The 72089-nt window shown below is 42.8% G+C and overlaps 1 protein-coding gene across 2 annotated transcripts; it reads right to left on the reverse strand.

The window, feature by feature from the left end:
• Window positions 1-9535: 9535 nt before the first annotated feature.
• Window positions 9536-41898, reverse strand: CDC27 (cell division cycle 27). 2 transcript variants are annotated; one of them, XM_075277100.1, is made up of 19 exons: window positions 41731-41898; window positions 32549-32624; window positions 32029-32176; window positions 30825-30950; window positions 27280-27377; window positions 27000-27157; window positions 21563-21774; window positions 21359-21470; window positions 20745-20860; window positions 17922-18021; window positions 17447-17654; window positions 15281-15453; window positions 14425-14577; window positions 13448-13656; window positions 12537-12654; window positions 12281-12409; window positions 12097-12171; window positions 11201-11357; window positions 9536-10485 (listed from the first exon to the last, which is right to left on the reverse strand). In XM_075277100.1, the coding sequence occupies exons 1-19, from the start codon at window positions 41755-41757 to the stop codon at window positions 10403-10405; spliced, it is 2478 nt and encodes an 825-aa protein (XP_075133201.1). In that variant the 5' UTR covers window positions 41758-41898; the 3' UTR covers window positions 9536-10402. The 2 variants fall into 2 exon arrangements, with proteins under 2 accessions (XP_075133201.1, XP_075133199.1); XM_075277098.1 differs by having other exon boundaries at window positions 11177-11357.
• Between the last annotated feature and the right edge of the window lie 30191 nt (window positions 41899-72089).

The raw sequence follows: 72089 nt of genomic DNA on the forward strand, positions 1-72089 counted from the left end.
TAACTGAACTTGAATTGTTTGTCCAAAATACCTTTATCCAGGATCCAGGAACTGATTAAAAGCTACAGGAAGCGACTAGAGGCTGTTATCTTTGCAAAAGGAGGATCTACTAAATATTAATGTCACTTTTCTGTTGAGGTGCGCATACTTTTGCACCGGTCAAATTTTGGTTTAATGCATATTGCACATTTTCTGTTAGTACAATAAACCTCATTTCAATCCTGAAATATTACTGTGTCCATCAGTTATTAGATATATCAAACTGAAATGGCTGTTATAAACACCAAAATATTTAGAATTAAAAATGATTAAGATTAATAGGGGTGCCCAAACTTTTTCATAGGACTGTATGTTCATGTACTAGGATGCGTAAGGCGTTTTTGTTTTTTATTGCGGGGCCAAACTTTTTATTTATACCATTTTGGAGAATGTCTATTGCTATGATCACTTTTTATTCAAATTTTTAGCAGAGGTGTAACAGTGAAGAAAAATGGCATTTTGGCGCATTAGATTTTTTTTTTCCCGCTACAGAGGTTACCATACAGGAAAGATCCTACTAATATTATACTGTATATACGAAAGTTTGTTTGTTTGTTTCTCGATCACCCAAAAACGGTTGAACAGATTTGGATGAAACTTGGCACATAGTTTGCAACCTCGATTAAAACATAGGCTACTTTTTCTCCCAGTAAATGACATGGCTTCACAACTGTTATGATTTTATGTTCATATACTATATTACACTGCTCTTGGCATCAGCAGTGTCTCACTAATTGCACTTTGCTGATAAAGACTGGTCTGTTATCTCTCTATGTAAACACACAGATAACACTGAGTCCATTGTGTACAAGCATTTGCATATTAGCTGATCTGCTCCAGTGCTGAGACACTGACATGGGAAAACCCCTTTAATCCAAATTGGCAAGCTGTCAATTTTAAACATGCCGGGAAAAAGAAAATCTAATTGGTCACAAAATTCTAAAACAACTAGAGCTAAGAAGTCAACAGAGTTCTCCTCAAGTGGAGCTGAGGGGGATCATCGGCGCCAACAACACTCTCATTATATGGTGTCCCAGCAAGCTGCTGAGATGCCGGAACAATCACGGGCAAGGCGCAAAGAACTAATTCAGCAGCAAACCAGCTTGAGAGCTGCCAAAATGCCGGAGCAAGTAGATCATCAATGTCAACAACACGCTCATTATATAGCGTCCCAGCGAGCTACTGAGATGCCAGAACAATCACGGGCATGGCCCGAGGAACGAGTTCAGTGGCAAGCCAGCTTGAGAGCTGCTGAAACGCTGGAGCAGGTCAACCATTGACGGCAACAATTTGCTGAATATAGGCAGATCATTGACACCAACAATATGCAAACGAAGTCACGGGCAGAGGCTCGTATTTTTATAAAAGTTTTTAGACCGGGTATATTCGTAAATAGGGATGCCTACTGTGTATGTGTTTCACTGTAAATTTTCTACTTTTATATGTAATATATGGAAAGTGGGGTGATTTAAAATCTTTTTTTTTATACTGTAATTTTTAGACTCCCAGGGGTCCTGATTACTAATGAAATGCATTAAAATGCTAATGCATTGCTAAATACCGTCATAAAGCAAACTGTTATACAAATGAATGCCAGACAAACGCCTGGCTGCCATGCCAACAGATCTCCGGCCCTGGATTTCATCCCGGGCATCAGCAATGCTACCCAAATTCAGTGCCCATACACCTCTTGGAAAATGGCACCTCGGTCAGCTTTGACCAAGGTGCTAGGGTCCTTAATGCTCACGAACAGGCAATCATACAGGAGAGACCTGCTGTTAATACCTGTGATAATACAGCACAGACCTGGTAGCTATGGCAGTCACTCAGCTCCTGAGCTGCCACCATATTTAAATATCCATCATCCACCGTACTATTATGGCAGATGTCAGGAAGAGTATAAGGAACCAATACACGCAGAATCCAAACAAAGAATCACTCCCTATATAATGCCTCACATCATCTCCTGATTATTCTTGCCAATTTATTTTACTATGTAAGAGAAGGTGACAGGCAGAGTGCTGGACTCCAGGTATATCAGCCCCAGGTTTCTGACATATGTGTGGTCCAGGGCAGATCTGGAGTAGGCCTCAGCCCAGGTGGAGATCCTTGGCTCATTACTGGGCCAGAAAAGGCTGCAGCTCTTGCATTGCAGGGCAGTTCCATGAGATGAAAGTGAGTGAATGGATCTGTTCTGTAACCCAGAGTCCAGTGAGACAATAATGCTCCTGTTTTGTTCGTGTGGCTGGAAGTAAGCCACATGTATAGTTAGGTTATCTGTTCTGTTTAGTTAGTTGCTCAGATGAAAAGGTTTTTTTTTTAATCATTTTTTACCTGACGTTAAGGGTGCATTCACACTACTGATACGCTGCCTGATTCTGAACGTTAAAACACGTTCAGAATCAGCGCGTATAAAGCAGTTCCCATTCATTACAATGGGGAGCCGGCATACGAGAGCTCCCCATTGAAATGAATGGGCTGCTTTTTACACTACGAGCGCTCCCATTGAAGTGAATGGGAAGCGCTTACGTGCACAGCTCGCCGTGTGAAGGGGCCCAGCGCTCAGCTCATTCTGAGCCGTACACGCGAGCGCTTCCCATTCACTTCAATGGGAGCGCTCGTAGTGTAAAAAGCAGTCCGTTCATTTCAATGGGGAGCTCTCATATGCCGGCTCCCATTGAAATGAATAGGATCTGCTTTATACGCGCTGATTCTGAACGTGTTTTAACGTTCAGCATCAGGCAGCGTATCAGTAGTGTGAATGCACCCTAAGGGTGCATTCACACTGAGTAAACGCTAGCTTATTCTGAACGTAAAACACGTTCAGAATAAGCGGCGTCTAAAGCAGCTCCATTCATTTCTATGGGAGCGGGGATACGAGCGCTCCCCATAGAAATGAATGGGCTGCTTCTTTCACTCCGTGCAGTCCCATTGAAGTGAATGGGGAGTGCCGGCGTGTACGCTCCGGCATGAGCAGAGCTTGCCGTATACGCCGGCACTCCCCATTCACTTCAATGGGACTGCACGGAGTGAAAGAAGCAGCCCATTAATTTCTATGGGGAGCGCTCGTATCCCCGCTCCCATAGAAATGAATGGAGCTGCTTTAGACGCCGCTTATTCTGAACGTGTTTTATGTTCAGAATAAGCTAGCGTTTACTCAGTGTGAATGCACCCTAAGGTTGCATTTTGCTCCTTTAGTGCTAGTTCACATGTAGATTACATGTGGCTTAATTTGGTCAGGGAAAAAAAAAAAAAAGTTTCCTAATTAGAAAGCATTTTTTGGACTTTGACGTGTTTTTTTAGAGTGTTTTCAGGAGCAGTTTTTGGTAAAAACCGCTTCAGAAAACTCCAGGTGGTTTTCCCCTCCTCTAAAGTGAATGGACCGTAAAAATAGCATCACATTTTTTTACAACAAAACATGACAAAAACGCGACACGTTTTCCGCTTCCCATTCACTTCTATTGTTTTCCTCAGGCGGAATCTGCCTGAAGAAAGGTCATGTCTCTTTTTTTTGCTGCTAGCGGAAAAATGAACGCTAGCGGTCTCCATAGACCACCATTGTATGGAGGCAGATTTTGAGGCAAAATCCGCCTCATTGCCCCCATGTGAACTAGCCCTAAGTCAAGGTTTATTTATTTTCCGTTTCTTTTTCTCTCTCTAAATAAACCATGTGTGTGTGCGTGCGTGCAGTGGCGTAACTAGGAATGGCGGGGCCCCGTGGCGAACTTTTGACATGCCCCCCCCCCCCCGAAGACCTCGACCAGCCCCCTCCTCCGCACCCTATTATGCCCCTTAGTGGCCCCTGCACACAGTATTATGTCCCTTACTGTCCCCTGCACACAGTATTATGCCCCTGCACACAGTATTATGCCCCATAGTGCCCCTTGCACACACTACTGTGTCCCTTACTGGCCCCTGCACACAGTATTATGCCCCTTACTGGCCCCTGCATACAGTATTATCCCCCATAGTGGCCCTTGCACACAGTATTATCCCCCATAGTGTCCCCTGCACACAGTATTATCCCCCATAGTGTCCCCTGCACACAGTATTATGTCCCATAGTATCCCCTGCACACAGTATTATATCCCATAGTGGACACCCATAAACAATTATTATGCTCTGGGGTCTTTTCAGACCCCAGAGTATAATAATCGGAGACCCGGGGGAATAAAAACATAAAAAATTACTGTTTCTTACCTGTCTCCGGCTCCCACGCTGTCTTCTCCGCTGTCTTCTGAAATGACGTCAGACGTCACATGACCCGGGACGCAGGCCGGGTTCATGTGACGTCAGAAAGGACGTCTGGCCAGGATCGTGGAGAGGTAAGTAACACTGTTTGTTATGTTCCCTTACCTCTCCCGTTCCGCTGATCATTATACTTGGGGGTCTGCAAAGACCCCCCCCGAGTATAATGATAGTATTTGTGGGGCCCGTGGTTCACTTACCGATCCCGGCCCAGCCAGGATCGGCAAGTGAATAGGGCCCAAAACGGCCAATTAAAAAAACCCAAAAAAAACGCAGCGGTAGCGGCTGTCACTGGGCCCCCTAATGGCCCGGGCCCTGTGGCAGCCGCCTCCACTGCCTCTATGGTAGTTACGCCCCTGGCTCTACGTTTTTGTGGGACAAGCTGTAGATTTTATGTATACCATTTTGAGGAATGTCTGATATTTTGATCATTTTCATAGAATTTTTTTTTTTTTTTAGAATGAACAGGATTGAACAAAATTTATTTTTCAGCGTTCATTATACGGGAAAAACATTTTTAGATTTTTGTAGTTTGGGCATTTTTGGATGCAGATATTCCTAACGTGTTTAGGTTTACAATTGATCTCGGGAAATTTAATAACTTTGAACTTTTAGGGTAAGTTCACACGGGGGTTTTTTTTTTGTTTTTTTTTTTACGGGTAGCTGCAGTGCACCGGCATCCAGTCGTGCACTCCGCTCTGGATTAGGCTCAAATGAACGGGCCTAGTTGGGAGGGAGTGTCTTATAATAATAAGCAACTCGCTTCTTTTTCCGGGAGCCGGCACAAACGGTTCCCGGAAAAGAGAACTGACTGGCTCCCATTGATTTCAATGGGAGCAGTCTTTTTGGTCAGGATTTTGAGGCGGATATGGCCCCATGTGAACTTACCCTTAAAATTAACTTTTTTAGCTGAATAGTAATATTTCTATGGCAGGCCTGAGAGTTTTTAAAGGGCTTTTGGCTGCCATAGCAACCGCCTGGCTCCTGCAATATTACTACATAGGAGCTGTCTGGAGACCCAGAACTACAGTAAACCGTGACCTTCAAGACAACAAGACTGTGACCACAAGATATTTAAAGAAAATGTTTAAAACGCTGCAAAATATTTAAATACTTATACTTGCAAAAATGACTAAGGGCTCGTTCACACGTGAACAAAGGGGCGGATTTTGACAGTGGATTTCGCTTCAAAATCCGCCCCTTACAATGGTGGTCTATGCAGACCGCCGGGCTTCTTTTTCTGCTAGCGGCGGGCTGCTACTAGCGGAGAAAAGAAGCGACATGTCCTTTCTTCAGACGGAAGCTGTGGCGCGCTGGACCGTGGCTTCCGCCTAGCGGCAGCACCCTCCTGTGTCGGCTCATTCATTTGAGCCGACAAAGGAGGGGAAAGCTGTGACCGCGTCTCTCTCTGTGTCAAAACCCGCGTGGGCGCCCCACATGTGAACTAGCCCTAACTTTGAATTATCTACAAATTTAAAAATAGTTATGTACATGGGAATACCCCTTTAAGGAGAAACCACCTATTAGGAGTGTGGAGACTTATACAGCCATAGTTGCTCCACTGCAAGGACACATGGGAGGAATCTCCATAGGCATTAATCTATAGTTGGTCTCCCTCCTTTGCAGCTATAACATCTCCCACATGTATTTTTCCCCATTTGTCCAGAAGAGCACTTCTGAGGTCAGACTCTATAGTTCGATGAGAGGTTCTGACTACATGCACTCAATGTTCGCATTACATTTATGTGCTGCTTAGGCCACCTCAGCCCCATTCACCCCAGTCAATGAGCTAGGGATGCAAAATGGACAGGCATAGGACCCACTCTGACAGCTGAATACATGGACATGTGTATGTGGCTTTAGAAATAAAAGGGTCAGTGTGCTAGTTCTGAAAAACATGGCTAGCACACTGAAAAAGCACATGTTTGTGTGTAAGGAGCCTTACTTTGCAGGACAGGACATGCCATTTAAACTGCTGAAACACCCAACAGAGGCTCCAAACATTAAAGCCTAAAACTCAAGTTTAGACTTGAAAAACTGTTATATTTGCCAGATCTTTCAAAGTCATCAGATAGGATTAAAGTACATTCAATATAATACAAATTACAGCTATATTGACTGTGCAATACATGACTCCTGGAGGAGCTTATTATAAGTATAGTCTCTCTGTGTCCCCAGTGTATTCTTTCCAAGCTCCTTAGTAGCTAAACTGCACATAATTAGTGCCACTTTGGCTACTGGGTGCGCAGCCTGTAGCTAGAATATTCTGCTCTTATTTAAGGAACCACATTGCTGGAAAATATGCGCAGCGGACATGCTGAAATTCCCAAAACCATTGCAGCATGTCAATACCACCTACTGAAACTCCATTTCCGTGTAGGTATAATGGAAGCAGAAGGTCTGCAGAGGAAACCTCTGTGGGAAACACCTGTGATGCGTGGCTGCGGTGGTTTTCCCAGAGCGCCATTTTGCTGAGGCCTGCTACATGGCACCAGCCTAAAGGGGTTTTCCAGTCTAACCAGATTTATGATAAGCATAGCTAATTCAATAGAAGATTTTTGGTGGTCTGACATCCACAGTTATTAGCTTACTGCAGAGATCAGCTTCCACTCACTTGGGAGAAGAGCTGCAGTCCTTCTGTACAGCCAATACATGAGAGAAGAATAGAGCAGGAGGCGGCCAGGTCTATGCCCGCAGGTTACTGGACTCTGATCTGCAATAACCTAGTTAGACCAGTACACAGGGAACAGAGCTGTCTGCTTCCTGCACCATTCTGAGAGCAGCTGATCCGTGGCAGTGCCTAATGTATCCTCATTAATCGGATAATAATGACCTATCCATAGGATGGATCATCAACATTTTTAGCCTGGAAAGCCCATTTAAGCTGATAGATCCACTTTAATGCAGTATTCACACATGATACAATACAAATTCACTGTGTGTCCACACTGCTTTCTACCCATAAGATTTATTAAAGACTGTAAAAACTAAGTATATCCTGTGAAATTCTATGGTTTAATTCCATACCGGGACTGGCATCACTTAATGGTACCTATTGCAGCTCATTGTACTTGGCTCTACTGGAGAATCTCAGCCTGCATATTCCACTCTAGTTCTGTCAATCCATTAACTTTATTGGTGACATTTTTAAAATAACTTTTTATTTTTCACATCCTTAAATGATTCGCAAAATATATTAAACAGGAACCTCCTGCCCAAATAATGGAACACTGTACACTTCCCAAAATAAAAAAAGGGAGGGGGTTAGGAAATAAAAAGACAAAAATCACATCCACACAATAAAAAGGACTCCCGCTCTACCAGTGAGACCAGTGCCCAAGAACAACTGTCCATCATTGTTGGCCTGGCTGGCAGATACGGGCATGTAATCCATTAGACAGTATGCCAGCAATTTTACAGGGAATTGTTTTAGCCTCCTGATTCCGATTCAAGTCACCAAATGCAAGATGATGAAGACTGGGTGGGCCTGGAGCATTGGGACAGGAAACCTGAGCAGAGAGAAGGGATGGTGACAACTCTCCTACAGAAAACCTGAACCATGAGGTGGAAAGTGGAGTCTTGAGTTTATTACCACTTGATAGGTCAGACAGGATCTTGTGTAAAGCAAGCAAAATGGCGGCTTGAATTGTATATTTAGATGAGGGATATCATTGCAAATATGCACTTTCAAAATTTTAATATACCTTCGGTGAAATAAACAGCCAATAGCCATTAAAGTAACATCCCTTTTTTTCTGATGGAAAGATCGGGCATGTGATAGGACTCATCAGTAATCTACTCTACACCCCAAAACATATATACAACCATGGATTTCCTAACAAGGCAGAGCAAGAAAACTGAGGATGTTATCAAATGTTTTGCTCTCCATATCTAAGCTTAAAGGGGTTTTCTGGAATTACAATACTTTTGCCCTGTCCTTGGGAGAAGCCTAAGATCAGGTGAGACATACATGCAAGGCTTGGTTCACACATCAGTATGCCATCCGTCTGTTTGAATTCAGTTTGAGACTAAAAACGGACTGATACACATACTGTTTGTATACTGACACCTTTTTATGCTGATAGCAAACACTGTCCCCTAGAGGACAGATGAGGGGATTAAAATAGAAAATTGTAAACAGAGTAGAGATAAGGACATATAATAAATGTCCTTATCTCATATAAAATATGTCCTTATCTCTACTCTGTTTACAATTGCTACTTTTGCTAACAGCATAAAAAGGTGTCAGTATACAATCAGTATGTGCATCAGTCCGTTTTTAGTCTCAAACTAAATTCAAAGGGATGGATGTTATACTGATGTGTGAACCAAGCCCAAGATACTCGTCTCCTTATTTTCCAATACACATGTATACTTGGCTCAAATAATCGTATACGCATTCTCTATGGGGAGAGGAGAGAAAGCTGTTGATCGGCATATCAGGGGGCTTATCTTCTGGAGAAGAGCAGCTTCTTTAATTGTTTGTTAAAAGAAAATTTCAAGTGTTTTGGCAACAATTGTCATGTGTTTTTTTGGTATTTTTACCCAGAAAAAAAACAAAAAAACCCAAAAACCACAAAAGTATTTACACTTTTCAATAGAGATGAGCGAGTACTGTTCGAAACGGCAGTTTCGAATAGCATGCACCCATAGGAATGAATGGACGCAGCTGGCATGCAGGGGGTTAAGCAGCAGGACGCCGGCCCCGTCTGCGTGCCGGCCGGCTCCATTCATTCCTATGGGTGCGTGCTATTCGAAACTGCCGTTTCGAACAATACTCGCTCATCTCTACTTTTCAATAACTTCTTATAGACTTTAAAATGAGTTATCTGCTTTCTATTATTGATGGTCCATCTCTAAACTAGGCCATCAATGTTAGACCTGTGGGGGTTTGACAGCAGGGACCCCCACAGATAATTTGCACAGGTAATGTTTACATGCCAAGAGCCAAACTGCTCAATCGCAAATGGTAACAGACTTCAACACTGCAGTCCCTAAACCTGCCGTTACAAACTGTAAAGCAAGAGCACAGCGCAACAGTATGTAAACAATACTGAGAGCTGCGTTGTTCCGGAACAGCAGATTTGTGGGGGTCCGATCAGCTTAGCTATCTCGAGACCACATGGCTCCTACTAATGTTTACACACCACTGTGCTGCACACTTGCCATACAATTTGTAGTGGCAGGTTTATGTACTACAGCCTAAGGATAGGCTATCAATAATAGAAAGCAGTTACCCCCTCCCCCCCCTTTAAAGTAACATCTGGCCACAACTGAGCCCCCCCAAAATGTAAACAAATTTGCAAAAAGTGCTACAAAAGCTGTGGGCAACTGCAGCCTAATAGGAATCCGGCTCAGTCAGGTCATTATGGTGTAATCCTAAATTTACAAAATCAATGTTTTAACAAAATTTCACCCAGGCAAAAGTAGCACTGAATCTAAATGGAACCCTGTAAGACGCTTCATCTCAGTTTAAAAAGGGCTGAGGCTTTGTTTAAAAAAGTACCACATAGGAAAGGGACCGACAGGAGTTTGTCACAGGGTCTGTATTTCATGGTTTCCAGGTTCTCTGTAGGTGTACCATGAAAGGGCGTCACATGATGCCACCACCTCATCTTTAGAACAATATGCTGAATAAATATTATCCAAGCAAAAAGGCTTCTTCAATTCCTTTTCCCACGTCTGAGAACGCATAGGACGACTTAAGCTTATAAGGCTTTTACTTTAGGAGACATGCCTCTGAAGTAGGTCTTGCACTCGCTTGATAATCATCTTCTGGGGTATGAACAGGCCACCACTCATGGGTTCAACTAATAGAATGCGCACCCACTTCGCAGCCCTAGTAGCCTTAAAAGGCGGAGTAAAGAAAAAAAAAAAAAGCAGGAAGCCGAATGCTACCCACATATTGCACAGTCTTTAATTCTCTGCAGGACTTTAAAATCAGGAGGGGAAGGAGGAATGGCTGATAATGATGACAGAGGCAATGATGATGATGATACAAAATGGCGGCCCATGAAAGGCGTTTGAGAAGGCAAGGGTGAGGCTGGGGTGCTGCGGAGTAAAATAACAGTCAGACACCACTGCACCACATGTCCGGTGGGGAGTGAGGGGCAGTTTAAAACTCATCACTCTCAGCGGCGTGCAATTGTGTGTCATCTGCATCCGTCATGCTGCTCTCTTGCGACTCATCAGTTCCCACTTGAAAGAAACAAAAGAAGACGTCTGTTAATTATCATGAGAATGATGCCAGCGCAAGCTGACGCCTTCTGATTTCAGAAATAAGACGGCAGCCTTTTAACTGAAATATTGAAGACTTCAACGTTTCTCTTTAAATAACCTGGCAGTAAAGATAAAATACAGCGACCATTTAAAATACATCTGTCGGCTTTGTTTTCAATACAGGGCTCCATCTGCAGGTCACAGATAACCATTCTTTTAAAGGGGAGAGGATATTAAAAAAAAAAAAAAAGTATATAGGTCTTTTTCCTAGCTTTAATATTTCACATATACACTATTTTTCACAATCTATAACCATCTAGTTACTAATCAGATAATCCTTCCATAACCATCAAGTATAAGGTAGAAGTATGCCCGGATGTGACAATGAAGATGTTTTAATGGAGCAGTTAAAGCGCTGCCTAAACACGGAGAAAAATTTTACAATTTTTTTTTTCTCATTTAATTCCTGGTTTTGATTTCCAAAACCACACATGAACAAAACCCAAACGTAGCCTTAAGATGTATTCACATGTGCCGGTCTAGTTACTTTTTTAGAGTTATATTGCAGAACTGCAGGATTTTGGTTTGCCTGAGCATTCTAAAAATTGCAGCAAAAATACTTTTCAAAATCTCACATGTGAATACACCTGTGGCCCCAAGCCTCCCTTACCTGTTTCATATGGGTAGCACTCACTGATTTGTTCCTCTTGTGTCACAGCCTCTTCATCATCTGGCAGGTATCGCTTATCTATGGCCTCTTTGATCTGGTTATTTGCTCCTTTGGGATCCAAGTCCATGGCCCATGAAAAATTCATAAGGGCCAAGTGTGTCTGACCAAGCTTCTTATACACCTGTGGATGAGGATTGTGATATACTGTAAGATTACAAAACTTTGTTACCAAAAATATTTATAGTGTTTCTTTGAGGTTCTATTTTAACCCTTTCAGACTTAAAGGGTTATTTTATTCTCTGTTTTTTTATGACAGAGATTAGGATACCCAAATCTCTGCCCCCAAGGTGGCTTGGACTTTCATAAATTGGTGAACGTGGCTGTTATATGCTATTTCTGCAGTTCCACAAAATGTAAATGGAAGTTACAGAAACAGCCTAAGGGCTCGTTCACATCTGCGTTGTCCTCTCCGTAATGCAGGTTTCGGTTTCCTGCATAAAACAGAGCAGGAGACGGAAACCTGCAGGAGTCTCTCTCACCCATTCATTTGAATGGGTGAGAAAGCTGTGCGGCTGTGAGCGGCGGTGAGCGTTTTATGCTCTCCGCCGCGAAACCGGGTTTTTTAATCCGGACACAGTCGAACATGCAGTACTCTGTGTCCGGATTAAAGAATCCGGTTTCGCGGCGGAGAGCATAAAACGCTCACCGCCGCTCACGGCCGGACTCGGTCTGTGCTTTCAGTCTTCTGGCATGCAGAAGACGGAAAGCACAGAACGGAGAGTAGAACGCAGGTGTGAACCTAGCGTCACACAGCCAATAATGCTGTTTCAGTAACCCCCACTAATCAGTCAACATCTCAAGAAGGGAAACATGGTCACATGACTGACTGCGGTCATTGATAAGTTGCACTTTACTCTTACCTTTCCTATTAAAAAGTAAACTAAGGATTCCTTGGGGACAATCTGTTTTAACTCCTCCAGCTCTTGCAGTGCAGACTAATATGAAAAAATAAAAATGAGATAACACACACACACACAAAACCCCCCAAAAAAACACATCATAAAACTGATACGGTATACACATCAGAAGCTACAATAATCATACCTTATATTTCTCATTGGCAAACAAAATGGAGGCTCGGTGGAATTTGCATAGTGGGTTTTTGGGATCTATGGAAATGGCTTTGTTAAGAGTATCCAAAGCCTTATCTGATTTCTTGAGCGCGTGCTGTACCTATAACAAAATAATACATGTGAAGTCGCTTGAAATGCTATGACCATGAACATAGAGTCTCATACTCAATTATGGGAATTATGAATAACGGATGACTCACTATTAACAGGAACAAAACACCACTTACCACTCCTATATGGCACAACAATACTGAACTTTGTGGGTTGATATCTAATGCTTTCTGGAAATGCATCTCTGCCAAGCTAAATTTCTCTTGCTTGTAGTAAATCATTCCAAGACCATACCTAAGGCAATGAGGCAAAAGAAGAAAGTCATCGGTTTATGGGTTGTATTTACCTCTAAAGTGAAGTAAAATATCTGCAAGTGTGAGGCCATGGCATTACAGAAACATTAAAGTGCTATATGTGAAACAAAACTAGCTAGCTTGTAGCCCTGGTTCTGCATGTTCAGAGACTTGAGTTTTTTTAGTTAGCTCCTACATTTCTGAAACCCAACTCTGTCTTCTACCCCCTCTTCCTGTTCCTTGTCATGATATATATTGTGGGAGTTGTAGATTAGTCCCTATAATATATATATTATATTAGGAAAAAGTGTGTGAGGAAGAGTAGGAGGTGAGAGGTCATGACCAGCCTGGAAACCTAAAGTTCCAAATATGCAGAACCCAGACGAAGAGCAGTTATGAATCAGCTGCGGTGTCCGTCTCGCGGCAGCACCCTCAGGACTACGCCCATTCATTTGGGCCTAATCCAGAGCAGAAAGCCGCGACGGGATGCTGGGCACAGCACCGGCATCTCGTTGCAGCTGCTGCGACGGAATATGCACACGCAGATTTGCATGTAAACTAAGCCTAAGAGGTTTCTAAGATTCAAAAAACATGTCTGCCTTGCTCCAAAACAGTTCCATGTCCACTGACCATGTGGTGTATTGAAGGTCAACTCCTTTTACTTCCATGGAGCTGAGCTGCAGTGCCACAACCTTTGTCAGATGTAGCATGGCTTTTGAAACAAAAGCAGCCATTTTTTTCCCAATCCTTCAACATGAAATAGAGTAGCAGTAATGGAATACCATGTAACTCACCATGCATTATAATGTCTAGGGTTGACACGGATGGCATTCCTGAAGCAGGCAAGTGCTTTGTCCAACTCCTCCGTTAGTACAAATTCATGTCCTAACAGCGTAAAAGCATATGCATAGCCAGGATCCACTTGAATGGCCCGCTGGAAGAACTTAATGGCAATATCATGCTCCCTTTGCAGACTGAAACAGTTTCCAGCAGCGCACCAAGCCTGAAATGACAAATATTGTTAAAGTATTCTGGATGTGTAAATTAATATGTAACAGTGTGTAGGTCATTAATAACATCTGTAGGATCTACCATAAGGCTTAGTTCACACGTGAATAGGGGTGGCGTGATTTGGTCCGGAAAAAAATGCTTCAGGAATTAGGAAGCGGTTTTTGGACACTGAGGTGTTTTTTGGAGCAGATTTTGGTAAAAACCGCCTCAAAAAAACGGCAGGCGGTTTTCCCTCCTGCACAGTGAACGGACCTTAAAAAACAGCATTGCGGTATTTAGCGAAAAAAACGTGACGCGGTTTCCTCCTCCCATTCACTTGTATTGACTTCCTGAGGCAGAATCCGCCTCAAGAAAGGTCATGTCGCTTCTTTTTTCCGCTAGTGGCAAAAAACTACATAGACCACCATTGTGAGGGGGGAGGATTATGATGTGGATTCTGCGCCATAATCCGCCCCCTCTGTGCCTGTGTGAACGAGCACTAAGGGTCTCATAGGTGGGACTCACACGGAAAGTCATTGACTTGAATGGCTGACATTTTGTGGCTTTTCCTTCCTTTTACAACCACCACAGCCAACATCACAAGAGGGTGGGACTTGTTTTCTAAAATCGCATAGGCAAGACCCAAACCTATCTGACATTTATCGTACATGTTATCAGATATGTCAAATGTAAGTTGTCAAAATCCCCATCTAGAACTACAACTGTGCTTTGAAACCTAACTGGGCATACTCAAGAGATTCTCCAAATTCATAACCCTCACCTCCGGTGAATTCTTGTCCATATCTGTGAGGTCCTTGGAGAGTACAGAGAGTGCCACATCCTTCTGTAAATGCCATAGCGTGGTGGAGTAAATTTCCATGCCCTCAACACGATAGTTTTCAATCCTGCGCACCTCCGAAAACACACGCTCTGCCTGCATAAACAAATAGCAGCACTTAGGCACTACAAAATAAAATCTAAAAATAAAATGTGTAGCATAAAAGTTCTGCACTTCTAACTAGAAAAATCTTGGTACATGTGTTTACTATGGCGAGCACAGATACATTTCTGTAGAGATACAGTTAGTATACCTCCTCCACTGTCACCTTTACTCTTGTATTTCAGATGACAGATAATCACTCATTCCTGACTTTCTGGATTTAAGTTAGAAATACTGTAAAGCATAAATCATCTTAAGAATACAGGCAGTAAACGTATTTGTTCAGCTAGTACCTTCATTATCATCTATGCAAGTCCCTTTTCCACTGCATTGTACCAGAATGCCTTAGTGCATCTTTCATCACTTTTGTAGCTTTCTTGTTGTGAAAAAGTTGCACAGAGTACCTGGCAGGAGTGCCAACATTCACACCTCCATCAAATTGATAATGACATAGGATAGGGCATCAATGTACTAAACCATCGACAACTCTTGGGATAAATCATTGTATTGGGTGGGGATTTCAACATAGAATCCTGACTGAAATCTGTGCTCAACCCACAGCATAACAGGCAAGTGTGCCAGTTAAGCCCCTACTGCAAAGTCAGTGGCATCTGAATAAACATCTGGTGTGGTTTTGTTAAAGAGTTAAATAAATCTATACAACTGTGAGAAAAAAAACCCCAAAACAATCTCTTACCTGTAAATATTCGGCTAACTCGAAATAGGCTCTGCCAATCTGACACAGTACCCAACCTGTGTTGTAGTGATGGGAAGGTAGGTGGCTCAGTATGTTGATAGCTTCTTTACAGTTGTAGGAGCACAAGGCTACATAGCCTTTTCCCATATCCCTCAAGAGGCTCATTAACCCTTCTAGGATAACAAAATGACAGAACATAAACATCTGACAGACAGAAAGTGACAACTGACACTGCTGCTGTTCCTATTCCTAATATGTTCTGTGTCTCAAACTATTGTTCACCTGTGAAATGACTAGATAGGGATAACACGACGTAATTGTAATGGTCAAATGACAGCATCTTCTTTAGCCCATTCTATTAGATGCAAATCCATGCACTAATCTGGGGGCGACACTTTTTTTTGTTTTGTATACAGGGGCCTATTGCATGGATAAAAGTTGTGCCACCAAATTTGAAATGCATGTACAATATATAAGAAAGTTGCATGACCTACTATTTTCTAAATCAATCAGGACATCCCAACAGGGCTGTGGAGTCAGTAAGTTACTGAAGGCTCCAAAATGGCTATTAGGTCTCCTTAAAGGGGTTGCCCAGACTAAAATTTTAATTGATCAGGCCATACCCACCAGTCTCCAGGGCCTTTCCGCACGGTCCAGACCGGCAGCTCTGTTGCTGTCTACCGCACGGGACAGCTGAGGCCAATCAGTAGCTTCAAGAAGGGAACTGGGGACATTATTATCTGTGACATCCCCGTTTCCCTTCCTGAGGCTACTGATTGGCTTTAGCAATCACATGAGTGCTGAGGCCAATCAGGAACCTCAGGAAGGGAACTGGGATGTTATAGCTGGTGAGACATTCAACAGCAAGAAGGCAGCTGAGCTGTAGGACTGGACCACCCTGGTAGGACACCGGAGCATCGGGGACAGGTGAGTGAGGTTATTCACCCCCCAACTTCCCCATCCTAATTAGTAAAATTACGTTTAGCCTGGACAACCTTTTTAACCACTTCAGTACCGGGCCAATTTGTGGTCCAGGACCAGACACATTTTAGGTTTATTACGTATGTGCGGTTTTGAGGTCTGTAAAATTTTTCTCGTATGTCTTAGTCAACTAATTTTTGCGTCTTTTTTCGGGGACACATAGAGCTTTATTTTTATTTTCAAATGTGTTTTAATTTTTTTTTTATATCCAGGAAAATATAAACAAAATAGGAGGGAAATTGTGTCTGGTTTTCAATTTATAATTTTTTTTAAATTTAATAACACAAAGTGTCACTGAAAAACTTTATAAAATAGTTTTTCCTCTCCGTTACGGTAATTTTTATTTTGTATGGTGTCATCGGGGGCGGGGCTATAACCTTTAATAACGGCGTTTTATTAGCGTATTTATTTATTTTTTATTATTATTTTATTTACATTTTTTTAAAACTTTTTTATTATATTTTTATTTTATTTTTTTCCAGATTGTGTCCCCATAAGGTGATAAGAGACCTTTGGGGACATCTGATCACTTTTTTTTTGTACTTGAGGCCGATTTCTCCTATAACTGGGGCTGGTACATTTAACCTCAGTTACAGGAGGAATACAGACTCCTGCACACTGTATACACAGTATGCAGAGCTGATCTGAGTCCTGTAGGACCCAGCAGCTCTGGCAGGACACTGCTCCCGGCGGATCACGTGTCTGCCGGGTCAGAGGGCAGCTGATTTATGGCTGCGTCCATAGCCGTGTATACAGCGCTCATTCCTGGTCTTCGTCTTCTCACTGGCTTATTACATCTGCCCTGCTGACATTATTTTATGATAATAAGATTTCTATGTTTTATACATGTTGGCACGTATTCTCTCTTTGATAATTCTTTCTAATACGGCCATTTTTTGGTATTTTAGTGTTTGCTATGCATATGGTCCGTTGTAGTATTTGAGGAGCCTTTTTTTGTTTTGTGGAAAAGTAGAAGTCTGAGTCAGTAGTTCGGCCTACTGACTCCACAGCCCTGCAACCCAAGCCGATATATTTAAAATATCCCAGACTTATAAACTGGGATATCTCCCATAAAAATCTACCTCTGAATATAGTTTCCTGATCAGGGTCTGGTAAGGGCAATCTGAATTTCTAAACATTGTAGCACAATTACCATATAACCCAGTACTATAGCACACTACTCACCTGCTGCTGCCTTTTGTATTGTCAGTGCTTGGATCTGAGGGCCTACATTGGAAATTTTGCCTTCGGAGATGATTGAGGAATCAAGCTTACTAATTTCCAGACTCTCGTTCATGTTGGCTTGTGTAACACCACCTTTATTTGTTTTGCTTTTGGTTTTACGGTTTGGGATTTTGGGTGGAAATTTCATTTTCAGTTTTTTACTGTTCTCCTGTAACACGGGAGAAGAATAAAAACAAACAAACAAAAAAAGTTACTTATTTTCACATAGCTTTTTAGATTACTGCACGGATCAGCTGAGGGGGGCCGCCTTCCGATGCGTATGCTACACTAAGCACAGAGGCAGAAGCAGTTGGTATCATGCCTTGTATGGTGCCCGTGTGTCATCACTGCAGCTCAGACACCAATGAAAACCCCTTTAATTTTCTCCATGTACATAAGAAATATATATTTAACAAGCACTATCGCAAAGTCCTACCTTGGTGGTGGAGCTGTCGCTGGTGAAAAGGCGGGAACTTCGACGTGGTAATGCGTTAGGAGGGGCGGCTATTGTTGGGCTCAGTACCTGAGGTGTAGTGCTACAAAATAAAAATACATTTATAAATAAAAATTTACACATGATTGTCGTAATATAGTAGGTTTCACAGCTAATGTTATTAAAGTGGACTTCCACTTATAAAACTACTGTTATAAATTAAATAGTGCCGGTGAATATTAGAAACTCTGATCCTATACAAATAAGTTATTACAATCTCTGTATTCAGCCTCAGACGAGTCTATAAGGAATGAATGAGGATGCTGCTGACTAGTTAGTAGATTTAGTGTAGTGGCAGAGCTTTATCTTGAAAGATTTTGCAGAAAGAGTTCTCTCCCTCACATTGTATCAGACATAGCAGTTGTAGTCAATTATGTGTCCTTTCTAGCAGCCTGCGTCTCTATCGACTTCTGTTTAAGAAGTAACTTGGCCTGATAGTTGGAGTGGGAAACACGTTTGATTTGATAAGATAGATTACAAAGTTGTTTTTTTTTCTTATTAACTCAATTTATGAAACGTTCTTTCATAATCAGAGATGAGAGAATCTGTTGTAATTGCTTATAAAAAGTCATATAATATTTCCAAGGCATCTCATGCTAGATGCCTTCTAAAGTGCAACTTCAGCCAAAATTGAACATGTAACTTTCAAATCATCAAATCATGCTCATCTATAACATTTCCCAAAAAGCTGTATTTTGGACACAGATGTTTTTCATGTTTGGTTGTAATGGAGAGCATAGACTTCAGTTTCACCCTAAAGACAGTTAGTAAGCGATCCCCTGTCCCTCCAGAAAGACACTATTTAGCATTGTGAACCTTTGGAAGCATTAAAAGGGCAATCTTCTCTTCAAAGTATAACTAAACTTTCAGACAACTTTCTGGCAACGTTTGTGTCATTAATAAATTTTGTAATATACTTTAACAAATTGTGTCTCCTTTCTGTCAAACCCTACATTTCTTTATTTGCTCCTCTACGAAGAGCTGGCCCTGCTAAGGTTGCAGTTCTACCTTTAGGCTGAAGCCCCACATTGCGGAAATGCAGCTTTTTTTTTTTTTGTTTCAGATTTTGCTGCGGTTTTTTGAGCCAAAGCCAGCAGTAGATTGAGCAGAAGGTAGAAGTATAACAACTTCCTATATTTTTCCCATTCCTTTTGTAGCCATTCTTGTCTTTGGCTCAAAAAACCGCAACAAAATTAACAAAAAAAAAAAAAAAAAAAAAAGGTGCGTTTCTGCAATGTGGGGTCTTAGCCTTGTTATTTCAAGATGTATTATTGAGTGAAACACAAGGATTCAGACATTTATACTGTATGCAAGCTGCATATAAATATCTCAATCCATCTGGTCTCCATCTGTTCTCTCTTTACACTAAGGTCAGCGGACAGGTTGTGGTCAATTGGCTCTCCTGTGTCACTTCCTTACACCTGCCAGGTCGGTTATTCTGTGCCATTGGCGCAGCTCAGTTATCCCCTCTTTGATGGAATGGCTCCAGGAGTTCCTCCTCATTAGATGGATGGAGGCCTTGGTTGCGAAGGACTCTCCTACTGCCTCTAAATTTGAATCCCTCAGTCGCTGTGGGTTTTACTGTGGGAGTTACTCGAGTTCCCTAATCTATTCTCTTGACCCTCCCTGGTCCTCCCCTCCCTCAGCCCTGGCCACTTTTGCCTTTTCCTTGTGTCCCCCTTTGGTGTTTGTGTGTCCTTATATGTCTCCTTGTCTTTCCCCTCTTTCCCGATTTTCTCTTCCCTTATCTGTTTTTATCCTTTTATGTCCACTAGAACACACTTTATGAGGTTTGCATTACTTACAACTTGTATTGTGCGCTGTTTTACTGTTAAAAATTTTAATAAAAGTTGATTACACCTAAATATCTCAATCAATCCAGACTGTTTTTTTCAACCAGTGATATATCTGGAAATTATATATATGTAGAACCTTAGTCTCACATAAAAGATGAGATTCTCCTCCCTCTTACGACGCTAAAAGCAAGTTTCTACATTTTATAATGCCCAAGATATAGCAGTTTATGACCCTGTACACAGTGAGAAGCAGGGGACAACTCAATAGAGAAGTAAAAGAGAAGAAGAAAAAAAACAAAAAAACGCAGGATTTCATAGAAGAGAGGCTGCATTTGTTTAAGAGGACCTTTCACCATTTTGCCCATAGGCAGTTCTATATACTGCCGGAAAGCTGACAGTGCGCTGAGTTCAGCACACTGTCGGCTTTCCCGATCTGGGCCCGGTGTGAAGAGCTTACGGTCCGGTACCGTAGCTCTTCTATGGTCAGAAGAGCGTTTCTGACAGTTAGCCAGAGACGTCCTTCTTCACAGTACAGCCAATTGTGCTGTGCTGTGAGAGCCGGGAGGAACTCTCCCCTCCCTCCCTGATAATCCTTGTCTATGGACCAGCACTGTGAGCAGAGGGAGGGGGCGTTCCTCCCAGCACAGCACACTGCCAGCTTTCCGGCAGTATATAGAACTGCCTGTGGGCAAAATGGTGAAAGGTCCTCTTTAACAAATGCAGCCTCTCTTCTATGAAATCCTGCGTTTTTTTGTTTTTTTTTCTTCTTCTCTTTCTTTTACTTCCTCTTTAATACAGTGAATTACAAAATTTATTGACACAAATGCTTCCAGAAAAATCAAAAAAGTTGTCCAAGAGCTTATTTCTGCTTTAAATATACGAAAAAATAAATAAAGCTAAGGTTATTTATTTAGCGAATCCATTTTTAAAGATGTGCTCTTGTGATTCTGTAATGAATATACATACATACCTAGTCTGAGGTCCGGAACCCTGAGTCTGTACGAGAAGCACAGGAGTCATGTCCCGGCTGTTGCCGCTCTGTGAGAACACTGACTTCGTTCCTGCTTGGCTGATTCTGGCAACAGACTGTGGAGAAGAATTAGTAAAGTAGGAGTAAACATTAAAGAGTATGTAATATATATATATATATATATATATATATATATATATATATATATTTATTTTGGAAGGTGCGCAGTGAATATTTTTTTTATCACATACTTAGTTACTAGAGATGAGAGCGTACTGTTCGGATCTGCCGATCCGAACAACACGCTCCATAGAAATTAATGGATGCACCTGGCACTTCCGCTTTGACGGCAGCCGGCCGCTTAACCACTCGCGTGCCGGCTACGTCCAGTCATTTTATGAGAGCGTGCTGTTCGGATCGGCTGATCCGAATAGTACTCGCTCATCTCTATTAGTTACCACAACTTCATTTCTATAGAAAGCAGGCTATAAAGTTCCCACTAGGTTAATAAAAAAAACAAAACACAGAACGAATAACACTGCACTTAATACTTTTAACCAATATACAAAGAAATAATAGTAATTATAAATAACAATAATTATATTATTATATACCTTTTTAGCAGGTGTTCCAGAAGATGGCACATCAAGAACGCAGGAGGAATTATAGGTTTGTAAGTATGACCCATCACCTGGGCTAGGGGTTTCTAGTGGCAAAATTCCAAAACTAGCAAAAAAAACAGTAGGAACATAACATCAGAGGAAAATAAATACACTACAGATGGAAGACAAAAAAAAAAAAAAAGGAAAAAATAATACCTGGGTGTGAGAGGGCTGAGTGCTGCTGGCCCACCTAACAGACTGCGCCCAGTCTTTGGTTTGTTCTGAGCCTGTTTCACCAAGATGGAGGAACCTGTCCCCAAGGGTAATGAGTCAGGGGAGATAACAGCTGGGTCTATATAGGACATTGAGGAGTCAGAGTTCAAGGGGTATTTTACATTGGAGGATTCCAGATTTAATCTATTTAGTTCCTTCAAGAGAAAGAAACGGACAAATATTAGCATAAATTGCACTCTACAGAACATGCAAAACGTAAAATAGTTTATTTTGTGGTGAAAAATTGGAAGAACTTAAATCTTTATATTTTTTTTTTTTAGTATATAGCTCATATGCCATGGCATTATGGCTGTCTTGTAGCACAGTTCTCCTTCACTTCATTGACATTGCAGCTGCACTGCCTGAAAAACCTTCATGTGACTGCAACTACAGGAATCTGTACAGGGGTCTAGTGGTTGGGGAACCACTAGAAGGAGGAGGCTGCTGATGTAGCAACCTCTACCTATACTTCATTATCATTGGGTTACTCTTGCATAGCTCTAGGAGTCCGTACACTGGCTGATTCTGGAACAGGAACCTTTGAGATGAGACAAAATAGAAACCAGACTATTAAATACTGCTGGATTTTTTTATTTTTTTTATTTTTTTTTTAGGAGGAGTATTTATTTTCCACATATCCTCAATCCACTGGATTGCAAAAATTCAGTTGGACTCCATTTTTTTTTCTTTTTTTAATTAAATAGTAAGAGAGGATTGTCCGTGAACGTTTTTAATTAAAAAAAAATAAAATAAAAAAAATCCTCCTATACTATACTAAAATAATAAATTAAAATATAAATAAAATAAATATAAAATAAAATTATAAATAAAATAATAATAATAATAATAATAATAATAATAATAATAATAATACCGGTAATAAATATAAATAATAATAATACATTTATAAATGTGAAACAATCACGCTAAAACCGCTGAACGGATTTGGATGAAATCTGGCACATAGCTTGTAACCTCGATTAACACATAGGCTTCTTTTTATCCCAGTAAATGACGTGGCTTCACGACTGTTATGAATTTATGTTCATAATGCTGTATTACACTGCTCTTGTTGCCAGGACTTTCACCTAATTGCAGTTTGCTAATAAAGCCTGGTCTGTTATCTCTCTATGTAAACACGCAGCTAATACTGAGTCCATTGTGAACGGCTGCCGCCGAAGCAGGTAAACAATTTATGGCAGCAATTTGCTGAATATAGGTGGATCATCGACCCCAACAACACAAAGACGAAGTTGCAGACAGAGGCTAGTAATAATCTTAAATTGTTGCACCTCCAATTATTTCTTTATTTTTTTCTCAATTCTTTACAACCACCCTAGTCATGGCTGATGTTTAATCGATAACATCCAATACTAAGGTAGGGCTTTAGAGTTGGTGAAATGGCTAGGCTTCACGCCCATTTATTAGCCCAGTATCCAATGTCATCATGGAATAGCCTGATCACACTGAAGTGTAGTTAACGCTGGGGTGGCAAGAGAAGCAGGAGCTACCCAACCACTGATATGAATTCACAGGCAGCTTCTCCAAATATCGAGCCTGCATCATTCCACATCTGTAATTATGTAGAAGTAAAAAATAGACAATGTTTTTTTCTTCACACAGACAAACACAAATGGCCAAGAATAGTATAAATAAAGGGTCTTGGTGCTCTCTGATTTTTTTCACCGATCAGATATGGACAAAAAAAAAAACAAAACAAAAAAAAACAACTAGTTAGCGTGAAAGGGCCCTAAGTGTAGGCTGTATAGCTCACAATGGTTGAAAATTAGATACAGTTGTAGTTCAGATTTTTTAGCCTCTGCATGTTAAGGGTCCATTTACACGGAGTAAACGTGCGCTCATTTTGGCACAATACACGTATAAAGCTAAGACTCCCATTGACTTCAATGAAATGAACACGCGTCGTGTTCATTTACAAATGCAGCAGCTGTTACAGGGGCTCTATCGTTGGGAAAAGTCATTTTTAGCTAAGCACATACATAGCCTTTAGAAAGGCTATTTCACCTGTACCTTTTATATGTAAATTGCCTAAGCAGTTTTTGAATAAGTCTGTTTTTATTCATATGCTAATTACCGTATATACTCGAGTATAAGCTGACCCGAATATAAGCCGACCCCCCTAATTTTACCAAAAAAACTGGGAAAACTTATTGACTCGAGTATAAGCCTAGGGGAGAAATGCAGCAGCTACTGGAAAATTTCAAAAAATAAAATGGCCGAGTTCTTGGGTGCAGTAGATGCTGGGGAAGGGGAGGGGGTGTTTTGGTTGTCTGTCTGCCCCTTCCCTGAGCTTGAGGATTGTTTTTTTTTTACCCCCACTTGGAATTCAGCCTGGCTGAATATAGGGGATCTGCAGTGCTCCTATTAACCCCTTCCCAACGGAATAGAAGCTCTGCAGGTACCCTATATTCAGTAGACCGGGCACTTTCAGACACAGGGATATCTAATGTGTATGTGTGTCACAGTCATTTTCTACTTTGAGGGCAGGTTCACAACAGCGCCCAATCTCCATTATGCAGGTTTCCGTTTCCTGTCCGAGAAATATTCATGGGTTTGAAGAGTGTCCGCCGATGAGCGTCTTCTGTTCTCCGCAGCAAAACCGTTTTTTTTTTTTAGTCGGACATGCAGGACTTTATGTCCGGTAAACCCCCCCCAAAAAACAACGGTTTCGCCATGGGCAGCAGAAGACGCTCACCGACAGACACTGAATGTCGGTTTCTGTCTTCTGCCGACAGAAAACGGAAACCTGCATAACTGAGATCAGGTGCTGTGAACCCGCCTTTATATGTATTCTAGGGAAAGGAGTGATTTAGAACTTATTATATTTTTTTTAAACTTTTTTTTTAACTATATATACAGTCCTATGAAAAAGTTTGGGCACCCCTATTAATCTTAATCATTTTTTGTTCTAAATATTTTGGTGTTTGCAACAGCCATTTCAGTTTGATATATCTAATAACTGATGGACACAGTAATATTTCAGGATTGAAATGAGGTTTATTGTACTAACAGAAAATGTGCAATATGCATTAAACCAAAATTTGACCGGTGCAAAAGTATGGGCACCCTTATCATTTTATTGATTTGAATTCCCCTAACTACTTTTTACTGACTTACTGAAGCACAAAATTGGTTTTGTAACCTCAGTGAGCTTTGAACTTCATAGCCAGATGTATCCAATCATAAGAAAAGGTATTGAAGGTGGCCAATTGCAAGTTGATCTCCTATTTGAATCTCCTCTGAAGAGTGGCATCATGGGCTACTCAAAACAACTCTCAAATGATCTGAAAACAAAGATTGTTCAACATAGTTGTTCAGGGGAAGGATACAAAAAGTTGTCTCAGAGATTTAACCTGTCAGTTTCCACTGTGAGGAACATAGTAAGGAAATGGAAGACCACAGGGACAGTTCTTGTTAAGCCCAGAAGTGGCAGGCCAAGAAAAATATCAGAAAGGCAGAGAAGAAGAATGGTGAGAACAGTCAAGGACAATCCACAGACCACCTCCAAAGAGCTGCAGCATCATCTTGCTGCAGATGGTGTCACTGTGCATCGGTCAACTATACAGCGCACTTTGCACAAATAGAAGCTGTATGGGAGAGTGATGAGAAAGAAGCCGTTTCTGCACGTACGCCACAAATAGAGTTGCCTGAGGTATGAAAAAGCACATTTAGACAAGGCAGCTTCATTTTGGAAACAAAAATTGAGTTGTTTGGTTATAAAAAAAAGGCGTTATGCATGGCGTCCAAAAAGAAACAGCATTCCAGGAAAAACACATGCTACCCACTGTAAAATTTGGTGGAGGTTCCATCATGCTTTGGGGCTGTGTGGCCAATGCCAGCATCGGGAATCTTGTTAAAGTTGAGAGTCGCATGGATTCCACTCAGTATCAGCAGATTCTTGAGAATAATGTTCAAGAATCAGTGACGAAGTTGAAGTTACGCCGGGGATGGATATTTCAGCAAGACAATGATCCAAAACACCGCTCCAAATCCTCAGGCATTCATGCAGAGGAACAATTACAATGTTCTGGAATGGCCATCCCAGTCCCCAGACCTGAATATCATTGAACATCTGTGGGATGATTTGAAGCGGGCTGTCCATGCTCGGCGACCATCTAACTTAACTGAACTTGAATTGTTTGTCCAAAATACCTTTATCCAGGATCCAGGAACTGATTAAAAGCTACAGGAAGCGACTAGAGGCTGTTATCTTTGCAAAAGGAGGATCTACTAAATATTAATGTCACTTTTCTGTTGAGGTGCCCATACTTTTGCACCGGTCATATTTTGGTTTAATGCATATTGCACATTTTCTGTTAGTACAATAAACCTCATTTCAATCCTGAAATATTACTGTGTCCATCAGTTATTAGATATATCAAACTGAAATGGCTGTTATAAACACCAAAATATTTAGAACAAAAAATGATTAAGATTAATAGGGGTGCCCAAACTTTTTCATAGGACTGTATATAGTAATATAGTAGTAATATAGTAATATAGCGATGACAGGCCTGGGAGCCTTCATTAGGCTCCTGGCTGTCGTCGGAACAGGTCGGCTCCTGCGAGCTCGCTGTGCAGGAGCCGGCCTGCAACTTTAAAGGTATGGGGCAGGCCGAAGGGGGGAGGACACCTCCGGAGGGCACCTCTGCTGTAACGCTTACAGCGGAGATGCCGAAGCTTATGCCTACAATCAGAGATCACAGGCATAAGCTTCAGCACCTCTGCTGTAAGCATTACAGTGGAGGTGCCGGTTTCTATGGCGACTGCTCTGCAGAGCGGCGCCATTACATTTACAGTCCCAGCATCCGGACCCGGCATCCAGACACCGGAGCCCACAGCATCGCCACGCTCCTGCCAGGAGGGGGGGGGGGGGGCAGGGTCTGCTATCCTGGCCTACTACCGCAATGACCCGAATATAAGCCGAGGAGCACTTTTTCAGCACAAAAACTGTGCTGAAAAACTCGGCTTATACTCGAGTATATACGGTAGCCTTCTCTGTGCACTGGAAGTCTCACTGTGCACTCCTCTGCTATTCTCTGTGTGTGTACAGCAGAGGTTGCTGTGCTGATGACTCATCTCCTGCTCTGATACACAGAGAATAGCAGATTGTGATCACAGACACTTCCGATGCACGGAGAAGGCTAATTAGGATATGGATAAAAACAGACTTATTCAAAGACTACTGAGGCAATTTACATACAAAAGGTACATGCAAAATAGTCTTTCTAAATAGGAAATACCCATTGTCATCCAAAGAGAATAAACAGACAGTCAATAGTGTAAAACATTTAATTACTGTTTCATCTATAGGTTGACAGAAACATTAAAAACTATCTATATACATGCAAACACTTACTATAGTGTCTTGAGGAGTCTCCATTAATACTGTGTCAGCTTGCCTGTGAGATATAACGTTGTGGTTGTTTACCATTAATGTGCAAGTGTTCGGCAGGCAGCTACTAAAGTTCTGGAGGGAGGTCAGCTTGAAGGTCTGCTCGGGGTCTGGCTTTTCACCTTAAAAAAATAAAAATAAAATTAATAATATATGAAAGCAGACTCGTATGGAGCAAATGAAAATTATCATCACATGTCTAATAATGCAAGTTAGCAGAAATAACCACTTGAGTAACTCATACCTATTTCACATAACGCTTCAAAAGGGGACCACAGGAAAGGATTTAGACTAAGGCTCTTTTGGTAACATTCGGATCCTTTGGCCAATCGATCTGTTTTGCTGCAGAGAGATTAGCAATAGAATACAATTAAGAGCTGAAAATACCTTTGTATAAAACTAATAACTCATACAAGGTTCTTGATACAGGATATCCAAAGACCTATTTTGTCTATATTGGATCCCTAAAAACAAGTGAGGGTATCTACAGCAATAATCAGTCAACTGTGTCCACAGTGAGCCTTCATACGTAGTACAAGGGGATTGCAAAAATCCATGAGTGTCGCCAAAACAACCCCATTCAGATAAATGCAGCTGATTTTTGTTCTTGAAGTCTCTGAAACTAATCTACAGTATGTGAATGTCCCTTGAAAGTCCCTTGAAAGAAAGGAGTGGTGCGGTTTAGAAATCACATTTTCAAATACACTTTCAAAGCATAAGATGTTAATACATGGGGATCCCATAATCAGGACCTCCATGAAGAAGCCAGAATAGTGTGGGGTTACAAAGGAAAGCACACCTCTCTGTCTGGAGGACCCCATCTGGCCACAAATAACAGATACAGATAGTGGATTTCAAACATTACTGGGAGCAGGGCTGTTCCAGAACAGCTGTTCTGCAGGGGTCCCAGTGGCAGACCTATGTAGATTGAATATTGATGGCCTAGCCTAAGGATTGAAAGGATTTCTACATTGATGTGGAATATGTTGCCACCATATAAATAAAATGTATCATCATCAATATTAGGGTAACCCCTTTAACCCCTTCCCGACATGCGCCGTAATAGTACGGCGCATGTCGGGTCTGTAACTATGGCGACCGCCCGGGAGCCGGGCGGCTGCCATAGCCGCCGGGTGTCCACTGCTTTAAGCAGTAGACAACCGGCTCTAATGCCTCCGATCGGTCCCTGGACCGATCAGAGGCATTAACCCCTCCGGCACCACGGTCAAAGGCGCCATTTTCCCGGTGGCGCTTAGGCGCCGCCATTTTGCCGGTGATCGCCGGCTCCTGGAGCATGCTCCAGGGCCATGACAGCCGGGAGCCTTTACAAGGCTCCGAGGCTTGTCTGCAAATTCTCTCTTTTGCAGGCTGGTCTGTGCAGCCTGCAAAAGAAAGGATGATTTTTTGCAATGCATTAGCATTGTAATGCATTGCATTAGTGATCAGACCCCCTGGGGTTCAACACCCCTAGGGGGTCTAATAAATGCAAAAAAAAAAAAAAAAAAAGTAAAAAGTATTAAAAGTTCAAATCACCCCCCTTTCCCTAGAACACATATAAAAATAGTTAAAACTGTGATACACATACATGTTAGGTATCACCGCGTCCGAAATCGCCCGCTCTACAAATCTATAAAAGTATTTTTCCTGTTCGGTAAACGCCGTAGCGGGAAAAATAGTCAAAAGTGCCAAACCGCCGGTTTTTCACTGTTTTGATTCTGATAAAAATTTGAATAAAAAGTGATCAAAGCAATAACATTTCCCGAAAATGGTAGAACTAAAAAGTACACCCAGCCCCGCAAAAAAAAAAAAAAAAGACGTCCTATGCATCCCCGTACACTTACGTATAAAAAAAAAAAGTTACGGCCGTGGGAATATGGCGACTTTTAGAAAAAATTTTTTTTTAACACAGTTTTGGATTTTTTTTTAAGGGGTCAAAATGTAAATAAAACCATATAAATTTGGTATCCCTGGAACCATACCGAAACACAGAATACAGGGGACATGTCATTTTGGCTGCACAGTGAACGTCGTAAAACCAAAGCCCGTAAGAAAGTCGCAGAAATGCATTTTTTCTTCAAATCCACCTCATTCTGAATTTTTTTCCTGCTTCCCAGTACATTATATAGAATAATTAATGGTGGCATCATGAAGAAAAATTTGTCCCGCAAAAATTAAGACCTCATATGGCTCTGGGAGCGGAGAAATAAAAAAGTTATGGGGTTTAGAAGGAGGGGAGTCAAAAACGAAAATTAAAGACTGCCATCGGCGGGAAGGGGTTAAACTAAAATAATGGCAAAAAAAAAAAAAAAAAAAAAAAAAAGAGAATTGAGTCTTGGTGCCTTAAACATTTCCCTAATGAACTAAAAAACCCTATCTGGCGATGTAAAAAGTGGAGATGAGCGAACACTATTCGAAACAGCCGTTTCGAATAGCATGCTCCCATAGAAATGAATAGACGTAGCTGGTACGCGGGGGGTTAAGCGGCCGGCTGCCGGCAAAGTCTGCATGCCGGCCGATTCCATCCATTTCTATGGGAGCGTGCTATTCGAAACTGCAGTTTTGAATAGTGTTCACTCATCTCTAGTAAAAAGGAGTTACATTCAGGTGAGCCTGACCTATGTAAATGGTTTCTGGTTCAGTAAGTTTTCCCCTGGTGACAAACTCCTTACAAAGTGTAACTACATTTTAAAACAAATTTTGATTTTCTGACAGCGCTTGTCTCAATAATAAATTATGTAACATACTTTTATGAGTTTTGGCTTCTTTTTGTGAAACCCTGCATTTATTTGTGCTTTCCCTGGCCTCTCCCGGTGTACAGGTTTGTGTGTAATGCAGGGTAAATAAGGATGGGGAGAATAACTTCAAACCGTTATATCTCAAGCATCATGGAATATAGGAAACGGCTGATGTGAGGAGATTCTCATCTTTCATTTGATATGCAATTTGGAATATTTATATGAAGCTGCTCCCAATCCCGACTTATCAACTGATGATATCTCTAGAAACAATACAGGTAGATTGTCTTCTTTCCTATAACAATCTCTTTTATAAAACACCAGAAACACGTTTCTACGTTTCATAATGCCCGAGATATAACTGTCTGAAGCAATCCTCCCCCACCCTTATTTTCTCCTCTTTATACACAAGCCAATGAACTATATATAGTAGCAGGGTACAGCTCTGAAAACATCAAAAGAGAAAAAAAATGCAGGATTTCACTGAAAGAAGTCACAATCTGATTAAGTATATGACAAAGTTTGTTAAGGTCAGAAATGCTGCCTGAAGTAGTACAAACTGCAATTTTTTTCTCCACATGGACCTACAAACTCTTGTGTGAATAGCAGAAAGCACCACTACGGTTCAGTGTGCTGTCTTCTGGAAACACCACGGGAAAAATCACGGCATTTTACAGTCAGAGCAAAGTGAATGGGAGTTTATCCCATGCCCACTTTGCAGTAAAAACAGCACTTTGGACACACCACAATTTCCAAAATTGGTGCGGCGTTGGAAATCGCAACAAGTCAATTATAGCTACAGAAATGCCGGTGGTTTCCCCATAGATACAACAAACAAAAAGTCTGCAGAGGAAACCTCTGCAAACTTTCTGTCTAAAGCGCAGCTGAAAGAACGAAAATTAGTTGCCATTTATTTTGTCCCTTAGCGCTGTTTTGCTGTGCGACACCACGTGGGGCCTTAGCCTTAGGGTTGCACAATACCACATAAAAAGTGCAACCTAGTAAGAGTCTTCCTGCGACAAATGTTAGAGACACAACAAGACAGATTGCTTACCAATATACATGGCCGAGCAGCGACAGTGTAAAGCAGGCAGAGTCTCCAAACTCTGTAACTATCTCCTCCTGGCTCTTTTGTTTATTCAGAACCCCACCAGACAGGATCTGCTCACCCTCTGCCAGTCTGCAGGAGAACAAATCAGGAGGAACACGTCAAAAAGATGCAGACCACTAAAACTGCATGGTAATAAGAGAGGGGGAAAAAAAAAAAAAAAATAAAGGAAAGGGAGAACTTTGGGAAGACCCATAAATTTAAAAAATGCAAACTAGTACAAGGAAAGTGGTCACTGTGTTTGGGGTAAGTAGGACTCTCACTACTTCTCCTTGAGAAGGACTAGTAGAGTGATGCAAAATAGGTTTGAAGTACATAAAATTATTATTATTATTTTTTTTTGTATAAAGTCAGAAATCTATATGAGAGAGAGAGAGAGAGAGAGAGAGAGAGAGAGAGAGAGAGAGAGAGAGAGAGAGAGAGAGAGAGAGAGAGAGAGAGAGAGAGAGAGAGAGAGAGAGAGAGAGAGAGAGAGAGAGAGATTGTATATACACACACTATATTAGAGGTCAGTTTTAACCCTTTCACTACTGGGTTTTTGGACAATAGCCAGAATCACATCCACTTTGCAGGTACTGTAAAAGGCAGTGTTTTTAGGCTCAGAATCTGCCGACGTGGCAAAATCGCACCGTTTAAACTACATGGGGCCCTGGTCTAAGTTACTACAGTATGTGTTCTTCACCAATGGCAGGCAACAAGAGAACAGATGTCGTAATCAATAAATCTTAATAAAAGTGTACAAGATGCCCGTGAGTAGGCTAGGAATCACCAGTGGGAAATTACCATACGCGCCGGACGACAGAGCTTAAGTTGTCAAACGCCAAGCGTATTAAAAATCATGATACTTTATTCAATGCGTAAAAATGCTTTTATAGCCATCTATGACACAGAGTAATTGCAACCCTCTGCCTTCTCTACTTTGGCTGAGATAAAAGACAGACTCGGGGGCTCTTCAAATGGTTGTAGCTTGGGCTGCATATCACCTAGAGTGGCAATTCTTGTGTCACATTAAAGCCAAAAGCCTTGATATAGAACCAGAGAAACAGTCTTACTTAGAAACGTTTTCCCTGTATTATACTGGATTGGAATATTCCTACATAGAACATTACTGGAGAACAAACTAAAGAAATGGTAAATGATAAAGACTCACTTGCTAAGGTCCACGCAGCATTTTGCAAGAAGATATTTACATTGTGGGGTGGCACAGCTGTGGGTTTTCAGGAGCCGGTAAGCCTTATATGCTTTTCCTGAGCGATAATAACATGTGGCTAGGAGAAATAATGCCTCTTCTGAATGCACTGTGGGAAAGAGAACATATTCAGACATATTTTATGGCAAATACTGAATACGGGTTTGTATATTTCTACTACAAGAATTGCTGGTATGTATCACCAGATATGATAGGAGACTAGTGACAGTAGTGGGTTGGTAAATCTTTTCCCATGGTAACAGTTGACCGAGTGGTAACAGTCCCAGCAAAATGAGTCAACCCTTTAACCTTGTCTGGGTTCTAGCAGCGAGGTTCCAATTGTTCACTGTTATACTAGTAGCATCTCTATTTATAGCAAACAGAATATCGGAATATCATTTAGGATGTGTGTGAAGAAAGGCAAATACTTCAAATATTGTTGGCAATGCACATTACAGCACATAAAGATTACATCACATACCTTCTGCGTAAAGTCTTTCTGCCAAGAATACGGCATCTCGGTAAGCGTAGTGATTCAGTGCTTGCCATATAGCAGCCTGGATATTCAGGAAAGAAGAACACCACATTAGACATTTGGTATTGTAAACACATTTTACAAGTTAAAGACCCCACCAATACTGCAAGTGCAATCCAGTTTTCACTGTAAGTAGGGGGCACAGTACGATGGTGAACTGCAGCTCCTTTCATTCTCCTTGGGACTGCCAGAGATGGTCAAGCCCTGTACTCAGCAATATCTGAGAGTGAAATCAGGAGATCAGTTTTGGTCCCAGTGTTTAGACCCTCAACTATCATCTAATTACTTAACCACCAAATCTTCCTGTTTACTTCTACTGGAAAGTTCTAGTACATGTAAGGCCTGATTCACATGTGCATTCGGTATTCCAATTGGGGCCCCCCAAACAGAATGCCGAACACATTGACAAGCGGTGAGTAGTAACAGCACATGGACTCCATAGATTGTAATGGGGTCCGTTTGTTTTTTGCGCGGTGTCCACACGAGTCATGCGGAGAGGAAAGTAGTTCATGAAGCACTTTTCTCTCCGCACGGAAAACACTCGGACCTCATTATATTCAATGGGGTCCGTGTGCTTTCATAAGCTCACTACTTGTCAAATTGTTCGGTATTCTTTTCAGGGGGTCCCCAAGCGGATTCCCCGAACACCGATGTGAATCAAGCCTAACAATGAAACTGCAAAGGTTGCAGAATCAATAAAGAAAACCTTTTTATCCTGTATAGTCTGTTTACATTGTAGCAATAATGTTGGATTTCTCCTTGTTTGTTTGGGGGGCGACAAACTTTGATCTCAAGCAAACAAAACTATTTAAAGGGTTCCTATTAATCAGATGGCATTTTTTGTGCCTAACACATTGGAATAGCCTTAAGAAAGGCTATTCCTCTCCCACCTTTAGATGTCTTCTCCAACGCCGCAGCCATTTTCTTGTGGCCTGTGGGCATGTCGGCTCTGCCCGAGGCCTACAAGTTTCACCGTCTCCGCCGGAAGAAGACACAGGAAGACAATGTTCCTGAAGAAGATGGAGGCGGTGCTGGAGAGTTCTCTGTTCTATGTTATAGTGCAGGAGGGGCTGAACAGATTGATATACAGTTTTTAGGAAAAAAATAATTATAGACAACTTATTTATGTAAAGAAGCAAGCCAGAACCCCCCCCCACACACACAAAATACACCTTTCCCCATCACGTTACCCCTCACCTGATTGATTTTTTACACTGACATACTTTTACTGTATTCATTTCCTTGCAGTAATATTCTGTCTGCTTCTGACCTGACAGCACTAATTTTTTTTAGATTTTTCTTTGGCAAGTTATCAATCCTATGATGCTTTAGCTCAAAAATAATGTGGACAGCTAGAGCAAGCACCATTTCTGTCTGCAGTGAAGACAGTGTAATTAAAGCGGTTTTCCAGGGAGCAATAAATCTTACTAGAGCATTCTTTGCATTGGTTAAGCTTTATTACTAATCTTCACCTTGGCCCCCCAGAACCCCATTCTTTACTTCTGCGTAAGGCACTTGGGGAAACTGGAACTTGTCTCCCCTGCAGCTGCTCTGACCGAATCCATTCTACTGAATGCAGCCACAGTCTGTGGGGAGTGGGACTATATTTGTACCAGATGTCTTAAGGGCTTAAGAGTATGGTGTACTGCTGCTAACTATCTATAAACTCTTGTAAACTAAAAATTTAGACAGGCTCATTCCCCACCTGGACGTAGCATTCAGTGATCGCTTTGACATACTTCTACTCTGACCCTTTTCTTCAGAGCGGATTTACCAGCGACAGCCACATCCAGCTAGAATATGGCTGCAGGCCGTACTTGTAAAATAAGAACAGTTTGGATCCACCAGAATAGGAGCTGAATAGGAGAGGACTCCTGTCTCTAAACCTGTCCCAAAAAGTAAGGCTGGGAGGAAATTGTGTACCACTAAAATTAGCATATTTGCATCAGCATACAGAAGTATAACGGCTGACAGATACACCTGAAATATCGGGCAGGCCAGTTGCTGAGGCAACCATGCAACGTTTAAAGCCTCTGTAGCGAAGCTACAATTCTAGGAGCATATACTAGTATAAAATCACATTAACCCCCAATTCCTAAACATGTCCTACTAGGGCATATGGATATGGGAAATCTAAAAATCTATATGGTGTCCCAGTGGGCTGCCGGAACAATCACAAGCATGGTGCGAGCAGCAAGTTCAGTAGCAGGGAAGCTTGAGAGCTTCCGAAACACCAGAGCAGATGGATCAGCGACACCAACAACACGCTCATTATATTGCGTCCCAGTGAACTGCTGAGATATCAGAACAATCACAAGCACGGCGTGAAGAACAAGTTCAGTGGCAGGCCAGCTTGAGAGCTGCCAAAACGCTGGAGCAGGTGAGGTTTTTTATTTTTACTCACACAATTTTCATTTCGCTCTGGACCCAATTCTGAATTCCAGGCAGACGAAGTCGTGGGCAGAAGCTAGTATGTAAATAACCAAAACTCAGTGGCATAGCAAATAACTAGGGGCAGTGCCATGTAAATAAAGTAGAGTGTCCTAAAATAATTGTTCAGTAATGACAATTAAGGTAAAATGTTTAATCAATAATGATTTTAACTTTAGGTCACAAATTCTAAGTTGCCCAGTCCTAAGAGCTCACATTAAGCCCAAAATGGTACAAACTATCTCACATCTGGTAAATGGCACAGTTCTATATTTCAGACTCCATATGTAGACTAAAAAAAATAAAATAAAGGGCTCATTCACACGGGGCAAAAGAGGGCGGATTTTGACGCCGAATCCACCTCAGAATCCGCCCCCTCACAATGGAGGTCTATGTAAACCGCTAGCTTCCTTTTTTTCCATGAGCAGTATGTTGCCGCTCATGGAAAAAAGAAGCGAGCTGCCCTTTCCTCAGGCGGATTCAGCAGCTGATTCAGCCCCGGCATCCGCCTCACAGCAGCACCCTCCGGACTAGGCCCATTCATTTGGGTCTACTCCAGAGAGGGAAGCCGCAACTGTCGGAAGCCATGACAGTCACATTTTGGTCCTATTTTTTTTGTAATGTAGATTGTGAGCCCCATATAGGGAAACACTGGGAGAACATACAAACAGATGTAGTTCCTGGCGGGATTCAAACCCAGGACTCCAGCACAGCAAGGCAGTAGGGCTAACCAGTGAGCCACCGTGTTGCCCCCATTTTGGTCCTATTCTGACACGGTCCCGTGCCCTGTGTGAACTAGCCCTAAAATCTTAGTGGGCTCACAGTGTATATATTTATTATATAGTTATTTTAGTGAATGTGAACTGGGTCATTTTATGGAGGATATGCAAAGTTGATGCTGTATTGGCATGGCTTAACAGGAACCAGGAAGATTGTTTGGAATCACTAAACTGCCAGCACGCAGCTAAAAAGGACCTTTCATGTCCTCATCAATGTGCGTTATTATACACCGCTAGAAAGCAGACAATGCGCTGAATACAGTGCCCCCACACCACCCATACTCCTCCTTAGCCTTGTATTGTCACAGAGGAAGTTTCTTACTGCCCAAAGATGACGCTAGACTGTAAGGCCCGCCCTTCTGACAGTGGGAAGTTACCTGTGCCGAAATTAAAGGCGCTTATATCTCCTGCACCTGGGCACACAATGCAGTATATAATACTGTACATCGATGAGGACATAAAAGTTCCTCTTTAAGCAGCTGGGGTTTGGGGTCAAGAGCCTCTGCATCATGCTGCCGCTTGTCACTGGTATCCCTAGGAGTCCAAACTTGAAGATGTTATCCAAGAAATACGCTGAGGGACTTCAATGTGCGCAGTGAAAAAGAGGTTATATAACACCTTACTTCACATTCGCTGAGTTGCATGGCATGCACAACGAAGTGATGTATACTTCGCTGTGCACAATGTGTCAGAGACACTCGGCACTCTTCTCAGCAGATACAGTCATCTTCAAATTTCAATTCCTAAGAAAACCCATGGCACTCAACAGCACGATGCATAGATTTGGGACCCTAAACCCCGGCAACTTAACAGCATGCTGGCCGATTAGTAGTCCCAAACTGCCAGATAGGTTCCCTTGTAAGCATCAATTCATGAAAACTAGGTTTAAAACTGATTTAATGGAAGACTGTAAATTTGTAAATGAAGGGGACTATATATGTATGCATTGAGAATGTAGATTGTGATGAGTAAGTGCAGCTATATTACAGGTTCTCAGTAGCCTGCAGGTTCTGTAGAGTACAGGAAGTGTCGCAATAGGAAAGCACCATGGCTGCATATGCCAAATCACGTAGCGAGCCCCACTAACGCCCAGATAAGTGATCACATTACTGACTCCCAGAGGCGCCACACATGCCAGATTTGTTGCAGAAGTTTCTGCCCCTTTCCATTCATTAAAGCGATCCTATCATTAAAACTCAATTTTTTCTGCCTACCACATAAGAATAGCCTTAAGAAAGGCTATTCTTCTCCTACCTTTAGATGTCTTCTCTGGGCCACCATTCGGTATATAATCTGGTTTTCGGTATGCAAATGAGTTTTCTCACAGCACTGGGGGCAGGCCCCAGCACTCAAACAGCACTGGGAGCTCCCACAATGCTGTGAGAGAACTCTCCAGCGCCACCTCCATCTTCTTCTGGAATGGGTCTTCTTTGTGTCTTCTTCCGGCGGTGGCTTCAAACTTCTAGGCCTCAGGCGTAGGGCAAAGCTGACTACGCATGCCCGCCGGCCACAAGAAAAAGGCCGCTTACACAGTATTGTAAGCGGCCATTTTCTTGTGGCTGGCAGGCATGTACAGTCGGCAGCCCAAGGCCTAGAAGTTTGAAGCCACCGCTGGAAGAAGACCCGCTCCAGAAGCAGATGGAGGCGGCGCTCGAGAGTTCTCTCGCAGCATTGGGGACACCCCCAGTGCTGCAAGAGAACTCATTTGTATACCGATAAAAACCGGATTATATACCAAACGGCGGCGCGGAGAAGACATTTAAAGGTAGGAGAAGAATAGCCTTATGTGAATAGGGCCTCACGTACTGTAAATGCAGAAGAGTTTTACAGTACCTAAAAAGTGGATGGAATTCTAGTGAATACCATTCGCACATTTTTCCATCGGAATAATGGAAGCAGGCAGTCCACAGAAGCAAACTTTCTGTGAAAAGCGCTGCAGACAAAACAACAATGCAATTTTTTCCCACAACGCTTTTTTTTTTTTTTGCGGCCGCGGCGCTTAACCTTAAAGAAGATCTTTCACCACCTCAAAAAAATTCAAGTACTTAGCATCTGTTAATAGGTGCTGCTCCAACGATTCCAAAACAGCTGGAATTTTTTCTCTGGCCTCCACTATTCATGAGTAACAAGTGCAGTTAGTTTTGATGCCTAATGTTCTATTTAAGCTCTGTAATGTCAGAAGGGCAGTGTCAGGCAGGAGGGTGGAGAGTCAGACAGTATCTGAGCTCAGAATGACACCCCTTGCCTGCTCCTGCCTGACAGTACAGAGAATAAATAGCATATCAGGCCCCAAAACTAACAGCATAGATTGCTAGGAAATGGTGGGGGTTACAGAAGAAATTTCAACTATCAGTAAAGCAGCAGCTACTAAATGATGCAGAGAACTGGACTTGTTAGAGATAATTTACTGGATAATGAGTAAAGGGGGTATCCAGGAATTGGTCAAATCACAGATGAGAAAGGGGAAGGTGAAACAAACAAAAAAAACCTCACCTGTCCCCAACAGTCCAGTGTCTGCTGCCACAGTTCATTTGGGCACACACGGGAAAGGACACTGATGTATGAGTGTGGCATCACTGGGACCTTTGCAGCGCAAGACTGACAGACGTCAGAAATCTGATGAGGTTTACGACCCCTTAATTAGATATTCTCAATGTCCATGAATTGTTCATGTTCCTGGAACTCTTAATACAGACAGTATCATCCTTAGCTTCCCCTTCTTGTCTCTCAAATTTTCTTCCCTCTCTATTACACTTGTATATTGGCAGTCATTGCTTTGAATACTGGATGGACTTATTTGTCTTGTACTCAATTTTTTTTCTGTCTAGATGATAGTTAATTTATTTTTTATGTTCTTTATTACCTTATATTATTGGATTCAATCCCTTGTGCTAACTCTGCGGCTTCTTGAAATCGATCCCCATTGTTACAGACCACGTTCATCTGACTTCCCCAATACTGACCAAAACCACCACCCTTGCTTCAGTAGTCATCAACCAAATGTCATTTCTTTCTCTATTAGAGCATATTCACATTGAAAAGCCTTGGATTTCTGCAGCTTATTTAAGTGCAATTTGCATCATATGCTATGGGGAAACTCAAGATGAGGCCTTGGTCATTCAGCTGCAGAAACCGCAGCAAGATCAAGGAGGACAATTCCTTTTGTCAGTGCAATGAAAAAAATAGTCTGCTACCCATTATGGGAGGCAGATTCAGAATGGTTTTTGAAGAGTATTTTAAGGCAGACCCCCACCTAAAATCACTCTCCAAATTACACCATGTGAAGTTGTCCAAACCAAATGGTGACCGATTTTTGAGTTATCTTCTGACACATCTCTGTTAGGGCCCGTGAGCTAGAACCCAACTATTCTTCAAAATCAGGGATCCACGTATCTCAGTAAGGGTCCCCGAGATTTTTTGGACACAAAGTCTATATTTACTATATAGAGCTAACTTTAAAAAATAAAAAATAATTTTTTTTTTGTACGTACCAGTAATATCTTCATTGAATAGTCACTGAGGTGGCACTATGTGGGGAAACTAAGTTGCTCTTATGAATCCTTTGAACTGGGCCCTTCAACATGTTAAAACAACCCTGAATGTATGTACAAACATCATGAATGAGTTTAGAGAGCAGGACACAGACAGCTCACCCACACAAGGTGCCAGTATCACATCATACTCAAGTACCAGCCATAGAGGCGCCCCATGTAACAAAGCATCCACTATCAAGGACTATCATGTAAGGGGGCGTTCATGCAGGGTTCTTCTGTCCGCTTGAGAAGTCGGACAGCTTCTCTTGCGGACAGGGAAGGACGGGCACGGAGTGCAAAAGAACGCACCCGATGCCCATTCAAGTGAATGACAGGTGTCACGGACACATCTAGTGTCCGCTCCTAGTGTCCGTGACAGATTTTGAGCGGACACTAGGAGCGGACACTACATGTCGGACACCGACGGTAGTGTGAACGCTCCCTAACAAGGTGCTAGCAGCAGCATCTTCTAACCCCAGTAACAAGTCATGGGTAGCCAAATGGTCCCACTTGTAATGATCTGCTAGTTGCAGAACTCCCCCTGCTATAAAATGTCAACGAAAACTAACCAGCGTACCAAATCTCAGGCTGCCAGTTGAAGAAGTCTCCAAAACAAGACACTAGCTGCAAATTTCCCCTTCCTGTAACAAAATTTCAGTTGCAAAAAGAACACTCCATTTCAAGTCATCGGTAATAAAGGCCTCTTGTAACAAAATGCCAGCCACAACCCCTCCTTACATAAAGTACCAATAACCGGAGTCACCCCATAACATGGCACCAGCCACAAACCCTCCTTACATAACAAAGCACCAATAACCAAAGTCCCCCCATAACATGGCACCATCCACAAACCCTCCTTACATAACAAAGCACCAATAACTGAAGTCCCCCCCATAACATGGCACCAGCCACAAACCCTCCTTACATAACAAAGCACCAATATCCGGAGTCCCCCCCATAACATGGCACCAGCCACAAAGCCTCCTTACATAACAAAGCACCAATAACTGAAGTCCCCCCATAACATGGCACCAGCCACAAACCCTCCTTACATAACAAAGCACCAATAACCAAAGTCCCCCCCATAACATGGCACCAACCACAAACCCTCCTTACATAACAAAGCACCAATATCCGGAGTCCCCCCATAACATGGCACCAGCCACAAACCCTCCTTACATAATGCTCCAATAACCGGAGTCCCCCCCATAACATGGCACCAGCCACAAACCCTCCTTACATAAAGCACCAATAACCGAAGTCCCCCCCCATAACATGGCACCAGCCACAAAGCCTCCTTACATAATGCTCCAATAACCGGAGTCCCCCCATAACATGGCACCAGCCACAAACCCTCCTTACATAACAAAGCACCAATAACCAAAGTCCCCCCATAACATGGCACCAGCCACAAACCCTCCTTACATAAGGCACCAATAACCGAAGTCCCTCCATAACATGGCACCAACCACAAACCCTCCTTACATAACAAAGCACCAATATCCGGAGTCCCCCCATAACATGGCACCAGCCACAAACCCTCCTTACATAAGGCACCAATAACCGAAGTCCCTCCATAACATGGCACCAACCACAAACCCTCCTTACATAACAAAGCACCAATAACTGAAGTCCCCCCATAACATGGCACCAGCCACAAACCCTCCTTACATAACAAAGCACCAATAACCAAAGTCCCCCCCCATAACATGGCACCAGCCACAAACCCTCCTTACATAATGCTCCAATATCCGGAGTCCCCCCATAACATGGCACCAGCCACAAACCCTCCTTACATAATGCTCCAATATCCGGAGTCCCCCCAATAACATGGCACCAGCCACAAACCCTCCTTACATAATGCTCCAATATCCGGAGTCCCCCCAATAACATGGCACCAGCCACAAACCCTCTTTACATAATGCTCCAATAACATAAGCGCCCCGCAATAATATTGCACCAGCCACATCCCCCATAACATGGCACCAGCCACAGAAACCACACATGCCCCCCTCCCATTGCAGTGAATAGCCATACATTGAGTCGCCAGTAACCCCTTGGCCTGTGGCAGTCTCCCCAGTCTCCCAGCACAGTGAATGGTGTGTGTGTGGTGCTCCCTGTGAGGTGTGCTCCACTCTGTGCCGGTCCTCCTGTCATACACTACAGCAGTCCTAGTAGGCTGCTCCACCATAGTCCACCAGCTCCCTCCCCCTCACAGCCGGTAATATGGTAATTCTGCTGTCCCCTTCCCCTACACACGTCCATGCTCATCCCCTGTGGTGACTGGAGAGATTCCAGTCACCGGCTCCTTGCCAATCTCCCTGTGCCCATCACTAGGCCTCAAGCCTGGCTGTGTAGTGCCCGTATCAGCCGGGCCGCCAATTACCTGGACGGGTTCTTGCAGCACCGTCATTCTCCGGCCTCCCGCGTCCGCGTTCTCTCCCGCTCTCGGGCCCTCTCTCCCTGTCGGCTACTCTCAAGACGTCAGACGGGCGGCTCCGGCTCATTTAAACTCACAGCGACCGTTACCGGGGAGGCCGCCGGAGATAGCCGAATCTTGGCGAATACAACCGAAATCAGTCGAGCTTAGCCGAAAGCTTACGGAAATTGCCGATAAGTCACGACCACCCACGAAAGTCTGCGGCAGAGCCGTAAACTGCCGAATGGATACGGAAGCTGGCGAAACCTACTACTATGCGGCCGGAAATAATGTCACACAGCTGCAAGATAGAGGGCCCTCTAGCGGCCGAAAGTATATAGCACTCAAGCTGAAGAGCGCGGCAAAGCTAAGAAACTTGAAGATGTCTTGAGATGTAGAGGTTCACGTACATAAGTGATTATGGTGGCGTGGGCTGGGATCTTTTTCTAGTACATTTTTCAGTCATCTCATTGAAGAACAACACAGTCTACTTCTTCCACACCTAAAATGGCTGCTAGCAGTGCATTCAGCTAAAGAATTGTACATAATACTTGTACTTTAGCTTAGTAACCCTTTACTTGCTTGCTTTTTATTATGTGTATTATGTTTAAGGTGAGAATAAATAACACTAGAGTGTTTACAGTTAATTAACCGAAATATTTAGGCCCCCCACTACCAGAACTGCCCCCCATTTGCAGGGCTCCCACACGAATACCCTTTTACTAGTGCCTAAACATTATATCGCCTCCTTTATTGCTCCCCCCAGGTATATTTCTTCACAGAGAATGTTATCGCACTATTTTGGGCCCCCACAGAGTATATTGTACCTTTTTTTTTTTGCCCCCATACAAAATATTGTCTGCCTTTTGGCACCCACATATAATGCTGCCCCACACATATTGCCCTCTTTTGGCCGCACATATTTCCACCTGTTTGCCCCCAAACAGTTGCTGCTTAGTTTTCTGACCACCACACAGTAACAGGGTGGGCCGTTACCTATTGGATTATTCCAACAGGCAGTGGGTAACATTTACTCACCCATCCCGCCTCTGTTCAGGCCCAGGAGGTGCTGTTTAATACTTCCTAAAGCTAAAGAATGTTGGAACGTAGCTCCCATTCTACATGTTCTTGGATCCTCACCAGTCTCTTCTTTAAGGTCCCTTACGACACACGAGAGGACCGCTCGGCCAATCACTGCCTGTAAAGGAATTACAGACACCGCCAAAACAAGTAAGTCTAAGTTCACATTTGCATTAAAGGCTCCTTTAGAAACCTCTCCTGCAGAATTCATTACCTGCAGAAACGTAAGCCCATCTCAGACTATGGGATCTTTTGGGGTCCATTAGTATCCATCACATTAAACACCCAGCGTTTCTATTTTTATTACCGTAATGGAGCAAAATAACCAAATACAGCGCTGATATAAAAGTAGCCAAATATTGTATCAAAAGGTTACTAACCTAATGTATATGTCATTTACATTTCTTTTTTCAAACGTTATCGGTCATTTTAAGCTGGGGAGAAGCTCATGTTGAAGATGCTCTTCAAAGGAATGACTTAGGAAAGTAGTGCCTTCCAGCCTCCATAATCTGTATCTAACTATAGTATCTGGTATCTATAACTCATAAATTCCAAATAAAATTACATGCAGACTTTAAAGGGGCTCTATCATTGGGAAAAGTCATTTTTAACTAAGCACATACTTGTATAGCCTTTAGAAAGGCTATTCCACACCTACCTTTTGTATGTAAATCACCTCAGTTTTTGAATGAGCCCATTTTTATTCATACGCTAATTAGCCTTAAAAACGCTGTTTTGTGTGCTTTAGACATCAGAAAAGCCTTTAGAAAGGCTATTCGTCTCTTACCTTTAGACGAGGTCTCCCCCGGCGCCATTCCTTAGAAATACCGTTTTTTACCGGTAAGCTAATGAGTTCTCCGCAGCAATGAGGGCGGGCCCCAGCGCTGAAATGGCGATGAGGGCGTCTCCACTGCTGCCCGAGAACCTGCTCCAGCGACGTCTTCTTCTTCAGCTGGATCCTCCCCTTCTCTGTCGTTTTCCTTCTTCGTCAGCTCTGACGCCTGCGCATATGGCAAGGTGCTCCATCATGCTGGAAAAGGCATTGTTGATCGCCAAACTGTTCTTGGACGGTTGGGAGAAGTTGATCTTGGAGGACATTCTGGTACCATTCTTTATTCATGGCTGTGTTTTTAGGCAAGACCGTGAAAGAGCCGATTCCCTTGGCTGAGAAGCAACCCCACACATGAATGGTTTCAGGATGCTTTACAGTTGGCATGAGACAAGACTGGTGGTAGCGCTCACCTCGTCTTCTCCAAATAAGCTGTTTTCCAGATGTCCCAAACAATCGAAAAGGGGATTCATCAGAGAAAATGACTTTACCCCAGTCCTCAGCAGTCTACTCCTTGTACCTTTTGCAGAATATCAGTCTGTCCCTGATGTTTTTTTCTGGAGAGAAGTGGCTTCTTTGCTACCCTCCTTGAGACCAGGCCTTGCTCCAAGAGTCTCTGCCTCACAGTGCGTGCAGATGCACTCACACCTACCTGCTGCCATTCCTGAGCAAGCTCTGCACTGCTGGTAGCCCGATCCCGCAGCTGAAACACTTTTAAGAGACGGTCCTGGCGCTTGCTGGTCTTTCTTGGGCGCCCTGGAGCCTTTTTGCCAACAATGGAACCTCTCTCCTTGAAGTTCTTGATGATGCGATGATGCGATAGATTGTTGACTGAGGTGCAATCTTTCTAGCTGCAATACTCTTCCCTGTTAGGCCATTTTTGTGCAGTGCAATGATGACTGCACGTGTTTCTTTAGAGATAACCATGGTTAACAGAAGAGAAACAATGATGCCAAGCACCAGCCTCCTTTTAAAGTGTCCAGTGGTGTCATTCTTACTTAAAGGGGTATTCCCACCTCACATACTCATCAGTCTTTACTGCTGTAAAATCTTCTTTCTTCCTGGTTTCTTGCATCATTTGGTGGGCGGGGTTTCACATGCAACCTGCTGTTTAGCTCCACCCCCAATTCACATGTAGCTCCGCCCACCCACATTGGACTATGAAGTACAGGCAGCAGCAACTCCATTCTGTGTTACATACAGAGACTGTCTGTCTCTGCCATAATGAACACAATTGAATCAGCTAGCCTGATAACTGGGAGAACAGAAGAAATTAAAGCAGCTCCTCTCCCCTATCTGCTAGCAGGAACCTAGGTCACGTGGTGTAGACACAGGAATAGCTAGATACACAGGCTCGCTCCCTGCACTTATCCCCTCCTCCCTCCCCCCTGAGAGCAGGCAGATACATCACTTGACTCATGAGCAGCTAAGTCAGGACTGTGGCCACAAAGAATTGAATAAAGTAAGATAGTGGACAAACAAAGCAGTTTTGCTGAAGCAGTGTATTTAGGAAAAGTCTTAAATCCACATTAACAAGCAGTATAGATAGGATCCTTGTGATGGGACAACCCCTTTAATCATGACAGATTGATCTCCAGCCCTGTCCTCATCAACACCCATACCTATGTTAATGGAGCAATCACTGAAATGATGTTAGCTGGTCCTTTTAAGGCAGGGCTGCAATGATGTTGAAATGTGTTTTGGGGGATAAAGTTCATTTTCTAGGCAAATATTGACTTTGCAAGTAATTGCTGTTAAGCTGATCACTCTTTATAACATTCTGGAGTATATGCAATGTAAGGACTGGAGTCAGGGTCAGACAGTGCAAAGTGACACAGCTGGGAAAGCAAGACTGTGCAACTGATGACAAAAGGGGTCGTAGGCCCTGCGGCTATAACTATGCTGTAGATCTGAGATGAGGCAGACTAATTGAAGTGCTCCTGCCACAACTCCTACGCTACTGTCCAGGCAGCTAGGGTCAGGGAAGAGGAGGCCCTGAAAGTGCTAGGGACTGGAGTCACGAGGGTCATACCTAAGCAGAAAGCACAGTGTAACATGTAATGCAAAACAAAAGACAAAACAGCATGGAACAAGGGAGGACCACAAGTCCCAGCAAAAACACAGTAGAGAAAGTGAGGTCAGACGAGCTAGAGGTCAAGCCAGGAGATAAGAGTAAAGTACCGAATCAGAAGACAAGGAATAGTCAAAATACAAGCCAAGTATACAATAACCAAAACACAGACTGAAAGACTCTCAGACAGGAAAACACAAAGTGAATGGCTGGCAAGGATCCATGCCTGGGTGGGGTTTAAATAGCAGCAGAGAAAACCACCCACAACACCTGTGATGACTAATGGCATGGAGAACTGAGAGCAAGGAAAAGATTAACCCTTAATCACCTAAGCACAACCAATAGAACTCTTAATACGTCTCCCGGGGAGGTGCCGCGCAGCAAGGAGACCGCAGCGACTCCGTATCCTGACATGCAAATTGCCATTAGAAAAACTGAAGCAGTAGACTTTGTAAAAATTAATATTTGTATCTTTCTCAAAACTTTTGGCCATGACTGTACAGCCTGCCATGCTTGCAAGTTTGTGCACAGTCCCAGGGGCCTGTCATGTTTGATCTTGACCAGTGTAGATTTCATCATCATCTTGAAAGAAGTAAGGTCCAGTCTCCTCCCCTGGCTGTGCATGTGAAATATCAAGTTTCCCTTCTGCATCCAAAGGAGAGTCTTCCTCCTCCTCATCTTCCAATCTAGGATTCACAGTTTCTCCACCATACTGACACAGATCTTCATTCTCCTCCAGTTCCTCTTGCAGCAACCCAGAACAATGATGACCAAGAGTTGGAAGCTGTTCTCCTCTTCAATCCCTTCTTGCATCAGTGTGTTTCATGTAAGATGTAAGATATATAATAAAGGGATTACATTGCTGATGCTGTAGTTGTCTCAGCTGACAAATTTAGTGGCCTATTTAAAGGGCTTGAGGAGGCAACACACTTCTCTCATGAGCCTCCAGATCAAACATAACAAAGAGCCACATAAGGGTTGCACAGCAACAACATTGATGCCATTGTCACTGGCTACACTGCACAGTTATAGTTGGAGGGAGAAGGTCTGGAAGCAACTTCTGGCACTGTGAAAATGGGGCTGGGAAACAGTCCAGAGAGCATGGTCTTGAGTAGGCAGATGGGCCTTGCATGGTGTTGGAACTAGCACCTGGCCTTGTTACATTTCAAAACATTGACCCAGTGGGTCATGATAGCTATGTAAAGTCCTTGTCCATAATTGCTGCTCCACATGTCAATGGTGGCATGCACCTTTACCCAGTCTGATATAGCCAAGGAAAGGACCACATTCTCTGACACATGGCGATATAAAGTAGGGACAGCTTTCCTAGACAGATAATAGTAGCTTGGTGGTCTTCATCAAAGTTGAGTGCATGCCATGTGTTTCTGAATCCTCTAAGTAGTATGGCAGCGACTGCACCAACAGCAACTTGGCCAGGTGTGAGGTAAGTTGCAGAATCAGATGACTGGGTGCACATTGCTGTTTCCTGGACACACATTCCTATATAGATGACTGATGTTGGCGTGGAAGAGGAGGAGGAATAGGAGTAACAGTTGGTGATAATGACAACCATGTGCTAAGTGTAGATGAGGCCTACCTACAAGGAAGATACAGAGGAAATTTATTAGCATAGTCTTGTTCCCTTTGTCTACCAGTGCCACTGCCAAGTCTATTTTGCCAAATAAGCTGGTCATGCCTTTTCACTCGGCTCATTCTGAGCCGTACACGCGAGCCCTTCCCATTCACTTCAATGGGAGCGCTCGTAGAGAAAAAAAGCAGCCCATTCATTTCAATGGGGAGTGCTCGTATGCCGACTCCCATTGAAATGAATGGGATCTGCTTTATACGCGCTGATTCTGAACGTGTTTTAACGTTCAGAATCAGTCAGCGTATCTGTAGTGTGAATGGGCCCTAAGTGTGTAAAAATGTAGTTATCTACATTTGTTCCTGCATGACCATGGATAAATTTCTGCTTGAAGATCATACACATAGCCATAGATTTATTGTTTGGCAATATACAAAAAATTAGCAGCAAAATTGGTAATGTCATATTTTTCTCCACTTTTTTTTAAACTTATGGCTATGGGATTCTTGCAAACCATCATAATTTCCACCTCAAGATTTCCCCCTAGTACCCTTATCAATAGAAGTAGACGCTAGCTACACCATCTTTGCCTTCTCTCCTTCAAAAACTCTTCTCATCCAACTCATCAAAAAGAGGAGGAAGACTGCTCTGACTAGGGGAAATAGCTTTCTCTACAGATGCCACATCACTACCAGGGATCTGTGTCAGTGAACAAGATGAAGGTGACATCTTTGACAGTCCAGAAAGGTCCTGATGTAAATTTTGTGTTAAAACATTAAGGGTGGAGAAGGAAAAAATAGAAGTCTGACTTAAGATCACATCACTATCAGATATAATACCCTCCTGTCACTGTGATGAGTGAGCTAAATAGTAAAAACCTTTATATTCAGTCTAAGGAATTATAATCGTGCTATTATTGGCCACGCCACCAAAACCAGAAGTAGTATTGCTGTTTCCACTGATATTTTTATTGTTACTACTTGCACAAACCTTTCCTCTTTTCCCTGCTTTAGATTGTCATCAGCACCGAAATTCTGAAACAATTTGAAACTGTGTATATATTGTCAGGATCTGGGGTTGCAAGGTGACTGGCATAAACACAGACTCCAAAATGTCATTCCAAAAGGTAGAGTTTTATTCTCTCCAGCAGACAGCGGTACATGCAGCAGCAAAGAAAATACAAAATAAACACCTGCCCGTCTGGGCTCTAAACAAAAGTTGGTTTCCTCACCTATAATATAAACCAGTTCAAATAGTCAGGAACCTCTCAGGCGGTGGCAGCCTCCTAGATGGCTTTTCAGACTTCTTATGCCTCACTAATGAAGGCAACCTGATACAGCAGGGAGTATCCGCAAGGTGTGGACTGCAGGGCCCCAGGGAGCTGTCCTGGACTGGCTTAGCACAGAGTGGTGGATTGGGGAGGCCGCTGGAGCAGCGCTGCTCCAGCGGCCTCACGCTCAGGAAGAGAGCAGGTCCTCTCCCTGCCTGCATGTGAACGCCGCTAAGCCCCGCCCCTTCCCTCTGCCACGCCCGCTCCGCTCCGCCCCCTCCTCCGGGGGCTGGGGGGCGGCTTTCTGTAGTTCGCCTCGGGCGGCGAAAGGGGCAGGTTCATCCCTGTGCAGGGGATGGGAATGACAAGTCCCACTAACAACCTACATGCCATTCCCTAAAAATACAGCCCCAGTGCACAGCACTTAACCAATGCTCAGCAAACCAAGCTATTTGCTGTAAAACAAACTTTTCTGGATTATCATCACTTCACCCATCTAAGCAATCTGAGTGAGATGTACACCCCCTCCAGTATTATACCAGTTACCGGCTTACAATATATATATTTTTTACATAAAATATTTCAATAAAAATGGGAAAGCACTGAAAGGGCGAGCTGATCAGTGAGCATTAGAATACAACTACATCAGTCAGCTTTTTTTTTTTTTTTTTGCGGTTACAATGGCAGATTGTATGTATATTGGGTAACTAAAAATAAACTGGCTCAGTGTTTTATTGTTACAATGGTGGCAGTTTGTATATATCTTGTGTAACCAAAAAAAATTCCTTAATAAATGGATATTTTTCAGATTACCACAGGGTGCGTCTATATTTTGCCATTATAATGGAGGAAGTGTAAGTATATTGAGTAACCAAATAGAAAACTTAAAGGGGTTCTCCCATCTCAGCCTTTCAGGCTGGACTTAGTGTCTCGTCACTTCTTGTATTTCTCTCCCTCCCTCCTGCTGAACAGGACACAGAACACTTCTGTAGGTCAGATAATCTTCAGATACTTGTACAGAATGGGCTCAGAATTACAGGCTTTACAGACCAGGCTTTATCAGCAAAGTGCAATTAACTGAATGGATTATACTGCCAGCACTGAATAAGTGACCTCACTCGTCCTATCTCCCAGGTTTGTGCATTCCTCACGCGATGACGCTGAGTGGCAAACAACATCCCCTCTCACAGTACAGTGCTATAGATGCTACTGTGAGGAAGGGCGTTCCTGACTGAGTGTCAGAAACGCCCATCTGACAGTGAAGAGCTACGGTACCAGCACCGATAGCTCTTCACCAGGGGCATAGTACGTGAAATCTTTGCTGATTTTTAAAATTTTCCTATGAAGTCAAGCAGATAAGTTAGTAGGTCTTCAAGGTAGATCTTAACAGGTGCAGCTGCAGTTAACTCAAATGATGTCAGTTCGTGTATGAGAGGCTTTTAAAACTAGAGCATTTTTTTTCAATATTCTTAATTAAAATTTTTTGCTAAGAACAAACTATAAATGCATTTAAACAAAAGAAAGGTACAGTGCATCTGATGGCACCAGAAGGCTGATAAGAACTGCAATAGTTTTAAAACAAGGGTAACCGTAAAAGACTTTGGATTGATTTGAACAGCAGTAGATACCCTAGAAACGCCTACATCCTACAGACAGGTGCATATAGGGGTGAACTTAGTTTCTCTGCTGCCTGAGGTGAACTATAGAAAGTTGCCCCCCCCCAAAAAAAAAAAAAGAAAGTGATATTCATCCATGCACTGCAGAAAAATAGGTGCAGCAGACATGCTGAGATTTTAAAAAGCGTCTTAGTTTTGGAAATCACAGCATGTTAGTTACAGTCCTATGAAAAAGTTTGGGCACACCTTAATCTTAATCATTTTTAGTTCTAAATATTTTGGTGTTTGCAACAGCCATTTCAGTTCCATATATCTAATAACTGATGGACACAGTAATATTTCAGGATTGAAATGAGGTTTATTGTACTAACAGAAAATGTGCAATATGCATTAAACCAAAATTTGACCGGTGCAAAAATTTTGGTACCCTTATCATTTTATCGATTTGAATACTCCTAACTACTTTTTACTGACTTACTGAAGCACAAAATTGGTTTTGTAACCTCACTGACCTTGAACTTCATAGCCAGGTGTATCCAATCATGAGAAAAGGCATTTAAGGTGGCCAATTGCAAGTTGCTCTCCTATTTGAATCTCCTCTGAAGAGTGGCATCATGGGCTACTCAAAACAACTCTCAAATGATCTGAAAACAAAGATTTTTCAACATAGTTGTTCAGGGGAAGGATACAAAAAGTTGTCTCAGAGATTTAACCTGTCAGTTTCCACTGTGAGGAACATAGTAAGGAAATGGAAGACTACAGGGACAGTTCTTGTTAAGCCCAGAAGTGGCAGGCCAAGAAAAATATCAGAAAGGCAGAGAAGAAGAATGGTGAGAACAGTCAAGGACAATCCACAGACCACCTCCAAAGAGCTGCAGCATCATCTTGCTGCAGATGGTGTCACTGTGCATCGGTCAACAATACAGCACACTTTGCACAAGGAGAATGGGAGAGTGATGAGAAAGAAGCCGTTTCTGCAAGCAGGCCACATTTGGATAAGCCAGCTTCATTTTGGAAGAAGGTCCTGTGGACTGATGAAACAAAGATTGAGTTGTTTGGTCATACAAAAAGGCGTTATGCATCAGACGTATATGTTGGGAAACATCCAATCCTATGCTGCATTCTCTATACTAATGTAACATGATGGAACAGTATTAGATCTTCTTTGAACATAAGCACCTGCTCGAGTAATGCAGAAATCTGTCCACCTCCATAACAAACACTACCTATAAAGAAAGGCTGTGGGTGGAAGCAACGGTTACCTCGTGTGATATAGTTTAGAAAATGAATAAAGAACAGAAGTGGATGATTTCACAAAAATCCCAGAGGAAAGCTCCGCTCATCCTACTCCATGTGATTCTATTCATATGTCACAGATAATTCTAGACACATGCACTAAAATAACGCTTTAACTCATACAGTGTATCCAGGAATGCTCTGCATGGTGGAAAGGAAACAGATATAAAAGAAAATTACACCCACCTGGCAATTTGACTCAGATGGTCACCTCGGTCATCTGAATGTAACCTTACTTTTTTATTTCTCCACTAGCATTTCCCGTGACTTCGTCCGCGGCGCCCCCCCCCCCCACCGGCGTGCTCCCTCCTGTCAACAGCTGCCCCCCACCGTGCTGTGCAGTGTATACAGGTGTGGTCCGGCAACCCCCAAGTATCCTCGTGCGCTCGTGTGACCACCGTCCCGGGGTCCCTCGTAGTACCGTGGGTCCCTGGACTCCCTCCCCACCCTTTGCCCCCTCCCGCGTGCCCCCATTTAACCACCCCGACCCGGGACCCCCTGCTCCCCACCCCAAATGGTCGCCATTTTGGCCCCCCCGTTACCCGCTGCCCTCCACTCATGCCACCCATCCCCCTCCTCCCCAAACTGCCCTGTCGTGCGCACGCTGCATCTGACAGCAGCTGCTGCAGCACCGCAGGCAGATTTTTCGTTGGTGACAGCGGGGCAATCAACACCTCCACAGCAGTGGTTGAACCGTTGAGTCCCCTGGCGTGCGCGTACTGTCGGCACAGCGGAGGTACTTCTCGTGCACCTACAGCACGGCCGCTCGCTACGGGCGGTCCGGAGCAGCGGGAGGCATGTGCTACAGCGTGTACAGTGTCTTCAGTGCCGCCCACACAATGCTGCGGGCCTATCGGAAAGCGGCTGAAGCAGAGCGGATGACGTCATCTCGACTCCATTAGCCTTGCAGAACAGCGAATTCGGGGCTTGCGGTGGCATTGTGTGGGCATTTAGCAGCCTAATATGTACCCTATGTATCTTTCCAGGTTCCAAGGTATGCATGTTCCAAATATGAGCCGAATCCCATCAGTCGTTTTTGCGTGGTTGAGAAACAAACATTAAAACACACAAACGCACAAACACACAAACTTTCATATTTATAATATTAGTAGGATCCCCAGCGCTGTATGAGGGCTTGTTTTGCTTAGTAGTGGTGCCATCTAATATTCTGCACGATGTACTGTAAACTATTGTAATGGGAAAAAAACTGCATTTGTGCTATTTTCTTATGGCTTTTGTTTTTATAGCATTCAATGTGCAGCAGAATCGACGTGTTACTTATATTCTGCGGGTCAACCTGATTATGGCGATACCAAATTTATTCAGTTGTTATTTTTTTTTACCTTCACAAAACTTATAAAAATTAAAATATTTCTTTGATTCATCATATTCTGAGAGGCATATCTTGACTTTCTATGCTAGCTTCCATCATATTTGTTTACTTTTGTAACTGAAGATAAGCTTTAGCCTTTTTTTCAGAGAAAACATGATATATATGTTGCTTTTTTGGTTTCACTGAAAATATCAGTGTATCATTATACCATGTTCAATATACTCTACTGATTTCAGCTTGTTTAAAACAATAAAACAGAGTTTATACTAAAAAGAATGAAGTAACTTTGCAATAGGTTTTAAATGGGCTTTCTGTGGATATTGATGTCTTATTCTTGCTTGAATTTACACCAGAGGGATGCATTATTGGCTAGTTAACTGAAAAGCAAATGAGGAAATATTCTGGGCTAGCTTGGATATTCATAAATCAGAATAGGGAAAGGCCCACAAACGAATAGACCCACCCATGAGGTAACAGCCATTATGAACTGTCAGCTGGTTTGGCTCCCCACCAATCACAAAAGAGCACGGCCCACAAACAAATAGACCTGCCCATGAGGTAACAGCCATTATGAACTGTCAGCTGGTTTGGCTCCCCACCAATCAAAAATGGTACTACCCACAAAAAAAATAGACCCGCCCATGAGGTAACAGCCATTATGAACTGTCAGCTGGTTTGGCTCCCCACCAATCAAAAATGGTACTACCCACAAAAAATAGACCTGCCCATGAGGTAACATGAACTCCTGCAATTGGTTAAACTGCTGCAGCATGATATCTTTTCAAAGACAAAAAACCCCAAAACAATGAAAAGTATTTGTAAAAACATTGTTTATTGTCTTTTGTGATAAGATATTACACTGCAGCAGTTTAACCAATTGCAGAAGTTCAGGTTATCTCTGTTACATCTGTATATATATAGTGAAACTTCTCTGAGCTGAGAATAACCTGTTACATGTGCATGTGTATGGAGGGAGAGAACTCACTCATGAAATGATGAGATACACCGACTCAGCAGGGGCTTTGTCTCTGAAGCTCTGAATGTTTCGCAGCAATAAAGTGCTGTGGGAAAAACCATGGCGGCAACTCATCGCGGTTCTTCCTTCAGCGCTTTAAACAGAAAGTTTGCTGAGTTTTCCTCCGCAGACTATGTGTTACAATTATGCCTATGGGGAAACTGCCAGCATTTATGTAGGTACAATTGACATCCTGTGATTCCCAAAACCACGCCGGATTTGGAAATTGTAGTATGTCCGCACCACTTTTTTTTTTTTTTTTTTTTACCCAAAGTTGGGCATGGGATTCACTAGAATCCCATCCACTTTGTGGGAAATGCTGTGATTTTTCCCACGCAGCACACAATTCTTTTCAAAGCTTACTAGCCCACATATATACTCAAGGACCCACAATCTCACTCCATACATCCTATGGACATATGGTCATTGGTTTTTATTTCTGTGGCATCTCAGTAAAACATTGTCCTTTTATGAGCAATGCCAAAGCAACAAAACTACTGTCGATACTGCAGTGTGATTTTACAGTAAGTAGTAAGTTTTCCACCAGAGGGCAGCAAATCCCAATTCTTTCTATAGTCTCAAATCTAATGCAGCATTTTTTGACAGCAGGATATTATATATGTGTTACTGGCAAGAACAAATAAAATTAATTTATAATAATTTGTCTGTTGTGACAATAATTATCTTCAAGTGCTTTATCATGTTTTCATGAACTGAACCTGGCCTAATTCAGACTTGACAGTAGTGGTACAGCGAACAAGCTGTATGTACTGCAACATAGAAACAGGATTTTATATTGATGTAATATGTGCCCATTGCAGTATCACAGAACATGCAGCCAGTCCATAGCTAATATTGCAAAGTAAACAGGCCCTTATAATTTTAAGTGTTTGGTTCCAGGGTGCTCACAGATACAGAATGATCTTTACTGGTATAACAGTGATGCTTGTGGAAGAGACTTGTCAGAAACATCAGATAACCTCAGTGATGTCAAGGGAAGCGCTTGCACAAGCACTGCTGTCTGTAATTGTTATAAATAGCTAGTGTTCACCTTTTAGGTCAGCAATCTGCATAACACGCAACATACAAATGTGTCCTGAAGTTCCATATAATGTCCACTAGATGTCAGCAGTTTTCCAAGGAAAACCAACACATAGAATATTTGGAATATACATCATGTTGTTTATTTCCTTTATGGAATACAGCAAAATGTGCAGAAAGTATAGTGTTAGTTTTATAATCACCAGAATGGGAATATTATGTTGGTATATAGCTTCTATATTAAAAGCTAATCAGTAGATGCGTAAACTGAAGTGAGGAACAACAAGGTGTAAATCTAGGTGTAACATCTTAATAAAACACAAGATGCTGGCTAGAGCGTTGGTAAAAAAAAATCTTTACAACAGATTGTTAGGATCAGTGGCAATTGTTCTCATGAGTTCCAACATTCATTGGCGACAGTGTCCTGTAAAACTAGAAAATGCTCTTTTAAAGTTTCTTTGTGGCTAATGAAAGATATTGCTCTGCGTTGTGTTATCTGCTGGTTCGGGAATTAACAGGCTGCCTACAGTGTCTTGCAATACGCAGCAAAGCTTGTATGTACAGGGATATAATACTCCCCCGCAATCACAGCTTTAGCTAGCATTTTCAGCTTCGCAAAGTTCCTGAAACTTTTATATTTATATTTGGCAGTGTTATTGCTGGAATTTATGTCATTTACCTGTAAGTGTATTCTCCCATAAATAATCTTGGCACAAAATAATAAAGCCAAAAGAACCAAACTACCATTGCCACAGCATACATAACATAGAGATAGCTCTCGTGACTACTGTGCTGCCCTTAAGTCAGGACTCGGTCATGGATGGTTCAGATCTTTTTGCTATTGTAAATCTGGTGATGGTGTTGGGTGTGGTAGTGTGCCTACTAAATATATAGGATCTTGACCGAAGTGTTAAGAGTAGTGGTACGGTCACACTTAGAATATTCATACCTCCCAACTTTTGAAGAATTGAAAGAGGGACAAAATATGCTAGGCGCGCCACGGCAAGTTTAGCTCCACACACTTTTATGTTGACTCCGCCCATTCTCATTCATTTTTCATGTGCCCCCACACAGTATAATCCTCCTACAGTCACCTGTAAATGATATGTCCCCCCTCTATCTCTCCCCCAGTTTCATATATACACCTTTCATCTGCCCCCAGTTTCATGTCCCCCCTCCATCTCTGTCCCCAGTTTCATGTCCCCCCATCTCTGCCCCCAGATTCATGTCCCCCATCTCTGCCCCCAGATTCATGTCCCCTCCATTTCTGCCCCCAGATTCATGTCCCCCATCTCTGCCCCCAGATTCATGTCCCCTCCATTTCTGCCCCCAGATTCATGTCCTCCCATCTCTGCCCCCAGATTCATGTCCCCCATCTCTGCCCCCAGATTCATGTCCCCTCCATTTCTGCCCCCAGATTCATGTCCGCCCATCTCTGCCCCAGACTCGTCCCCTCCATTTCTGCCCCCAGATTCATGTCCCCTCCATCTCTGCCCCCAGATTCATGTCCCCTCCATCTTTGCCTCCAGATTCATGTCCCCACATCTCTGCCCCCAGATTCATGTCCCCCATCTCTGCCCCCAGATTCATGTCCCCTCCATTTCTGCCCCCAGATTCATGTCCCCTCATCTCTGCCCCCAGATTCATGTCCCCCATCTCTGCCCCCAGATTCATGTCCCCTCCATTTCTGCCCCCAGATTCATGTCCGCCCATCTCTGCCCCCAGACTCATGTCCCCTCCATTTCTGCCCCCAGATTCATGACCGCCCATCTCTTCCCCCAGACTCATGTCCCCCCTTCTTTGCCCCCAGAATCATGTCCCCCCATTTCTGCCCCCAGTGTCATGCCGTCCCCTCCTTCATCTGCCCCCAGTTTCATGTTCCACCTCAATGTCTACACACAATAACCACTTAAACTCACCTTTTCCTCGCTCCCCCGCTGCTCTTTTCACAGTCTCGCTAACACAGCTGTAGGTGCAATGTAACATCATCACATTGCACCTACACACTCACTAACCGGAGCGACGCGGCAAAGCAAGGAGCTGAGCTGTGACAGCTCCTTGCTTTAGTCGTGTATGTATTCACCTCAGATCTGCTTCTTCCAGACGCAGATCTGAGTTGAAATCGGGACATACCTCCCTCCAACCGGGACCGCGGGACACGTCACCAAAATCGTGAATGTCCCGCGGAAATCGGGACGGTTGGGAGGTATGAGAATATTGTGCACAATTTTGGGCCCCGATATACAAGAAAGACATAATCGAAGTAGAAGAAGTGTAAAGACGGGCAACCAAAATTATTAGGGGAATGGGTGGATTGGTGTACAAGGATAGATTAACAAACTTGGGGTTATTCAGTTTAGAGAAAAAATGTCTACGGGGAGATCTAATAACAATGAGTGGACAATACAAAGAACTTTCTAAGGATCTTTTTACTCCTAGGCCAGTGACAGTGACAAGAGGACATCCTCTACGTCTGGAGGAGAAAAAGTTTCACCAGCAACATAGAAGGGGAGTCTTGACAGTAAGAACAGTGAGGTTATGGAACTCTCTGCCCCAGGACATGGTGATGGTGGATTCATTAAACAAGTTCAAAGAGGACCTGGATGCATTTCTTGAAGAGAACAACATTACGGGTTACGGACTCTAGATTTTAAGGACACGTTGATCCAGGTTGACTGCCAGGTTGGAGTCGGTAAGGAAATTTTTCCCTTTAACTGTGGCAATTGGCATAAGCCTCATGTTTTTTTTTTTTGTTTTTTTTTTTACCTTCCTCTGGATTAACACTGTAGGGGATTGTAGGGTTATAGGTTGGACTTGATGGACAGAGAGCAGCAGGAAGGTATCCTGTTATAGTTCAAGAGAACGTACAAAGAGGCACTAGTCTTGGTGGTTACAGTTAACTCACTAGGAAGCACAGTCTTTAACAGGAAAACGTGGAAAAAGTTAAGTAGAAAGGTAGCAACAACCTGCACCAGTCTGTAAACTTGTCAGCACAGCAAGATCCCCTTTTTTCCCGGTTCCTTTGCCTCTGTGTGTTATCCATCAAATACCTAATAGATTCTATTGAGGATCCTGTGAAAATGAATGAAAACAGAACAGGCCGTATATTTTGATGGTCTTTCCCCCTGACAAAGCCACTTGTGTGGTGAAACGCACGTCGGGGCGCGTACTGGTGCATGACATACATACAAAGTAATGACTAATCACTTTACATGCTTTTTTATGTGTCTGCAATACTAAATGAAGATGTTGTTCTTTAGTAATAATTGTTAGTTATTCAAGGTCTCTCCATGCATCATTCCATATATAGTAAATGACAACTGTTTTTGTTCAATCCATGGAGAGTCTCCTTTTACTAAATTTTGCATTGACTCATTATAATGCATATTGTCTTATGGAAGCCTACTAGTATGTATCTCACTGCACTCACTGTGGTTGCACCACTTATCCCTGAATTCATGTTCATTATTCATTATTTTTCAATAAATTTATACATTTTAGAAAAATATTGTCTCTTGTGTGGTAGTTAGCCTGTTTTGGCTAATGTAGTTGTATTGATAGTACTACCCGAAATTGCCCTATATTTTTTGTCTAGGACCTAATAGATTCTATTGAGGATCCTGTGAAAATGAACGAAAACAGAACAGGCCCTATATTTTGATGGTCTGTTACAAAAGGCCGTCAAATGCGTGGCCATGTGAATAGACTCATTGAAATCAATGTGGCAGATTTATTACAATAGTTTACCAAAGTGGCCTTAGTTTCCCATAGTAACCAATGATATTGCAGCTTTCATTTTGAATTCTGGTCCTGAAACATAAAATCTGCATTGTGTTTGGTTACTATAGGCGAGTAAGACAGCTTTGCTTTTAAATCATATTAATAAATCTGGACCAATGTGTTCTAAATATAGCCATTGTTTGTTGGCTGTTTCTTCTTTTACCCCCTCCTGCTAGTTAACTAAAGGCTCCATGTGATGGCTGTCTGCTAAGCTTTTCTACTTTTGTTTTGTACGTGGTCTGACCTCTGCTGACGACAACAACTTAGTCCTTTAGTCTAAGGCCCTATATTGTATTTAACAGAAGGGAAATGTCTAAGGGTATGTTCACACAAAGTTTTTTGGACTGGGTTTTGACGCAGAATCTGCCTCAAAATCCGGCTCCAAAAAATGGCTCCCATTGACTTCAGTGGGAGCCGCTCACTCCTTTTTTTCTGCTAGCTAGTAGCAGGAAAAAAAAACGAGCTGCCCTATCTTGCCGTGGATTCTGCGACTGACTCAGCTGCGGCGTCCGTAGCACGAGGCTCCCTCACGATTAGGCTTATTCTTCGGGCCTAACAAAGAGCGTAATGCTCTGCACTGGCATTCCGTCGTTGCTAGCCGCGCGGAAGTGTTCACACATGGAATGCTAATTCTGCCGTGTAAACACGTTCATTCCTTTTCAAGCCACTTCTTACTTTTGCTCAAAAAAATGCAGCAATGTTAGGGAACATGAGGAGGCATGCTTTGGTAGACCTTGAAGTGTCCCTGTATTTCTTGTGCATTTTTTCCCTGATACACAGCCCCAAACTCATGTCACTCTCTGCTGAATCCTCAGCTCTGTAACAATTGCGAGGTGGCATCCTGAACAAGGAATTTCTAAGACCAGTGTTTATTCTTCCTATAAGATATCGGAGGTGATGTCATTCCCCTACAGACATATGATTACATATACGCCTCCTCATGACAACTGGACCATATCCAAGTCAGCAATGTGCCTGCTGCATCTTTGTCACAGGAGGCTATGTTACATAACAGCATACAACAGACAATACAGCATTTACAGTGTCTAGTCAGGGTGTATAACAACATTACACCCACTGGCATTTAGTCCTATCACTTAAAGTGGCAAGTCAAGTGTCAAAGTACATCACAGTATCTACAATAAAACATAGTATCATGATATACATAGCAAACATCTGCATAGCATAATACAGTTCATGATCAGAACAATGGACTATAAAACTGCTAGAAATACTGATTCAGACACAACACTTTCCATGTCTTACCAGTCATGATTGGCTGCCAAGTTAAGAATAGAATTTGCAAACAACTTCGCCTTGGTGGAAAAAGGGGGGATTTGCTCTAGTACCACTTTTAGAAGGTAGCTCCCTATAGATCAATGCCTATGCCTAGTTGTATAAAGCCAGCAATGTTAAGAAAGCAAGCAAAGGTCCCTCTGCCTGCTATCAGCTTCTTAGGCAGAAGAAAAAAACAACATTGTGCACCTTTTTCCAACAGTCATTCTGTTAGTTTTATAGCCCACTGTTCAGATCCTCTGACCGACAGACTAGAAGGTTGGCCATTCATTTTAGATTTTGGACAGTCTTATGCACAATCTCACCGTTAACCATTAACAACTCAACTGTCTGATCTGAGGCTGTACTGGTGTTAAAATAATAAGCATGTTGGCTGCTGGTTGGCCAAAAGTGACCAATCCTGCCAAACACTGATATTTTTGGCTGACAGCTGGCTGAAAATATCCTGCACAACAAAATAGTTCTTGGCAGACTAAAATGAACAACGCATTGCGGTATTTTAATGGCCATTTTAGCCAACAAAAATCTAATATGCATGGCCAGCTTAAAACTGTAGTGTGAGCTTAGCCCTACAGGAGAATTATAGTGACATAATTAGATGACTAGTGGTAATACCCCTTGCAAACGGCCATATTAATGGTCAGTTTGCTATCTGGGTTTTTTCCGGATAGCACACTGACCCATTCATTTCTATGGGCCTGTACACATGACCATGAATTACACAGTCCCCTGTGCGGGCTGAAAGTCCAGTTTGCAAAATATGGAACAGGTCCTATTCCTGTCTGATTTTGTGACTCCTATTCATTGAATGAAACTTTGAATGGGAGCGGCCAGCGCGTAGGGGGTTAAGTGGTAGGACACCGGCCCCGTCTGTGTGCAGGCTGCGTCCATTCATTCCTATGGGAGTGTGGTATTTGAAATGGTAGTTTTGAATAGTACTCGCTCATCTCTAAATAGTTTTATTGATAATTTAGTTAAAACAAATGGGCGACAAACTCAATGTGTCATAGTGTGCAAGGACGCAAGTCACTACAATGTCAAAGAATGTGAATACATAAAAGGTAAGTAGTAATTCCTATGCCATGGGTTCCTGGAAAACACATCTGAGTCCAATGCTCAGGCTCATTCAAAACATGGATGTCCCAAAAGCAAAAGGTCTCTTTTACTACTACCCACTGATATTAAAAGTGTTCACTCTCAGAGAGAGCGCCACCCTCTGACTGTGATCCTAACAGGTTAATGTTAACACATTGACGTCTAGGGTGGAGTAGCTCCTATAGCGTTATATGGACCATCATACCTCCATTACTGAGAAGGAGAGGCTCATCTGTGTAGAGTCTACCCCCATAGATACTTCATATGGTGGCTCACTATATAACTGTACTCTACTCCACTCTGTTATCAATTCGTTCAATGATACTGACAAAGGGTTGTCTGCCGCACTCTCATATTGAAAAGGCTGTGCAATAGGGCTAGTGGCTGTCAGCCACTAAATCCGCTCCCCCTGAAGTTAACAGTATAGTCTCTATAAGGTCTCTAAGAGGTAAGTAGTCATTTCTATGCCGTGGGTTCCTTAAAAATACATCTGAGCCCAATGCTCAGGCTCATTTAAAACATGGATACCCCAAAAGCAAAAGGTTCCTAATACTACTACCCACTGGTATTATAAGTGTTAACTCTCAGAAAGGGTGCCACTCTCTGTGATAGTAACAGGTTAATGTTAACACATTGCAGTCTAGGGTGGAGTAGTTCCTGTAGTGTTACATCCCAAGATGCGCAAGTTCCTATTTGTAATTTCCCTTCCTTGTTCGGTTTGTATATATTTTTCTATAACTAGGCACTAAATCTAAAACCAGTTTCAGTTTGATGAATTCAGTTCATGAAATATAGATGGCAATATTTCCAAGACTAAACTACCGTAGGTCTGGGATCTTAGGCTAGGTTTACATCATGAGCGTTTGGGGATTCCATCCGCAATTGCACTTGAAAAATATGGAGAGAAAAGTCCTGCAAACATTTTCCACATTTTTGGGCAGAAACCTTGTGGATTCCATTATACTTTACGGGGTTTGCGGGTTTCCATGGGTAACCACTTTTTAGGCTAAGGCCCCATGGGACGTCCTGCAGCAATAAAGCGTTGTGGGAAAAACCGTGGTGGTAACGCACTGCAGTTCTTTCCCCAGCGATTTAAACAGAAAGTTTGTGGAGTTTTCCTCGACGGACTTTCTGTTTCAATTATACCTATGGGGAAACCGCCAGTGTTTCTTTAGGTATAATTGACATGCTGCGATTTCCAAAATTGCACTGTGCAGTGTGTACGACCACGGTTTTTACCACAAAGTGGGCGGGGGATTCACTAGAATCCCATCCACTTTGCCATTACTATAAAACACCGCAATTTTACTATATAACACCGCAATTTTTCCCGCCTCATTTCCACCGCAGGCAAATCGCGGTGTTTCTGTCCCGTGATGCCCCGGTCTTAAGTGGATTGGGGTTCCATTTTTCGATTCCCCAAGCAAACCCAAAGCATTGAAATCCCAATGCAGTGTAAGTCTCCCTGCATCATAGCCACCTATGAGTATCTGAATCAGTGAAATCTCAGGAATTGTAGGATGTTAGGAAGAATAGGCAGTGACAGATAAAATGTTCGTGAGTCTAGACCCTTTAATTAGATTGAAGATTTATTGAAATATTAAATCTACAATGATGATGTTACGATTATTCCTGCAGAAATGCTGTTACCTCAGCTGGGACTCGGATCCAGGCATGGCTGCAATACTCTGTCCTGTTCTATTTTTGGTAAGACTGATATATTAGATTCCCTACAGAAAAAAAATCAAGTCTAAAAGTCTCGCTCATAAAAATTCAAGCTGTGGGACAGCGTGGGAACATAACAAGTAGGATTTAATTATTCAATTTGCTGCTAAGCTAATGACTTAAAGTGATTTATATATGAAAGCAAGTGAGGGAATTTGATATATCTCTGGAGAGGGTCACGATGCTTGTCCAACCTTGTTCTCCTATCTGTTGTGATATGTCACCGAACGTGGCGAGCAACAAACATCATTTTGCTATATTGTGTACTTAGACAACATGGGAAGAAGCAAAAGGTTGAAAGACTAACTCTGTCCCAAAAGAAAGATTTTCATTTAGGCTTGGTTACCTCTATAGTTGAGATCTAAAGTAAGGAAGAACAGAGAACAGGTATTTATTTTATGTTATTTATATGGCATGAGATAAAGATATATGGCTGCTATCTGCCAGAAATCGCTCTGGACTTGGATTTCCAAGGACTAGAGTGATGGTATTTGATCTCATCCAGATTCAGGTGAATGTAACAAAGCTGCAATATTCCCCAGAAGAGGTTGGCACTGGTGGAAAGCGCTGATATTTTGCTTCCTTCAAACCGCGTGTTTTTACACCAAATACTAAATGTACAATGACCTTGCCATTAGTCCAAAGAGCGATGCAGTACGAGGAACATGTGTTATGCTTTATATACAATATCCCATACAATTTTAGAGCCTATTAGACCTAAAGATATTTCTGAGCAAGTGCTGATCAGCTACAAAACGTGCCGAGCATGGCTCATTTTTCATCTGCCTGTTTACACAGGCTGATGCAGAGGAAATGCAGGGGGAATGACTGTGTAAGTGATCATCCTCCCGGCATATACTTTCATTGTTTGTCGGCAGTAGAGCCCTTATTAGACAGGGCAATGTGCTGCCATCCGACAATGATTTTTTCCCCCGGTGCAACAGGCTTAGGGAATTCATAGGCGTGCAAAGGTCACATAAAACAGTGATAATATCTTCTATTTTAGGCCTTGTGTACATATATTACAGATCAGTGTTGTATGGATTTTTAATAGGATGACCATAATGTACTAAGGCAGTGACAGACATAGACAGTTAAGGGATCCTGTGCAATAACAATTATGGACCCCTTGTTTTCCAGTTTCTAAGCATGTATCTTCTTACATCTAATTACTGTATCTGCCACAATGTTAATTATCTCCGGCATTTACTTGCAATCTAATAGAGAGTAGAAAGCTGCTGGTAAGGTGCACAAGTTGCACCAATGGTATATTTGCCTTTATTGCTAAGGGCTCATGGTACACCTTCGTGTGCCACTCATTTGATAAATTGAGCATGTCTATCAAGTGACATATATGAAGGTAATCTCCTTGGACTGGAGATTTATTTTCAGGGGAATTATCGTGCCAGGACCCACGTGGCGCAAAGGCTGCAGTTTGGCCGCAGTGGAATCAGTCCCTGTAAAGCGAATCCCATCCACACAGAAAAATACGTGCAGCAGAAATACTGCAGTTTCCAATATCGTTGTGGTTTTGATAATTCACATGTCAATTATACGTATGGAAACACTGGGGGTTTTGTTGTAGGTATAATTGAAGCACAAAGTCTGTAAAGGAAGAGCGACGAAGGAAAAACCACAATGCGTTTCCGTCACACTTTACGAAAAATCTTTTTTGCTTGAGTTTGTGTTGCCTTCATTCGTGTCAAATGTACCAAAAGTTGATGGTGCATCTTTGTTGTACACTGCTCACCTAATGAAGTGAGATTTCTTAGATTTTTATGGCTTTTTGCAAAGTTGTATTTGATAAGTCATATCTACTTACCCATCCAGTTTTCACAAGTGGAGTTAAATAGGCAGAACTTGCATCTTATTTGTATAGACAATAAGAAATGTAGCAAAACACTCTTCTTGACACTTAACTTCCATAATGTACAGTATAAGTTCCATGTGATATGTCCATGAGAACATGTCCCCAAGTGTTTATTGCCAATCGTCATGTTCTTGGTTAACGTTAGGAGAACATTTACATATCTAAACCGTCATTAGAATTTATAGCAATAAAAGAATTCACACTATTTTTTTCTTTTTCTTTTTTTCTTTTTTGTTCCTTACTTCAGGTACAGTGTTAAAGTTACTGTAAGGAGATAGTGAGTCTCCAAATCTCAACCCTACAAATTGTCCTATGACAAACTAAGCCATAAAAGTACAGGAAGGAATATGTGGTATAGTGATGGTTAATGTTATGAGGCCATTTCCGCATCTAAACTGTGATGAGAATTCATTAGTAAGACTCTCATTCACGCCATTCTTTTTCTCATTTAATTCTATCATGAATTATCAAGACCCTGATCAAAACATTCTGCCCACCGATGTAATAAAATGAAGCGTTACGCTACTAATCAGACACCACCTGCCAGTTTCCTCCAAATCTGCTGATCAGACCTTATACCTCCCGCCACCTTAATCATAAGAGGACATACAAATTCATTATGTAATGCAGCACAACATGCAGTAATGGCCATTTTTGGACAGAATTTGTGCAATGAAATCAAGATTGCTCTTTTTGTCTGGGTCCATAGGAATTGATGAATGGTGACAGGATGTGCATTATGCCCTTTCATATGTACAGTATTGGCCAAAAGTATTGGCACCCCCACAATTCTGTCAGATAATACTCAGTTTCTCCCAGAAAATGATTGCAAGCACAAACTCTTTGGTATTAATATCTTCATTTATTTTGCTTGCGATGAAAAAACACAAAAGAGAATGAAAAAAAGTCAAATCATTGATCATTTTACACAAAACTCCAAAAATGTGCCGGACAAAAGTATTGGCCCCCTCAGCCTAATACCTAGTACACAACCTTTAGATGAAATAACTGCAAACAACCGCTTCCGGTAACCATCAATGAGTTTCTTACAATGCTCTGCTGGAATTTTAGACCATTCTTCTTTGGCAAACTGCTCCAGGTCCCTGAGATGTGAAGGGGGCCTTCTCCAAACTGCCATCAAGAGATCTCTCCACAGGTGTTCTATGGGATTCAGGTCTGGACTCATTGCTGCCACTTTAGAAGTCTCCAGTGCTTTCTCTCAAACCATTTTCTAGTGCTTTTTGAAGTGTATTTTGGGTCATTGTCCTGCTGGAAGACCCATGACCTCTGAGGGAGACCAAGCTTTCTCACACTGGGCCCTACATTATGCTGCAAAATTTGTTGGTAATCTTCAGACTTCATAATTAGAGATGAGCGAACAGTGTTCTATCGAACTCATGTTCGATCGGATATTAGGCTGTTCGGCATGTTCGAATCGAATAGAACACCGCGTGGTAAAGTGCGCCATTACTCGATTCCCCTCCCACCTTCCCTGGCGCCTTTTTTGCTCCAATAACAGCGCAGGGTAGGTGGGACAGGAACTACGACACCGGTGACGTTGAAAAAAGTAGGAAAAACCCATTGGCTGCCGAAAACATGTGACCTCTAATTTAAAAGAACAGCGCCGCCCAGGTTCGCGTCATTCTGAGCTTGCAATTCACCGGGGACGGAGGTTTCCGTCCAGTTAGCTAGGGCTTAGATTCTGGGTAGGCAGGGACAGGCTAGGATAGGAAGGAGAAGACAGAGCTAAAGTAAGAGCTAAATTCCAGGGAGAAGCTTGTCAGTGTAACGTGGTACTAACGGGCTCAATCGCCGCAACCCAGCTTTCCCCGGATCCTGAATGGAATACACTGACAGTGTATTCCCGTATACCCTATATATACCCCCGATCCCCGTTCCAACGGTGTGCCCCCCCACCTTCATCCCAGAAATACCCTGCAAGTCCCCTAGCAATAGAACTGGGGCTATATACACCCACTATTTTTGCTAATGCCATATAGTGCCATTGTCTGACTGGGAATTCCAAGAATATATTGGGTTTACAAATACCCTCATTTCTTGCTACTGCCATATAGTGCCATTGTCTGACTGGGAATTCAAAGAATATATTGGGTTTACAAATACCCTCATTTCTTGCTACTGCCATATAGTGCCATTGTCTGACTGGGAATTCAAAGAATATATTGGGTTTACAAATACCCTCATTTCTTGCTACTGCCATATAGTGCCAGTTTCTGACTGGGAATTCAAAGAATATATTGGGGTTACAAATACCCTCATTTCTTGCTACTGCCATATAGTGCCATTGTCTGACTGGGAATTCAAAGAATATATTGGGGTTACAAATACCCTCATTTCTTGCTACTGCCATATAGTGCCATTGTCTGACTGGGAATTCAAAGAATATATTGGGTTTACAAATACCCTCATTTCTTGCTACTGCCATATAGTGCCATTGTCTGACTGGGAATTCAAAGAATATATTGGGTTTACAAATACCCTCATTTCTTGCTACTGCTATATAGTGCCATTGTCTGACTGGGAATTCCAAGAATATATTGGGTTTACAAATACCCTCATTTCTTGCTACTGCCATATAGTGCCAGTTTCTGACTGGGAATTCAAAGAATATATTGGGTTTACAAATACCCTCATTTCTTGCTACTGCCATATAGTGCCATTGTCTGACTGGGAATTCAAAGAATATATTGGGTTTACAAATACCCTCATTTCTTGCTACTGCCATATAGTGCCAGTTTCTGATTGGGAATTCAAAGAATATATTGGGTTTACAAATACCCTCATTTCTTGCTACTGCCATATAGTGCCATTGTCTGACTGGGAATTCAAAGAATATATTGGGTTTACAAATACCCTCATTTCTTGCTACTGCCATATAGTGCCATTGTCTGACTGGGAATTCCAAGAATATATTGGGTTTACAAATACCCTAATTTCTTGCTACTGCCATATAGTGCCATTGTCTGACTGGGAATTCAAAGAATATATTGGGTTTACAAATACCCTCATTTCTTGCTACTGCTATATAGTGCCATTGTCTGACTGGGAATTCCAAGAATATATTGGGTTTACAAATACCCTCATTTCTTGCTACTGCCATATAGTGCCATTGTCTGACTGGGAATTCCAAGAATATATTGGGTTTACAAATACCCTCATTTCTTCCTACTGCCATATAGTGCCATTGTCTGACTGGGAATTCAAAGAATATATTGGGTTTACAAATACCCTCATTTCTTGCTACTGCCATATAGTGCCAGTTTCTGACTGGGAATTCAAAGAATATATTGGGTTTACAAATACCCTCATTTCTTGCTACTGCCATATAGTGCCATTGTCTGACTGGGAATTCAAAGAATATATTGGGTTTACAAATACCCTCATTTCTTGCTACTGCCATATAGTGCCATTGTCTGACTGGGAATTCAAAGAATATATTGGGTTTACAAATACCCTCATTTCTTGCTACTGCCATATAGTGCCAGTTTCTGACTGGGAATTCAAAGAATATATTGGGGTTACAAATACCCTCATTTCTTGCTACTGCCATATAGTGCCATTGTCTGACTGGGAATTCCAAGAATATATTGGGGTTATAAATACCTTCAAGTCCTGCCACTGCCATATAGTGCCATTGTCTGACTGGGAATTCAAAGAATATATTGGGGTTACGTGCACCCACAATTTTTGCTACTGGTATATAGTGCCAGTTTCTGAGTGGAAATTCCCCAAATAATTTGGGGATTCATTCACCCTACATCTCAGGCTCTTGCCATATTCACCCAGGTTGTCAGTGCTGCACCAGCTCGTTCCCAGACAGCTCGGCCCGAAAAACACATTACCTATATAGAGGATTTGGACAATGAAGACAACATGTTCTAAATCTAATGTCTGCACCTTCTCCAGAATTAAAATAAAGGCAGCGTTTAACTTTCAAATAGCACTGCACAAAGGAAGATCTTATCAGCTTGTCTCATGACATGCTACTAAAAAGTGTCATTTGTGTATCTTAATGTAAATATAGTTGTATAAGCTTTTTGGGTTTTAGGCACTGCCAAGTTATTTATTACCACCCGCTCCCTTATAATGATGATGACGCCAAAGTCACTGTGGGTATTCAGAGCTCACAGCTTTGGTTGACATTTGTCTTGCTCTCTGTCGGTACCAGCTGTCTTTTTGGATACCGTAAAGTTATGTTGACTTTATTAACAGCTATAGAAGCTTTAGCCAGGTTGTGACGGTGTGTAACCCTAACAACACTAAGTGGGATACACATTAATAGTCAGTCTATGTACGCTAAACGTATCACTGAAGTAATTTTTTTTCCCTCTCCCCTAATATAAGAAAGGAACAGACATTAGACCTAGACCGGGGTTCGAGGCTTGTAAAAATCCAGTATTATTTGTTCTTCATGATGTGAAATATGTGTTGAAAAGCAACCCAAGATGAAGTCAGCCATGTGTGCCAGTGTGTTACTTGGCATGCCTTTGCTGGCCCCAACTGTAAGGGTCACTCTCCATTTCCTCCATTTTCCACTCCCCTTCACACCATTTGTGGTGAAGCAATGGGATGCACTGAAGTGCACCCTCTAGCCTCGTGTTGGACAGGGACATCAAATGCCACTCCAACCCCCTCGTCTTCCTCCGCCAGCCAACGGTGCGAAGATGAGAGGAGTGTGCTCTGAATGTTTTCTGCCTAGCAGAGGCTAGTTCTCACTTCCGAAAATGGCCCCACTTTGACCTGTATATCAGGCACAATGGTGTAGGTTTCAAAGAAACATGGCACCAACAAGTTGAAAAACGTGGGCCATGCGTGGACCGTGTTTGAGTCTGGCAAGCTCCAGATCTGCTACCAGGTTCCAGCCATTATCACAGGCGCAAAAATGCCAGGCCCCAGGTGTAGCAGGGAAACAAAAATGCCATCTCAGCCAGGATGGCATCCCTGACCTCGGAGGCACTGTGCTGTCTGTCCCCCAAGCTGATCAGTTTCAGCACGGCCTGCTGACATCTCCCCACGCCAGTGTTACAGCGTTTGCCGCTAGTAGCTGGGGTGGAGGTTGCAGCATCGTAGGGTTTCAGTCTACTCCTGCCATGAATTTTGGCCTGGGAGAGGAGATAGGCCACCCCAGTTTGCACCCGGGGACCAGACTCCACCACATTCACCCTGCCTGTCATTAAAGATAAGCACTGCAGCATCCCTGACCACAGGCGCTTGTCCATGTGTCGGTGGTCAAGTGGACCTTGCAGCAAAGCGCAGAGCTCTGGGCCCGACTGATGTTATGGGACACATGCAGGCGCAAGGCAGGGACAGCACACCAAGAGAAGTAGTAATGGCTAGGCCCAGCATAGGGAGGTGCCCCAGCTGCCATCTGCTGACGGAAGGCCTGGGTATCCAGAAGCATAAACAAACACCAACATCTCCAGGGCCAGCAGTTTATCGATGAGGCTGTTAAAGGCTTGGGCATGGGGGTGGGTTGTGTTGTACTTCTGCCTGCAATGAAAAGCTTGGGAGATGTGGAGTGGCTGGGAAGAGGCGCATGATGGTGCAGGCCAAAAGGGCGCATGAGGGTGAACTCCCCAATGTGTCAGAGATAGGTGTGTAGGTGTCCTTGCATCATATACTTGCACCATACTTGGCTTTGGAAGTTAATTTTGTGCCAAAAAGTGGTTAAGACAGCGATACCTCAGCTACTCCCGTTACACTGTCTATTGACAACTCCAGCCCTGAAATTACCACCTTTAGAAGTGGATCACCACTTCTAAGATCCCAAAGGAAGTAGGCAAGAGATGTGCAGTGCAGAAAAAAAAATGAAAAAATAAGTGTAGGCAGTAGAGCACAGAGGGATCGGAGAGGACAGAGCTGGTGTCGGCCAGGTATTCCCACAAAATGCGCCTATACTTGTCCCTCCTGGTGACACTAGGCCCCTGAGTGGCAGTAATTTGTCCAGGGGGGGGCCATTATCGTGTTCCAGACCTAGGAATAAGTCTTCCAACAGGGTAGAGTTTTGCATGCCTTTGCTTCTACCCACTGTTTTTGCTGCTTAGCTTCCCTCCACATCTACACTGCTTTAGCCCCTAAACATCACCCCAGTTTATGCCTTTGCTTCTACCCTGTTTTTTTGTTGAATTAGCTTCCCTCCACATCTACACTGCTTTAGCCCCTAAACATCACCCCAGTTTCTGCCTGTGCTTTTCCCCAGCTTTTTTTGTCGATTTAGCTTCCCTCCACATACACACTGCTTTTGCCCCTAGTCACCCCAGTCAATGCCTCTGCTTTTACCCCCAGTTTTTTATGCTTAGCTTGCCTCCACATCCACACTGCTTTTGCCCCTACACATTACCCCTATCCATGCCTGTGCCTCTAGCCATAACTCTGCCACCCATGGAAACTCATGGTGCAGAAAGTGAGGGAACTGACTCTGAGGAACCCTTGGGTTTTGTAGCTGGTACTCCATCAAAGGTCTCTGCTGCTCACACACCCTGCTCAACATACGGTATCTAGGGTTTGAGCGTGTGGTGACCTCGCACAACAGTAGGTGCTTCAGGCAGATGTAGGCCTTGCTGGAGTGTATTGCGGCTAGCTCCAGGTACTGTAGACTTGGGAAAGTGGGTGTCCAAGTGCCCCACTTTCACCCTTATCTCTGCTAATTTGGGGTATGTTTTTAAAAATCGTTGCACCACTACATTGAACACGTGGGCCAGGCATGGAACGTGTTGGAGGCTGGCAAGCTCCAGAGCCCTCCAACAAGACAAAAAAGCCTGGCCCCAGGGGCAGCGGGGATAAACAAATTGCCATCTCATCCAGGATGGCATCCCTGACCTCAGAGGCAGTGTGCTGTCCGTCCCCCAAGCTGATGAGCTTCAGCCCGGCCTGCTGACGTCTCCCCACACCAGTGTTGCAGCGTTTCCAGCTCGTAACTGGGGTCAATCTAACAGCGGAGGAGGAGGGTGGTGTTTCAGCCCTCCTCCCAGGAATGTTGTGTGGGGAGACAAGTCAGTCTACCACATTTTGCGACCCGGTCCATGCCTCAAGTACATTCAACCACTGTGCCAAGATTAAAAGTTAGCGTCCCTGTCCGCATGCACTTGTCCATTCATAGCTGGTCACGTGGAACTTTTGGGCAAAGCGCTGAACTTAGGGACCGCCTCATGTTTGGGGAAAAGTGCTGGTGTGGACGGCACAGTGAGGTGGCGCAGTAGCCAGCAGGCCCAAAAAGGGCAGAGTGTCCACAAGCCGGGACCCCAACATCTCCTGGGCCAGAATTTTTGAGATGAGGCCGTTGAAGCCTTGGGCATGTGGGTGGGTTGTGCTGTACTTTAGCCTGGAATGAAAGGCCTGGGAGATGGGGAGTCGCATTGCAAAGTGTGTAAACCACACTCAGTTTGTCCTCGACTTATACATTT

Source organism: Leptodactylus fuscus, chromosome 6 (assembly GCF_031893055.1).
Source record: "Leptodactylus fuscus isolate aLepFus1 chromosome 6, aLepFus1.hap2, whole genome shotgun sequence".
Taxonomy (NCBI): Eukaryota; Metazoa; Chordata; class Amphibia; order Anura; family Leptodactylidae; genus Leptodactylus; species Leptodactylus fuscus.

Bases quoted from the DNA above. Each gene is read 5' to 3' on its own strand.
- CDC27 (XM_075277098.1), bottom strand. From the start codon at position 41,757: ATGACGGTGCTGCAAGAACCCGTCCAG. The intron at 32,177-32,548 runs GTATGTGATGTA...TCTTTCCCACAG, and splicing joins AGAAAGACTTTACGCAGAAG to TGCATTCAGAAGAGGCATTA. The intron at 10,486-11,176 runs GTAAGGGAGGCT...GTTTCTTTCAAG, and splicing joins GTGCTACCCATATGAAACAG to TGGGAACTGATGAGTCGCAA.